The sequence below is a fragment of the Pseudochaenichthys georgianus genome, chromosome 9 (assembly GCF_902827115.2).
Source record: "Pseudochaenichthys georgianus chromosome 9, fPseGeo1.2, whole genome shotgun sequence".
Taxonomy (NCBI): domain Eukaryota; kingdom Metazoa; phylum Chordata; class Actinopteri; order Perciformes; family Channichthyidae; genus Pseudochaenichthys; species Pseudochaenichthys georgianus.
The window spans coordinates 16,678,879-16,750,967 of record NC_047511.1 but is presented as its reverse complement, the minus strand read 5'-3'; the positions used below and the strand labels follow the sequence as shown (position 1 = coordinate 16,750,967).

Here is a 72,089-nt window from a genome sequence, read left to right as displayed (position 1 = left end):
ACACAACATTGATTGGTTTAAATTGTGTACAATGCTTTTGTATTTTCCCCCTTCGATTCGGAGAAACAAATATTTTTTCGGAGTTTAGGATGGCAGAATCCTCAGCTATCGTTTGCGACTACACCATGTGCTTTGCTTGACAAACCCCGTGATTAGTCCTCAAGCTCTGTGATTGGATGTTGGACCCCCCTAGAGGATTTGAGGTCCACCCCTACTTAAAATCACATGGATAGGTTCCTGCATACATTTACAATTTTTTTTAAATCGTAACCCATGTCCATATGTTTATTTGTGGGTAGTAGATTGATTCCATCCGATAGCTGCTATAATACAAAACAAAACGTCTGCCTGCTGTCCACAATGATCAATGACAGCGAACGGATGGTCAAAGTAAGGTACAAATAAAGAGAATCACACTAAGCCTGGTTAGTGTTACCTGACTTTATAAAGTGTGCTTTTTTTATAAGTGTGTGGTTGCGTTCTAGTCACTTTGAATTTGCTCAGCGCTACTGCTTGTTACAACTTTTATTTGCCGTACTTGCCATAAACTGTTGATCCCGCCCCTGCCCCCACCCCCGATGTAAGTGTGACGTATGTTGTTCTTGCTTCTAGACTGACAGGAGCTTGGTAAGAACCGGTTTTTGGGTAAAATAGCCGGCTCCGCTGCGGTGTGAACAGGAAAAACCGATGCTTATTAGGCTCAAGCTCCGAACCGGCCCTGGAACCGCGTTGGTGTGAAAGGGGCATTAGTCTCAAATACCTTGGCATATACTTGATACAAGGAGTAGTCTTTTTTTTTTGGACAATGCAGACACCGTAGGCTATTTGTCCCTACAGCACAATCCTGCGGCTTGCAACTCAGGTCAGGCATGTCAGTGAGTCTAGCTTGCAGTGGGCTCATCCCATTTTCTGGTCTTGTATTTGGTCCACATGAATAATAAAGCTCTTGGTAAGGCTTGCTGGGGTTACATTTGTGGTTGTGAGCACTGAGCGACAGCAGCTATTGATCAGAGACAGACAGGAGACGGTGCTGAATACAATCAAGCCAGACCCTGTGTTCTGTCTTTCCCTCTTAGCACCCACTCTTTTTTACTTTTCCCTTTTTTATTGTTCACATGCATGTCCCTGTAAAATCCACATTCATAAACACACACTTTCCGTTTGTCTCTTATTCGCTTTAATGTCTCTCTTGCTTCCTCTCCTTTCTCCATCTGTCTCCCCTCCCCTCATCTCTGCACATTCATCTTTTTGTTTTCACACCACATATTTATTTTGCTGCGGTGATTGAGTCACAGATGATTCAAGATCCACACCTACTTTGCACACCATTGCACACACACATCTGTACAAACACTTTGTATACATCCTCTTATAACATCTGTGCCATGGGGAAGAGGAAAAGGTAAAAGTAGGCCATATTTGGGCCTGCAGCAGCATCTTAAAAGAAAAAATAAAGATACCCTGTTTTCATGTAACATGCTGTCTCGACAAAATCACATCAATGTTGTAAGAGATAGACTGGCCTTCTCATCTAAGTCTGTTCAGTTCATACAAAAACTAAATGTGTGCTTTAACAAATAAAGGGTTGGTATTGATGAAATTAGATCTACAGTGTTTGATGCTTTTCTGTCAATTGTAAAAGGTTTCCTCTTCAGGTAGCTCAAGGAACTCACACATATGATGAGTGAGTAGATGCTGCAATACATTAATAAGGAGAAGATGTAGATAAATACTTTCATTTTATGGCCTTATGTTCCACCAACACCTCCCAGTTGGGACTCGCTGTCATAATTAGGACAACAAATACATTCATGGCAGCCTTGCTATCGAAAACATATTTTAAATTAGCTTTCGAAATCTAGGACTGAGGGCCTAATTGTTGACATTGTAGGCTGTATCTGATTGGTATGCAGCTTCACTCCCACTCCCCTAATACCACACTAAAACTATGGAATTAAAGTATTTTGTCGCAATAAATTCTCTCAGGCTGGTCCCTCGGAGCAGCTTTCAGGCGACGGCGCTGTTCTCTTTTGTGTGTCTCAGTCTAGTGATGCTAATGAGATGGTAATCTGAATGAGGGTCAGCTGTGCTAAATGCCACTCACAGACATCAATCACGTCCCCTGAGTAACTGGCGGGCACAGTGCCACATTTTCAAACCTATATTCCTTTCCTTATTGAATTCCCCCTACCGTTTAGGAGTCCATCAAATGACATAGTGTTTAGAGGGCAGTGTTCATAAATGTGAAATTCACTCCGTTTTCTTTGCAATCTGAGTGGCAGAAGTAATGACTGTGATCCAGAGAAGTTGTTGTGTTACAAATGGACAAGGCGACTGCACTACGGCGTGTAGTCATTGAAGAGGCTCTCTATCCATGATGATAAACTCTCCCTGCCAGCGAGAACTAATACCCAAGGATACAACAGGAGGTATCCAACAGTGGTGTCACCCAAGATTGATCCCTTTTCCCAGTGGTGCAGACACTGGTAATTACACTGCGGAGCGCCAACATGGCATCCATTCCAGACAAACAACCAGGAACAATGCAGCTGACAGTTCAATTAGTTGGAGCTCTGTTTATTAGCTGCAAGTTTAGGCTGTTAATTAACAGTGGCAAAGGAATGCCACTAATGCTACCCTGTTGTCCTCTCTCAGTGTTTGAATTAAGAGCAGTGAATAGTGAAAATATGGGGTGTCCTTAGAGGGCTATGTTGGTACAAAGAAGTGCGTCTTCATTAGAAAGAAACAGCAGTGGCCATTTGTACATAGGATTCAACAGGGCCATTTCTATGTTTGACTGGCAAGTGATCTTTGGCAATTGTAAGGCAAGGCAAGGCAAGTTTATTTATATAGCACTTTTCAACACAAGGCAATTCAAAGTGCTTTACAAAAAATGAAAGACATTAAGCATTAAAAAAGAAAAGCTAATAAAATAAACATTAAAATAAAAAATACATGGAGAAAAGTTACAGTGCAGTTTAAGATATGAATAGTTCAATTAAAAGCAGCGACAAAAAGAAAAGTCTTCAGCCTGGATTTAAAAGTACTAAGAGTTGCAGCGGACCTGCAGGTTTCTGGGAGTTTGTTCCAGATATTTGGAGCATAATAACTGAATGCTGCTTTACCATGTTTAGTTCTGACTCTGGGGACAGAAAGCTGACCAGTCCCTGAAGACCTGAGAGATCTGTATGGTTCATAGTTTAGCAGGAGGTCAATAATGTATTTTGGGCCTAAACCATTCAGTGCTTTATAAACCAGCAGCAATATTTTGAAATCTATTCTTTGACACACAGGAAGCCAGTGTAAAGACTTCAGAACTGGAGTGATGTGATCCACTTTCTTAGTGTTAGTGAGGACTCGAGCAGCGGCGTTCTGAATCAGCTGCAGCTTTCTAATAGATTTTTTAGTGAGACTTGTGAAGACACCATTGCAGTAGTCGAGTCTACTGAAGATAAAGGCATGGACACGTTTTTCCAAATCCTGCTGTGACATTAGTATTTTAATCCTAGATATATTCTTTAGGTGATAGTAGGCTGATTTAGTAACTGTTTTAATGTGACTGTTGAAACTCAGGTCAGAGTCCATGACTTCTGGCTTTATCTGTCGTTTTGAACATTGCACACTGAAGCTCAGCGCTAACTTTTATACGTTCTGACTTGGCTCCAAAAACCATTACCTCAGTTTTATCTTTGTTTAATTGGAGAAAGTTCTGACACATCCAGTCATTGATTTGTTCAATGCACTTACTCAGTGTTTGAATTGGAGCATAGTCTCCTGGTGAAATTGTTACGTACATTTGTGTGTCATCTGCATAGCTATGGTAACTTCTTTTGTTGTTCTTCATTATCTGAGCCAGTGGTAGCATGTAGATGTTAAAGAGAAGAGGCCCCAAGATGGAGCCTTGAGGAACCCCACATGTCATATTTGTCAACTCAGATGTGTATTTACCTATAGAAACAAAGTTGTTCTGCCACTGTCTGTGTTTAAGTGGATGTCATTAAAGACCTTTACAAGATCAGTCTCAGTGCTGTGGTTTGGACGAAAGCCTGACTGGAACACATCGAAACAGTTATTTAAATGCAAGAAATTACTCAACTGTTGAAAAACAACTTTTTCAATGATTTTACCTAGAAATGGGAGGTTTGATATGGGTCTGTAATTGTTCATTACTGAAGCATCTAGATTATTATTTTTTAAGAGCGGTTTAATGACTGCAGTTTTCAGGGCCTGTGGAAAAATACCTGAGTGAAGAGATTTGTCTACTATATGAAGTAGATCTGAGGCCATGCAAGGCAAAACATCTTTGAAAAATCCTGTTGGAATAATATCAAGGCAGCAGGAGGAGGATTTCAGAAGTTGTATAATGTCCTCTAGGTTTTTATCATTAATCTGATGGAATTGTGTCATGATGTCTGAATTGATGTTAAGTGGACACAGAGACAACACATTTGCTGTTCCTGATGCAGAGGCACTGACTGCTTGTCTGATTTTCTTAATTTTGTCAGTGAAAAAGGAGGCAAAATCATTGCACGCCCTGGTGGATAGAAATTCAGAGGCTACTGACACTGGGGGGTTAGTTAGTCTGTCGACGGTAGCAAACAAGGCACGTGCGTTGTTTTTGGTAATGATGTCAGAGAAGAACGATTGTCGTGCGTTTTTCAATTCCAAATTATAAAGGCCAAGTCTCTCTTTATAAATGTCAAAGTGAACCTGGAGATTTGTTTTTCGCCACCTGCGTTCAGCTTTTCGACATTCTCTTTTTTCTGTTTTCACGGTCATGGCCTTTCTCCATGGAGATATTTTCTTCCCAGTCACTTCCTTTACCTTAATTGGAGCAATGGCATCTACTGTATAACATTTTTAATTTTTGAATTCAAATGATCTACTAGCTCATTTACTGAGGTGTTAGCAGGGGCAAGTGTGGTAGAAAAATTCTGAGTAAACATTTCCCTAGTATTTTCAGTTAAATATCGCTTTGTGGTTACCTCTTTTTGAACATTTGTGTGAATAGAAATAAAGCTCTCAAAGAAAACACAGGAATGGTCAGACAGTGCAACATCAGTCACCACAACCTTAGAGATATTCAGACCCTTTGAGATAATGAAGTCCAGAGTGTGCCCCTTATTGTGCGTGGGCTCCGTCACATGCTGAGTCAGTCCATAGCTATCAAGAACACAAAACAGTTCTCATTCATAACACTCCGTTCGATGTCTCACTATGGGATGTGCCTCATCGCGGAGCAAACAGAAGCATCAATCTCATTACGCCAATCCCGATTGGCTGGTGATCTTGACGTCAACGTCAGGGGAAATCACCCCCTATAAGTAGCTTGCGCCACGACGCATGCGTCATCAAACACCTCTTCTCGCTTCAGAGCACATCTCGAACGGTAGCCGGGCTAGCTTAACAGTCCACAGACTGAACCCAAAGCTAATTTTCGGTCGACGGGCGTTAGCCGGCTACCCTATTCTCTCTCAGAAGAAGTACCATAGTCAACCTCGCCGAATTCTTCCTCTGGAAGTAAGGTAAGATTTTGACTTGCAAGTTAGCAACACACCAGGACGCCTCTCTCCCTCACACCAGAGGAGTCAGGGACTCGAAGGCTCGGTTCTGCGACTGCGGGTTGAAGATAGCAGGCACAGACTCACACCAGGTCTGCTCGTCCTGCCTCGGGCTGGAACACGCCCAGGAGGCTATCGACGACCCCGGCTCGTGCGGGCATTGTGCCCACCTCACCATAAAGAGCCTTCGCCGACGGTTAGCACGACAAGCTAGCCTGTCGGGACAGGATCCCCTCATGTCCACTGGTTAACCGGCTGGCAACCAAGACACGGGGGCGTCCGCCGCAGAGACTGAGTCCCTCGCCTTCACGGCCTGGGGCTCATCAACCGCGGAACCGGTTTCCCGCGCCATATCAGGCCGGGTCCCGGTGGCGGCAAAGGACGCGGGAACGGGACCCCACGCTATACCAAGCTGGGGCTCCCGACTGGACCTCACCATGGTTTCACCCGCGGAGGATGTCCTGGAACTAAATTACATGGAGGACGAAGATGATGCCTCTGAGTTCCTCCTGTCTGATTCGGACGAGCAAGAAAACGACGTCTTCATGTCACCAGCTCAGGCTGCAAAGCCTGGAGCGATGGCTGCTCTCTCGGGCGATAGCACACCAGCTTCGCCCTGTCTCAGTATGGACCTACAAGCCGTGTGTCAACGTGCTGCGGCCAGACTAGACATCCCATGGCCCGAAGTGGCCAAGGAGACCTCCAGGTCCCGTTACGAGGGAAAACTGTTTTTCCAAACAACGAGGACAAAGAGGCAACTCCTCCCGGTCTTCCCGGAGATGTTGGATGAGGTGTCGGTCTCGTGGAGAGACCGGCCCTTTAGCAACAAGGCCCCAATCCAGGGTGCCTTGACTGTGACGGTATGGAGAGGCTCGGCCTGCTCCACATACCGCCTATGGAACCGCTGGTGGCAGCCCACCTCCTACCGAGGATGGGCCCGTCACCGAGCAGGAACCCCACACTGCCAGCAAAAACAGACCTATTCCAGTCGACCATGACGGAACGGGCCTACAAAGCTGCAGCATTGTCCGCCAGAGCTCTGAACGTTTCCTCGATGCTAACCACGCGGAGCTCTGTGAGGATCTGTCGAGCGATTCTGGACCGGCCACTATGGACGAGATAGCCGCGGTCACAGACATTTGTCTCCGTGTCCAACGCTGCGCCGTCCAGGCCACGGGCAAAGTGATGGGGATCATGGTGGTGCAGGAAAGAGCTAGATGGCTCAACCTCACCAACCTCCCGGACCGGGAAAAAGAAGATGTGCTGGATATGCCCATCGTTCCCGAGGGAATTTTCGGCTCCGCTCTCGCTTCCATGCAGAGGAGGTGCGAGTCGAAAAAGAAGGAAGACGAGGCCCTCCACCTCTGTCTCCCTCGAAGGGTCCAGCCGCTGCCTCCGCAACAGCGACCCTTCACCCAAGCTGCTCCGAACCCTGCTGGATCTAGAGTACCAGATCAGCAGAGGTCGCAGCCCGCCCCGAGTCCCCAGCCCAGGCAGGAGACGAGGGGGAGTTGGTCTAGAAAATCTCCGGTCCCGGCTGCAGCCCAGGCGCAGCCAACCCAGAATTTCGGCCAGCAATCAAGGAGGAAGAAGCGAGCGGCATGACAGCCCCTCCTTCTCCCCTCAGAGCTGGAAGTTCCTTCTCCGGCTCGAATTGTGTTCCCGCTGCCTCGAGAGATGCCTCAACGCCATCCTCAAGTCCGCACAAAACACATGTCACATCATTATTGTTTGAATAAACCATTTTTCGCTGACGCATCCAGGCTTCGGCCAAGGGCGCAGCTCAAAAAAATGAAAAGAAAAACAATAAACAGTCCGTTAACCATAAATCCCCTTCTGAGAGCAGCTACGGCCTCTCTCAAAAGGTGGATAATAAACGGGTCTGTGAAGGCACCACCGCCACGCACATGCGCAGTAACGGTGGGGACTGTTGAAATGGGGTACCACCGTGTTCAGACACTAGAGGGCCCTATGACACAACAAACAGAGTCTCAAAGGGCAAGAGATGTGACATCTCCGCTGGCTCTAAGGAGCACACAGTGGAAGATGCTCACAACATCTGCTTGGGTTTTCAAGACAGTAACACGGGATTACAGACTCCAATTCGCTGTCACCCCCCCTTGTTTCTCGGGCATTTTGTATTCACAAGCCCGAGGAGAGTCAGCCCATATTCTAGAGAGAGAGATCCTCTCACTTCTAGAAAAGAGAGCTATATCTGTTGTACCTGCCGAGCAGAGTCAGAGTGGTTTTTATTCTAAGTACTTCCTCGTCCCCAAACGAGGAGGGAACGGAATCCGGCCAATACTGGATTTGAGGGTTCTGAACAGATATCTAAAAAGATATAAATTCAGAATGCTCACTCACACATCTCTGCTGCGTCTCGTGCGACAAGATGATTGGTTTACATCAGTCGACCTGAAAGATGCGTATTTCCACGTCCCAGTATATTATCCACACAGGAAATATCTGAGATTCGCATTTCAGGGGATCTGTTACGAATACAGAGTACTTCCCTTCGGCCTGTCTCTCAGTCCAAGAGTGTTTGTACGACGTACGGAAGCCGCGATAGCCCCGTTAAGACAACAGGGTATTCGCTTGGCGACCTACCTGGACAACTGGCTGCTTCTCGCACAGTCGGAGCACGAGGCTATTACGCAGACAAATGTTCTCGTAAAGCACCTGCTCAACCTGGGTTTCATAATAAACACAGAGAAGAGCATGTTGTGCCCCGCGCAGACTATACTCTTCCTGGGTTTACGCCTGAACTCGGTGCCCTTTTCAGCTCGCCTGTCAGCGGAAAGAGTGAAAGCTTTCAGAGCTTGTCTCGCTTTATTCCGGCGTCGCAAACATGTTCTCTTCAGAACATGCCTGCGGTTGATGGGGCTCATGGCGTCAGCCATCCTGGTCGTACGACTAGGACGCTTACACATGAGGGAGTTTCAGCGCTGGGTAGCCGCCTTAAAACTAAACCCCGCGCGTCATGGCGCGCGGAGGGTAATGGTTACTGTGAAATGCGTAACGGCACTGCGCCACTGGCTGCACCCGACTTTTCTAGTACGGGGCGTGCCTATGGGTGCTGTCCTTTCACGAAGGGTGGTCACCACAGACGCATGTCTGACAGGTTGGGGAGGTATTTATGAAGGCCGCCCGGTGAGGGGTCTCTGGAGCAGAGACCTCCAGCGGGCACACATAAATTACCTGGAGCTTTTAGCGGTGTGCCTCACCCTAAAGCACTTCCTGCCTTTTCTCAGAGGACACCATGTCCTCGTGAGGACAGACAATACGACGACAATATCGTATATAAACCGCCAAGGGGGTTTGCGTTCTCTCCAGTTACACATGCTGGCACGCAAACTGATCCTATGGAGCAGCGGGCGTCTCCTCTCCCTGAGAGCGACGCACGTACCGGGTGTGTCGAACCTCGGGGCAGATCTGCTGTCCAGAGGTACACCACTTTATGCAGACTGGACTTTACATCCAAGGATTGTTAGCCAGCTGTGGGTGTGTTATGGCAGAGCCACGGTGGATCTGTTCGCATCAAGAGAAAATGCTCAGTGTCAGCTGTTCTTTTCGATGCGCGACTTAAACGCACCATTAGGCGTGGACGCACTCGCACACGTTTGGCCTTCGGGCCTTCTGTACGCGTTCCCACCCTTGGCTCTGATTCCCCAAACTCTGGCAAGAGTGAGGGAACAACGCCACATACTTATTCTGATAGCTCCGCACTGGCCAGCTATGTACTGGCTGGCGGAGATTTATCAGCTGCTGTGCGGGCAGCCATGGCAGCTCCCACTACACAGGGGCATACTGTCCCAGGCGGGGGGTGAGATTTTTCACCCACACCCAGAGCGCTTGGCCTTATGGGCCTGGCCCGTGAGTGGTACAACCTGAATATAGTGAGACTCCCTCATAGGGTGTTAACACTATTCAGAGTGCGAGAGATTCCTACACCAGGTCTCTCTAACATAGTGCTGTTACTGACCCTGGCTTCCGCCAGGCGAGCCAGTAATGTTTTCAGACACTGTCTGTACATGTACCCAATGGATATTGAGACATTTCCTCAGCCGCTGGGTCCCTACGGGGAACAGCAGCGGGATTTGCTGTGTCCAGTTTGTGCTTACGCACCTGTATGGACAGATCAGGGGTGTTTGTCATAATGACCAACTCCTGGTGTCCTGGGCTAACCCTTAAAGGGGGGAAAGTCGGTTACTAAGCAACGGCTCTCCCACTGTCGTGTGGAGGATATTGCTTTGAGACCCTTACGAGTCAGAGTTTGCAGGCACCTTCGGGTCCGCGAGCTCTTTCAAATCAGGGTCTGGCTGCATCCTGGGCTCTGTCCAGGATGTCTCCCATCCAAGACATCTGTGCAGCGGCAAGCGGGTCTTCGCCGCTCACTGTCGTCTGCTTTTACAGGCTGGGCGTATCCGCTCCAAGCGTGGCCCGAGCAGTGCTGGGCACCTTGTTGAGTCGGGACTCCACCTGTTAAATTCCGGTTGGTCGGTGGTCTTCGAGATAAGCTCGTCTGGCAATACGGGAGCTACAATATCCCATAGTGAGACATTGAACGTGTTATGAATGAGAACTATAGGTTACTTACGTAACCCCAGGACTCCGAGTAACATGAAGTGAGATGTCTCACTAGACGGCCCTCCTTGCTATGGTGAAGCGAGAAGAGGTGCTTATTTTGAATGACGCATGCGTCGTGGCGCAAGCTACTTATAGGGGGTGATTTCCCCTGACGTTGACGTCAAGATCACCAGCCAATCGGGATTGGCGTAATGGGATTGATGCTTCTGTTTGCTCCGCGATGAGGCGCATCCCATAGTGAGACATCTCACTTCATGTTACTCTGAGGACTGGGGTTACGTAAGTAACCTATAGTTCTTTAGCCCCTCTGTCCTGGGGGTTTTCAACATGGATGTTAAAATCACCAACAATGACTAGACGGTCAAAGTCAATACACACTATAGACAGCAGTTCAGTAAAGTCATCAAAAAAGCTTGCACAGTATTTGGGTGGTCTATAGATCTTTAGGAACAGAGCTCGAGAGGAGCATTTCAGCTGAAGGGCCACATATTCAAAATAATCAAAGTTTCCATACGATGTCTTCCTGCATTGAAGGAAATCATTGAACAGAATAGCAACTCCACCCCCTTTCTTATGCATTCTTTCCTGACTCATAAAACTAAAGTTGGGAGGGGTTGATTCGATAAGAACAGCTGCACTGTTATTTTGTTCAATCCAAGTTTCAACATAAAATCGAGATTGTGCTCAGTGATACAATCATTGATTAAAAATGTTTTTCCTGCCAAAGACCTGACATTTAATAAAGCTAGTTTAAGTTTGTTAAACACACTATCAGTCATGTTCTTTGTAACAAGCTGTGGATGACACGGAATCACTGCTAAATTAGATAAACTCACACAAACGTTTGGGCGCTTCCTGTTTCTAAGATGATTCACCGCTCTTAATCTATTACCTATCAACACAGATATCGGCAAAGCTACAGGCAGGCAGGGCCCCGGCATGTCCTGGAAAGAGTTGAGAGTGCCATACATCCTTGAGTCTGGACCCCACATATATCAGTAAGAGTTTGTTGTGTTTTGTCCACACACATCCTTATCAGGCTTCGGAGACTGCAGATGCTTTCTTGAAGGGAGGGGAGGTGGTTGACGTAGGCACGGTGATGGAGACGGGGGAGATGGTGCGGGGGTAGAGGACATGCTGCCAGGGTGGGGAGGTGGTTGACGTAGGCGCGGTGATGAAGACGGAAGAGATGGTGCGTGTCTCCACAGTGATTTTGTAGAGATAATGTCTCTCCTTTCTCAGAAGTGAAGGCAGAAGTCATGCGACATTGTTACCCTGCTGCAAAAATGTGCAAAAACAACATAAAAGGAACTACTTTTTGTGCATATTAGGCAACAAAAACACAGGAAATTTCAAATTGTTTTCCTTATACTTCGCCGTCTCCTTCTAACAGTACTTTTTTTTTTATCTTTTAGACATGAATGTAAAAGTTGGCACTGAGTTTTTGATGCCATAACATAAAAAAACTGTTACCACAGAAATTGCAATGGACATGCACTTAAAGGATTGTGTTAAAAAAGTAATGTGGGTCATACTGAAAGGCATTAACAAAATAATGTAATTTCTGCTGTCAAATTGGAGACCGGAAATATAAAAAACGGCAAAAAAAAAACAAACATTTAAATCCACAAATGCAAATGATACATTTCGTTACACAGGATTGTCAGGTCCATCTGTTTATTCTGAGTCATCAATTTTGTTTCCCTTCTCTGAGCCATTTACACACTCAAGTCTTAAAGTGTAATCAGGATGTTTGGAGAAGATCTTTCCTGAGTCATCAATTTTGTTTCCCTTCTCTGAGCCATTTACACACTCAAGTCTTAAAGTGTAATCAGGATGTTTGGAGAAGATCTTTCCCATGTCCCCTCTCAAAATACTGACCGGCTTTGGGCGGGGATTAGAGTTCAGTACGCAAGATGTGCCAACTGACAATGTCCATGGATTTGGCAAAGATTTGCGTTACATGATGTTCTTTGTCAGGGCAGCTAACACAGAGCCATGATTTGAATTATGGCTGTGATTGTAGAGAGCAGCTTGTGAAAGCTTGATAAATCCTATAAGTATACGATCACAGCTAAATCCAGAGCAATCTATGGCTAGCCCCAACAAAGATCAAAGCAAAATACGTTGGCGTTCTGGAAACCCTTGAAACAACAAAAAGCATGAGCACATTCACACATGGACTGGATTGGATTTAAAATTGGGAGAGTGAGAGATTGTATTGCAGGCTTACTGACATAAACTGTTGAGTTTGGAGATGTTGGGTGTTTCCTGCTTCAATTAGTTCCTGAACTACTGCATCTAAGCATTTGTGTCATAGCCAGGGCCGTATCCAGGATTTCTTAAATACCGAGGTCCAAACATGCTATGGCGGTTCGGGGTATACCCCCCCGAGATTCTTGGTATTTTCATGATCTAGTTGGGTGCTTTTTAAGTCCTGTGTGGGGTCACAAATTGGATAATATATTGATTTCAAACCATGTCAGTGGGCTGCAGCATACATTATTTTTGAAAGTGTAATACATAAGAATCAGTTGATTGTTACTATTAATGATCTGGACATGCAGAAGAGGCTAAAATGATCACAAAACATTGTCAACATTCATTTTCCATGTCTCTCTCCTTTCCATAACCTGCAGCCTCTCTTCCATGTTCTTTAGTCTCCGTCTTCTTCCTGTTCATTACTCTCTCTGTCCTCTACTCTTTCTCTTTGTTCAATCTCTCCCTCGTTGTTCACTTTTTGCTCCTTCTCACTTGTCGCTCCTGCCAGTGAATTAAAAGCAATTCAGCCATTTAGTTAATTTCACTTGTTTGTTTGCATTATTTTTTTAATTTAAATCTGTTCTGTTTGATTCTCAAAAGAGAACAAAGATGTAAGCAAATTGTGTTTTATATAATTGTATGTTATTATGACATCATAACTGCAATAGATGTATGTTGTTTTAAAAGTATGCCTATTGTCTATGTTGTAAATGAAGACTATTGTTATCTCAAAGTGTGGTCCGCGGACCACTGGTGAAATAAATAAATACATTTCAGTTTTCCGCACTCTCGCGGGAATATCTCCGCAATGGAGCGAGGTTAAGTTTCACTTTTGATTGCATGATATAGCCCAGCGCAACACCTTCATCACACATGTTGCCACTTGTTTGTACCATTTATACCAGAAAAACGATGTGTTTTTTGATATTTGTGGAGTTAGGTGGTCCACGAGTGTTTTTGTATTGGTTAAGTGGTCCTTGGAATGAAAAGGTTTGAGAAACACTGTTATAGATGGATAGATAAATTAATTTGGCCTCCTGTGAGACTGTAAGGAATCTTGGTGTTATATTTGATCAGGATTTATCCTTTAACGCCCACATAAAATCAATTCCAAGGACCGCATACTTCCATCTACGTAACATTGCAAAAATTAGGCATATCTTGCCTCAAAACGATGCAGAGAAACTAGTCCATGCATTTGTTACTTCAAGGCTGGATTATTATTATTATTAAGTCCTGGATGGATATCCTCGTGGATTAATCTTCCTATTATACACACATGCATTTCCAAACATTTGGTCTACCTATGTTGCAAATATATTATCTTTTCAATTTACACACGGCATCTATTGCATGTCTGTCCGTCCTGGGAGAGGGATCCCTCCTCTGTTGCTCTCCCTGAGGTTTCTCCCATTTTTATGGAGCTATTTCAGGGTCATAAGTTTTGATCATTCAAAAAAATACAATTTATTTGAAAGTTCAAGTTTTTATCCTGAACTTTGAAAAATACAATGATGTATTCAAAATAAAAATAAGTATTTGAAATAATTGTTCAGGTTGAGTATTATTTTGATTCAGTTCAGCAATTTTTTTGAATTAAATATTTATTTTCAGATTTCACTTTTATACATATTTTGATATTTGAATCCTTATTTTTTGAATTCAGATTCAAAACAATTATTTTTTCAGTTTCAAATCTTGTTTTTTCAGGTTTCACATTGCTTTTCACCTTCAGATCGTTTTTCAATTTCAGACCGTTTTTTTTCGCTTTCAGACTTTTGGCCCTGATGTTGCTTGGGGGGGCGGGGCTTAGCAAAGAGTAGTTTGGCTTCCTGAGTGACAGGCCTCCCTCTGTCAGGTTGCCTTCATGGATGTTAGGTAGCGCGAGAAATATAACTCAATACTTTCTATACACAATACTCCCGTGAATTGGTGGTAAACAAAACTGATACCAGCGTCAACGTTCCGTTAAGCGAGCTGAGCATCGTAGTTGGCAAATATCAAGGTATAAGAGCAATAAACTGTGCTAGAATGTGAAATTACGTATCCGCAACGAGCCAGCAGGTTGTTCTGGTGGACCTGACGCCACCCCCCGCTGTCTCACGGAGAGATACCGCAGGTCCTTCCTTCCTGCAGCGGTCAGACTATAGAATCAGCACAGCCCCTAGAAGTCCCACAGGGGATACATTTACATTGTTACAGCAGAGAAGAGCCAAAGACAGCTTAATGTTACCTAAAGCATGCATAAAAAAAGTATTAAAGATTAAAAAAATAAATTATATATTTTTTTAAAGTTACACATTTTACATAATACACACCCTGTAACAGTTCTGCGGATTTAGCAGCCAGGTATATATTGCACAGTTTTTAACGGCATATATATATTGCACATATTGCAAATATTGCACATAGTTGTTATTTATCAACAAGAGGTGTAGTCTGTGTTGTTTTGTGCGGGGTCTAAAGGTATTCTGATTCTGATGCAAAAACCAAGCCAATACTATGCTGCGTTCATGGAGCTACGTGGAAATGGGGAAGGACAATGCTTGATTGCGGATACGTAATTTCACATTCTAGCACAGTTTATTGCTCTTATACCTTGATTGTTGCCAACTACGATGCTCAACAGCTCGCTTAACGGAATTTTGACACTGGTATCAGTATTGTGTATAGAAAGTATTGAATTATATTTCTCGCGCTACCTAACATCCATGAAGGCAACATGACAGAGGGAGGCCTGCCACTGAAGCACTGGAAGGGAGAGATGGGAGCTTGTATTTTAACTAATGCTGTCAAAATTATCGCGTTAACGGCGGTAATTAATTTTTAATTAAATTTGCGTTAATTAATTAATTGCGTTAAAATATTTAACGCATTTAACGCATGTGCAGAATGTCCCGCCCCATACATCCCACCAGTGGCAGCGCCAGGTTATGGCTGGGGTATAGGCTACACCCATACCAAGAAATGGCGCCCCACCATGACAAATGAAGTTAAAGTAAGCAAAATAAAGTCTGCCAACTCGCGGAGTAAATTGCACAGACACATCTGGAAATACCGAAGACTAGAAACGGTTTTGTAAACTTTTGTCACGTAGAGATCTTCTTCTCAATAGAACATCGGAATGGATTAAGACCCCACGGTTTGATGATTGATAGGTGTGTGGGCTGTCTTTCATTTTGACACGCGGAAAAATATTATAATAAACATAGATACTTGTATGTTAAAGGTGGGGTAGGTAAGTTTCAGAAATCGGCTCGAGATACACTTTGTTATATTCCATGGAATTCTCTTAACATCCCGATAGCAATGAATATCTTAAGTGCTTTGACAAAAATTCCATAAAAAAATGTCATCTGTAGAAGCCGTAATACCATCCAGCCATCCAATCCGTTTAGCCGGGCCGGCTAAACGGATTGGATGGCCTACCTGCCTGTCAGCCTTCCATCGGGGCACAAACTTATCTCGTGCCCTCATTGGTCATGTGCGCGTTCATGTGTGTTGGAGGAGGGGCTCTATAAGGAAGTGGCAGATTTTCTCCGGTTGTGTATTTTCAAATTCTAGCGATCTCGAGCCGGTTTCTCAAACTTACCTACTCCACCTTTAAATGGATATATCCGCCTTCTTTCATTTATCTTTCCATTCCCACAACAATATACATAAATAAATGGCATATTTTGGACATAGTTCGAATGGTGATTAATCATGATTAATTAATTTTTAAGCTGATTAATCTGATTAAACATTTTAATCGTTTGACAGCCCTAATTTTAACCTTCACAAAGTCAAGCTGAATTATTGTTAAATCACCCCATGTGGATTAGCACAGTACTGCTCTATTGTTCTAATGTGCAAACATGTATTCCACAGTGACTTCCTGTAATGGAGGGTTGTGCATACATTATGTATGGCTGTATAGCTATAGGATAAGAGAGGATATGAAAATGAATATGAAGGGTAAATGAAGATGTTAATATAACTGATTTTGTTACAGCAATTATGGGACAAATGGGAGTTTGATTTTCAGAACATGCGGCCCATGAGATGGAGACAACAGATGGGGAGTAGCATATGTCAGAAAAGAAAACCTTTTGGAGGGGTGAGTTTGAGGATAACATGTATATTAAGTTTCAAGCGTTGTCAACACACTTTTTAATCCCCTAATCAAACCAGCCCCTGGAGGAACACATCAATGCTTTGTTAGCAAATACACCTGATCTTATTAGTTTTCTCAGCTAGGGAGTCTGATTATTTTAACAGAAGCACTGAATGGAAAGTAACTCCTAGTTTTCGTTTGATAGTAATAAACGGTGTATTAATTTGAGAATAACTTTAAAACTCAGAGTGTGGGTTATTGGTTTGTGTCTATCCACCTACCTACATGCTCATAAATACCAGCACAATGAAAAAGCACTTAGATGTTTTGGCTATTTTATAATTTAGAGCCTTTAAATGCATCATGTATAACATGTTAAACACAATTTAAACAAATCGAAACTGGAGTGAGTCAGTACTGTCTATTTTAGGTGACTCAATTTAGCATTATTTATATCGCAATCTTTATCAATCTTTTACTATAAAGTCGTAAATCCTCAATTTTTTTACTATAGATTTTATTTTTTTAGAGTAGTACTCAGCCTGCAAAAACAGATATCTAATGGCTTCCTGCAACTCTGGGCATGATTGTTCAAGTCTGATCAATAAAACCTTATTCATTGGGATTATGTGGGCTTGGATTTCAGGTTATGGATTTATAAAACGGATGCTGTATTACAAATTGAGGGCCATTCACAATGACCAAACAGAGAGTTTATAAGGAAAATATAATGTTGGTTAAACAATGGCAATTGTTTTATTCAGCATTTTTGGTGTCAAACCTTTTTATTTATTATCTGTTTCATGACTCTTCCAACGTTAGGAAAGAACAATGCAACATTAATGGAGCATCATTAAATTGTATACCAAGTTTAAAGAAAAGAACAACTCTTGAGATGTGATTTAATCACTTAATGCTCAAAACATTACATTTAGCGGGGCTGTTTGAGATGATTAGTCACATTTGATTGACAAAGACCAAACAAGAAAGATTCAAATTCAAAGCCTTGATTGCTGTGAGTTACTTTTTCTAATCAGTTTGCACATACTTAAAAAAGAAAAATAAATTAGGCCAAGAGAGCAACAAAAAATGCCTATACAGAATTTCTTCATATGATATACCCCAGCAAAGATTTTTAATGTAATTTCCCATTGCCTATGGTAAGAAGCTGATTAACCACGAGTGTCCAGGGACTTTAAATAATCCTTAGTCCATTTTGATTTACATAATAAAATACTAATCGATAAAAAAAGACTAACCTAACACTTAGGAGATTCATAAAGCATTTAATTAGTTCATACATGTGACATATATCTTTTTAAAACATGAACAATTCTGTTAAATAATACCAGCATTCTTTGGCTTAGAACAACCTAAGCAGCGCTTCTTCCCAATCATCGTTTGAAAAAAGAAAACAAAAAAAACCTCAAAACCTCTTATTGGTATTGATCAGCAATCTAAAAAGCCTTGTAGATCACATAGTTTGGTCAATAGCTTTGAGCACAAAAGTTGCCCTTTTCCTCCACGGATTAATACACCCAATAATATAGCAATTGTAGAGAGTTAAGCACAGACACTTTTATTACTTCTGAGAAAAAATCTAGAAATTTAGACATCCACACCACCTTTTTCCCTTCTCTTTGAAACCCTCTTCCATCAACACATCCTGCAGTAGGGGGCAGAAGAGACGAAGCCGTCAGCACTCCTCACAACACAACAACTCTTTACCCGATATCCAGCCCTCCCCGAGGGATTACACACAAGTGGTGGGTGGGATGCTTTGGCATGCTGCATTCCCACTTTCTTTCTCCTCCCTTCCTCTTCTTACTTACTCTCTCCTCATGCATTCTTATTTCCTTTACATCTCTCTGCTGCATTCAACTCCCCAGTGGTACCAGCTCTGCTGAGGGGACATATATCTCTAAGTTCCTATACAGGCCCTAGAGCAGTTAATTGCACCAAAAAGATATATAATGTGCAAAGCCACCAAAGGGCCAATGCTCACACTAACAAGCAAGGGGTGGTGAAGAGGAGATGCTGGAAGTAGTGGTGGGCATGGGCATCCTCTTGTGACTACAGACCCTCTTTTAACACCTTTCAAAATCAATAAAGCGCAGTATTGGGTGTTTTCTGAACATTCCTTTTAAGAGACAGCCGGTGAGACAAATGTAGTCTAATATTGCCTTTACGTGTTCCTGGCTCATGTCAGATGGTGGTGCTGCGGCTGGTAGCTCTGGCCTTGTGCCGCTCTGCTGCCGGCTCCTGATGCTGCCCCTGCTGCCCTGCCTAGACAAGTGGTGGCCTGGGGGGTCGAAGAGAGGCAGAGTTCAGTGAGCTGTCCACAAGACCTCTGGTATCTCCTTTTGTTGACTGTGCAGAACGCCTGTGCGGAGTGTTATCAGCTGGCTGCCGAAAACACCCACCTACCTGTCAGCCCTGGAAACAGCTTTCCTGGTGTTAATTGAAGTGGGATATGGCACAAGCACCACAGTAAATAATGTCCTCTCTGAAAGGGGTCCTTTTCCCTGCACTGTGTGTTTGTGGATCCATGATGAGAATCTATATATTGGATTAAAAGATTATTTTGCATTTTAATTGACTGGAGGTCATCTGCTGCTTAGATGATTTAATGAGTATTAGGATATGATCAAAACACAAGGATAAATGTTGGATTCAAGTCTTTAATTTATGTGGAAACACACTTTAATGAAGATTGTAATGCAGTGATGATTTTGCCATAATTGAGATACTAAAATGTATTAGAGCTTTGATTATGTTCAAAACCTAATGAGGCTCGGGTTTTATTTCCCTCCATCTTGGTTACCACTATAAGTCCAAAAGTAAAAAATGATTTGAAAAAAAAATATCTAATAATTTGCTAAACATGTTTTTAGCTCGCAACATATTCTGCCTTAATCCATATCTGTTGGCGTTTGGCCTTTTCTCCCCAAATTCTAATCAGCTCAAGTGGAGGTTTGTGCCAACATTGATTAAATTACTTTAATTAGTTAATGTGACTTTAGCTTCGAAAGAATGGGAAAGACAACTTTTACACCAAAATGTATTCAGTTCATCCTTGAATCTAAGTGATGGTTTGTGTCAAATGTTAAGTGAGGTTTCTCAAGGATAACGTGAAGACAAGATATATCTATTTACAGTGGAAATCAGGACTTCATTTGACTTAAAGGTCCCCTATTATACTGTTTTTCATCAATATATTATAGGTCTCAGATATATACAAACATGTCTCTGAAGTGTTTTGGCTAAAATACCAAACATTGTAGCATCCCATAAACCCCTCTGTTTCAGCCCTGTTTCCAAAAGTGCTGATTCTCTGTCTGTTACTTTAAATGAAAATAAGGAGCCACTCCCCACGCCCCTCTGAGAGATATTTGGTTAAAAAGAACTAGAGATGTCCCGATCCGATCACGTGATCGGGGATCGGAGCCGATCACGTGATTTTTAAAAGATCGCAATCGGGAGAAAAAGATCAGGGATCGGGAATCTTTTTATTTATTTTTTATTATTATTTTATTTTTTTAATTATTTTTATTTAATTGTTACAAAACAAAAATGACCATGTTCACGTCTTAAAGTCATCCTGAGGCCTTATTTTTTAGTTTAAAATTACACAACATCATGTATGTGTTGCTTCTTTTGGGCTTGTTTTCAGACCTGGTTGCTTATTTCTCTCAAATCTGGCAACAGAGTGGGCGCAGTGTCTAATAGTAGCAGTAAGCTAACGAGAGGGCTACGTTCAGCTGGTGACTCGTGAGTCGGGACAGAGAAAATGTCAGCAGTTTGGAAGTATTATAAAATTGAAAGCGAAGGCAGTGTAACAGCCAGATGCAATGTTGCAAGAAGGAGGTTCCGCGTGGTGGAAAGAACAGAGCTACGTTCAACAGGACCAATCTAATATGCCACCTGAGAAACAAACACCAACAACCACACGACGAGTACATTAGGGCTGTACCCGAATATCCGAATATTCGTTCGTTGGAGTACTATTTGGGTTTCAATTTCGTTATTCGGATATTTGTTTTGTTTGTTTTTTTAATTTTTTCCCCCGTTTTTTTTTTTCAAATTGAATTTATTGAAATCTCCATATCAACGTAAGAGCTTGTGCTCTTCGGGGGTGCTAACACTTAACCATAAACGTTATCGTTTACTTTCTCCGCCTTTATATGTAGATATTATTTTTCTCCGTTAATCTCCGTCACGTTGTTTCCATAGCAACAACAACTTCCTGTCAACAGCGCTACCTCTCCTTCAAAATAAAAGCATGTCCATAAATAGGAAGCCAAGCCAAATTACACTTAAAGGTCCCATGTCATGGCCATTTCCACTGATCATAATTCCATTGTTGAGGTCTACTAGAATAGATTTATACTGTGCAATTTTCCAAACTCACATTGGTTTCGCATACAGCATCTCTGTAAAGTATGTGTATTCAGCAGTATTCACTCTCTCCACTAAACGGCTCGTTGCAGCTCTTGCCCCCCCCCCTCCCTGTGAGCCCAGTGTGCTCCGATTGGTCGGGACCAGTCGGGACGTTGTGAATCGCGCTGAGCTCCGTGGAGGTGTGATTTCCTTGTTTAGCGATACACAGCGAAACACAGCCAAACTCATGCTGAGCACACACAAAGTCACAGCCGAAGTAAAAACAATAAGTGTGGCTTGATATTGAGTGAGAAAAAGGTTGATAAACGCTGTGAGAATGGGTCTGCAGAGAGAATTTCGCCGCGATCCCAACAGATCAGCAGAGCTGCATGCACTGAGTGTGTGAGGAAGTCCGTGGATTGGTCAATTTGGACCAATCAGCGGGGGCTTAACGTAACGGCTCCGCGGACGTAACGTAACGGCTCCACGGATTGGTCCATTTGGTTCCGGGGACTACATGACATCATGATGTACCCGGAAGAATCAAATGGACAGTGACGTATCTCCAAAGAGGCGTTTTGGGGAGGTAGTTAGAGTTAGAGTTTTACTCGCTACATGGTGTACTTTGAGGGTTTTGACTCTGCACACCGTTTACATGCATAAAAACCTTCATAACACACAAGGGGACGGGTAATAACCGGAAAAGCATGACATGTCACCTTTAAGACATATACAACTGCAACGAAAGTAACAAACACAATGCAATATCCTTTTCAATTTCAAAGAACACAAATTGGGTTACATTAACAAATAACTATAAAACAACAATACTGTAGAAATAACAAAATGAATGCCGTGAATACACCGAAACACACGTGTTGAAGTGGTTCGCTGCTGATTACTATTGAATTGTTTTACTCCAGTAAGATGGAAATATAATACTTTGTTTATTCATGTTATGTTAAGCTGCTGTTGTTCATTGCATTATTACTAGACTAGTTAGTCTTAAGGCTAGAATTCTGCACTAGGCCACATTTTATTTTATTGTATTATTGTGACTGAATGTGAACTTGTGAAGCTAGTCAAGCTACCTCTTTCCAGTAGAGTTATTTTTGTTTTGTTACTGCACTATCTGCACTCAATTTGTATACATGGTTATGTTGTGGTGGACCACTGATAAGCTTTATTTTGTTTTGATCCAATGATGCACAACTGAACTGATCCAATGCTGCTGTGAAAAAAATAAGCTATATCCATGTTGGATAGAATGGATAGTTGGGTACTGTCATTTAAATAAAAAAATAACCTTAAGGGACAACTTGAATGCTTTTTTTTCTCTTAATGCATTGCATAAAGATCGGATCGGGAAAAATCGGTATCGGCAGATTGTCAAAATCAAATGATCAGAATCGGATCGGGAGCAAAAAAAGGTGATCGGGAAATCCCTAAAAAGAACACAATGGTGCTCTAGGAGGAGCTTCAGATGACAGGGTGGCGGGTGTTACCTTGGTTGGTTATTGACTAATGGTTATACAAGCCAAAACATCGGTATGACATCATAAAGTGGCCACAAATCTGATCAGCTCATTTTCAGACAGGATTATATATAAATCGATCAGGAGAAAGAGAGAGCAAATCTTTTTTCCTGAAACTTTCAGAATCTCTTTACACATGTTGATGTATAAAAGACATGAAAAAGTGGATTTTGCATAATAGGTGACTTTTAAGCCCATAAATGCTCACTTGGTTCCGGATGGGGACAGGCATGACAATAATGTATTTTTGTTGGCCATATTAAAGCTCTAATAGTAACAACATGTCATTAACCTTGTGTTTTTATGGTATTGATTTTAAGTCCTGGGGATCACAATATGCAGGCGAATATTAATGCTTTCATATTTGCATGTATCACCCCCTTCGTAGCCCACACACAAACATACACTAGTCTCTCTCGAAACACACACTCGCTCAGACTGAGAGCTCTATGAAACCACCTCTCAAGCCATTATGCACACGGCAGGGTAAAGTGATCCATTAAAAGTGCATTGATCTTACCAGCCTCATTCAGTCTGATGAAGACCCAGGCCTAGTGATAACATTTCACAGCCAGACGAGCTGCCGCTACAATACAGGACACGGCTGAATGGACAGTAAGGAGCTGACTCACTGTGTTGGTAGCAAAAACAGCAGATCATAATCTGATCGAACTGAACATCTCAAGCAATTGAAGAGAGCTTCAATGGCTCTTAAAGAAATGTTACTGTATAGCAAATCAGTGTTCTCTTGGAGATGATACAGGCTTGGTCTGCCAGTGTGAAGTGTATTAAGCCACACAAAATAGCAATCTAAGCATCTCTTGATATGTCTCTCACTCACATCGAGAAACACACTCTTTTTCAAGAGGTACAACAGCGTGAGATTGAAAATGGTGTGGAATATCCAATGAAGGTGTCTGGAGGTGAGGCCCAAGTAAATCTGGTTGATGTTTACCTTTTATCAAAGTTGACTTTTTACTAATGCCAAGGAAAGGCCGGCCACATCCCATTTCTCTATTCTTAGGGGAAATGAGCACTGAACTTGTCTTGCATCTCACCATAGGAAAGTAATGTTGCCCTTTAAAGGGAGCCACATTTATATAGTTTTTTTTTATTTAAAATCTGACGGCATAAAACATTAAATAGGCAAGCAGGACCCTAGTTGCTGTCACACTCCCTTGCATGAGGAATATCTGTCTGCAGATAGTCGCCCCTGGGTGAACCTGGCATTTCATGTAATTTGTCTGTTCCCAGGGCTGAATAGACAATAAAGTTGCCCACTTTCTTGGTCAGCTCTCCATCAGAGTGTCTGGCTGAGTCTTTTCTGTCGTTAAAATAGTTGGCATTGAATAACTTCATTAATATTGAAGCCTCTCTAGATGATCAAGAGGAGTCTCAAGATCACAGGATTAGAGAAATGTAGTCACCATTTGAGAAACTGTTCAAAATGTTGTGTAGGGTTGAATACATCAGGCTTTAGAAGTGTTATTATCTTGAATAAACTAACTTATCTTAACTTTACGGACCGTTAAGCATAAAAAAAAGTACATCCGAACAAACCTAAAAGATTCGAGTTAGAAAGTATTTGACCACCATATCTTACCACGTGCCTCAATGCCTGCTGGCGTAACCACACATTATATAACACACATCACAAATAAAGCAAAGCTCTGTGTGCAAATATAACTTCAAAACCTTATTTGAATGATCTAATAAGGATTTATGTTCTTCCCTTTAAGATTTTTACAGAGGTTGCCCGTGACATTACACTCTCTGATCAAAGGTGCTTTGTCAGCACTGCAGACAGCTGACACCAGGTCAATGCGACAGGTACTGTAGCAATAATACATAAGACGTGTCTCAGTAGACATCATTCCCCCACAGTTCCTGCACAACAATTTGATTAAAGCTGTATATTACTGGTGGAAGGAACACAGGGAGGAAATCAATACCAAGTCTGCAAGCAGGAACTCTGAAACAACAGCCACTGTCAGTTTAAGACTTATATCTGGGGGCTGGGTAAAGTGGGATGCAGTGTCCATATAGGCTTTTTTGTCATCGCGAATGTAGGACTTGAAGAAGCAATTACATGAGGACTGTGGGGGGATATTTTCATTTATGAGACTTTTCAAGAGGGCAATGAGAGGCAATATTTGATTCAGTCTTTTTTTCTTTGAGCCACACCCTTTACGAATATTTAGCAAATCAAAATTCTGCAAAGATGGATTCTTACTCTTCTATCCGTCTGCTAAATATAAAAATACAGCTTGGTTCCATTTAGTTTAGCGTGGCATAAAGAGTGCTGAGTTATAGCCTGGCTTAGTCCGAAGGTAACACATTTAGCTGTTAGCCCCTTTTGGGCTCACTAATAAATACATATTATTTAATTAGAATTGTTATATCCGTGCTAAAAGCGAAGAATAACAATGGGGGTTTCGCTGGGGATTAGTATCTTACCTCTGTTTACACAGTTGATGCTAAATTAAGCTAACTTCTGACTGTAGCTTCATATTTAGCAGACTAATACCAGAGTGGGAACTAAATATCTGCAAGAAAGCAAATAAGCACATTTCCTATATTGTGGAACTATTCTTGAGATAATAATTAAGTGAGGCTACAGTATCGCACAACCCAGATGTGGTTTAGCATAAAGGGTAACTGCAGAGAAATGCAGACCATTAAGCTAGATAATGGGTTTTGAATACGATAGCAAATTGTGTGGATACATGGCCACATTCAGAGTAAGCAACGTACATATCTGATTAATAAAGACTTAATGCTATGCCACATTAATAACACTCACCCCATGCAATGAATCACCCATCCTTTGCCGGCTTTGGAGCATAAGACACATAATCATCTGCAAGGTCAAAAGATAACTCAGGTCAGGAAATGGCGTAGGCATAATAGGTCTTTTATACACAGAGATTAATCAGAACCCAAGATGTGGTGACACTGCTTTATGAGTGTGTCTGCACTCAATGAGCAGTGCTGAAACACATCTGTAGTCCTCAAAGGTCGACTGCAGTTTAAGGAATCTTTCACAGTTACCCATAAATTATCGTGATGAGCACTGTGATGGTGGGAGCCAAAGGGGTGGGTCCCGCAACCTTATCAAATATATTATGCACAATAAAACAGGTAGGGGCCATCATTAAAAATGGAACCAGTCAAATCTAGAAAATAATAGAACATCATAAGGTCTTGTAATAAAAAAAAGAGATCAACATCAGTCCCAAATGCTGAACTATAATGCATCACAGAAGGCGGTAGAATTAATCAGCTCTAGACAGAGGAAGTGAGAAAAGTGTAATCACTCATTTAGGCACAGACAATGCTTTGTCATAGATGAGTTACATGGGCCCTGTTTTACATGGCAAAGGTAAATGTTGATTGTTGATAAAGTAGTTACTTGATGGATTGCACCTTTGTATAATGTATAATAAATAAGGCAGACAATTAGCATGCTAAAGATAAGAACAGGAAATGACTGGGTCATAGTGAGATGATAGTGAACTGTCCATGAACTTGTCATGAAAAGTTCATGAAATATCAGTGAACCATATTCATGAACAGCTCATAAACAGCTCATAACAAAGTTGATGAACTGTTCATGAAAGTGACATGAACATTAAATGGCACTAGGGCAGTTCATGAACTACTCATGAAACTCCTGTGCTGGAATGGTTCATGAACAATTCATGGAATATGGTTTTAGGCAGGTTCATGAACAATTCATGAAATGGAGTTTTCAGTGAGTGTGTAGGGATATTCAGTTTTCAACCAAGAACATTTCAAGAATTGTTCATGAACATATCAAGAACTGTTCATAACAACTTCATGAACAGTTCATGAACAGTTCATACCCAGTCACTGAATATAATTCAATGGCTGGCTATGAACTGTTCATGTACATGAACTGTTCATGAACCACTGACTGTGGGTCAATTGGCAACCATAGAAAACAACAATGATGTCAATCACAATGGAACTTTACTCAAATTAACAAACAAACAAACATACATGTATACAGGTGGAGCACTACAATTAATCCTATCACTATTTGAAGCAGTTCTTGACACTCAGCTGCACAACATTTTTTGTTACGGGTCCCAAAAGCTTGGGTACCACAGCAACAATAAATGATTTCTGTAGAAAACAGAAAAGTGCAGCAGCAATAATTATACACAGGATCCGGTTGATCGTCTGGAATGCTTCTTATTCAAAATTCAAAGTACACAGTTACATTCAAATAGCTGAACTTTACAAACATCACATTTCTCCATTTAAGTTATCTGTCTGTCACAGTCAATTACTGTATCTCAAGGAGAAATTCAACATAGTCAATATAAATTATTACATTACATTGCATTTAGCTGACGCTTTTATCCAAAGCGACTTACAATAAGTGCGTTCGACCAACAAAATACAAACTTGAAGAAAACAGAATCATATAAGTACATCAGGTTTCATAGAGCAAAAACATTTCAAGTGCTACTCAACTGGCTTTATGTAAGCCAGTCCATAAGTGCTTTGTTAATAGTTCTATTGCTCGAAGTGGAGTCGAAAGAGATGAGTTTTCAGTCTGCGCCGGAAGGTGTGTAAGCTATCTGCTGTCCTGATGTCAATGGGGAGCTCATTCCACCATTTTGGAGCCAGGATAGCAAACCCACGTGTTTTTGCTGATGGGAACTTGGGTCCCCTTCGCAGCGAAGGTGCAGCGAGCCGTTTGCAGGGTTCTTACACCTTTTCCAAAGTCAAATTCAAGCACTTTTCAAGCATTTTCAAGGTGCATTTTCCAGCTTTTCCAGCATCTTACAGCTGTTGTAAATTACATATTTATATACACATACTCAAATGAATATTTCCCTACCTCACATTAAATCAGATGTTCTTTATGATATAAACAACCACATGTGTGTTTCGTGATAGCATTCTACATGAGGATGAAAAAATAAAGAAAAGAAAACTAAGTTTAATATTTCAAAATGAGTGATATGTACGTAGACTGGGCATCCTATATAACCTGGCTGAGCCGATATAAAACAATCAGCCAAATAACTTTTCAACACATTATTGATTAATTGTTGAGGTACTTTTAGGTTGGCAGTGAACACAAGTCAGAGGTACATGGTGTACTTTCACTCCACTACAGTTCAGAGGTACATGGTGTACTTTTACTCCACTACAGTTCAGAGGTACATGGTGTACTTCTACTCCACTACAGTTCAGAGGTACATGGTGTACTTCTACTCCTCTACAGTTCAGAGGTACATGGTGTACTTCTACTCCTCTACAGTTCAGAGGTACATGGTGTACTTTTACTCCACTACAGTTCAGAAGTACATGGTGTACTTTTCCTCCACTACAGTTCAGAGGTACATGGTGTACTTCTACTCCACTACAGTTCAGAGGTACATGGTGTACTTCTACTCCTCTACAGTTCAGAGGTACATGGTGTACTTTTACTCCACTACAGTTCAGAGGTACATGGTGTACTTCTACTCCACTACAGTTCAGAGGTACATGGTGTACTTCTACTCACTACAGTTCAGAGGTACATGGTGTACTTCTACTCCACTACAGTTCAGAGGTACATGGTGTACTTCTACTCATCTACAGTTCAGAGGTACATGGTGTACTTCTACTCCACTACAGTTCAGAGGTACATGGTGTACTTCTACTCACTACAGTTCAGAGGTACATGGTGTACTTCTACTCCTCAAAAGTTCAGAGGTACATGGTGTACTTCTACTCCACTACAGTTCAGAGGTACATGGTGTACTTCTACTCCACTACAGTTCAGAGGTACATGGTGTACTTCTACTCACTACAGTTCAGAGGTACATGGTGTACTTCTACTCCTCAACAGTTCAGAGGTACATGGTGTACTTCTACTCCTCAACAGTTCAGAGGTACATGGTGTACTTCTACTCCTCAACAGTTCAGAGGTACATGGTGTACTTCTACTACAGTTCAGAAGTGCATGGTGTACTTCTACTCCTCTACAGTTCAGAGGTACATGGTGTACTTCTTCTGCACTACAGTTCAGAGGTACATGGTGTACTTCTACTCCACTACAGTTCAGTGGTACATGGTGTACTTCTACTGCACTACAGTTCAGAGGTACATGGTGTACTTCTACTCCTCTACAGTTCAGAGGTACATGGTGTACTTCTACTACAGTTCAGAGGTACATGGTGTACTTCTACTTCTACTACAGTTCAGAGGTACATGGTGTACTTCTACTCCACTACAGTTCAGAGGTACATGGTGTACTTCTACTCACTACAGTTCAGAGGTACATGGTGTACTTCTACTCCTCAACAGTTCAGAGGTACATGGTGTACTTCTACTCCTCAACAGTTCATAGGTACATGGTGTACTTCTACTCCTCAACAGTTCAGAAGTGCATGGTGTACTTCTACTCCTCTACAGTTCAGAGGTACATGGTGTACTTCTTCTGCACTACAGTTCAGAGGTACATGGTGTACTTCTACTCCACTACAGTTCAGTGGTACATGGTGTACTTCTACTGCACTACATGTATTTAACACCTTTAGTTACTTCACAGATGTGGATGAATGATGTGAAATCTAATCAAGTGTTGAATCAGACTTTAGTTCCACCTGGAGTAAATCCACAAGCTACCCTGCAGTCTACAAAGTACACTAGCTGCACCTTCACCAGCTTTGAGAACACTTTCATGATCAATCATTATAAAACATATCATATATATTATTCTGAAATGGACCAATCTGCACAATGACTACTTTTACTGTCTTTCACTATATTTTGATGAGAATACTTTTCTACTTTCACTTGAGGAACATTTTGAAAGCAGGACTTTTACTGTAACAGAGTATTCCTACTGGTACTTCTACTTTACTCAAGTACAAGATCTGAGTACTTCTACTTTCACTCAAGTACAAGATCTGAGTACTTCTACTTTCACTCAAGTACAAGATCTGAGTACTTCTACTTTTACTCAAGAACAAGATCTGAGTACTTCTACTTTTACTAAGTACAAGATCTGAGTACTTATAATTTCACTACAAGACCTGAGTACTTCTACTTTTACTCAAGTACAATATCTGAGTACTTCTCCACCTCTGGTAGTGTATTAGCCTGAATTGTAGCCACAAAATCACGCAGAGCTGCATAGAAATTGACTCACAATGGTAACAAGTGGAAAATAATATTTACAAATGTGCACAATGATTTTAGGTAATGTTGACTACTCAAGACACCTGTCCTGACTTATACATCTTCAAAGGAAGACTGTGTTCATTCTACAATTACATGGGATTGAAACAAAATGTAGTTTTACTTGTATAATACTTCAATTTTATATAAAAGATAGTTTGTTTTTATCTGTTTTCAAATAAACAAAGTCTTGGCTTTCAGAATATTAAACTTGTTTCGGCAAATTCAGATGATAAATACAACTTTGAAGCTTCGGCATAATTACAAGCGGAGAACGGACTAATGTAACGTCACAGCAAGCATAACAACAGCCGGTGTTTCTTGTGAGTGTTTCCCCGGTACACAAACACACTCGCGAGCTTCCCCGAGACCAGTAATACAAAAGAAAATGTGTTTTCGGGTCAATGTGACTGATTTCTATAGAGCAAGTCACATTTGGTTTAGGCACGAAACATACCACCAGTACAAATACATTGCTTTCAAAATCGCTCTGTCGAATCAATAATTATATTTCGTGACTATAACACGAAATGCCGTGAGACTGGGTTGAATTACAACAGTGAGTGCTTCATCCTCTGAACACCACACGATGGCGACTGTAACGCTCCTCTGAAATGATTGTCCCCTGCAATTGTTATTATTATCCCTCATCGAGTTCGCTATTCAGCTCGCTAACGTTAGCTTAAACAAACGTAACATGCAACGTTAGCCTAACCTAAAATGCTCTTCTACGGCGTATCTTTCATGTGGCTCGTCAGTGCAGACTCTCCCATCGTTATTTGTTGCAAACTTTGCAGGAGGCTACTCGTGGGCTTGACCCTCATCTTAGCCATGGCTTGTATTTTTCTTCTGCTAGCCAACGCTCGTTGAAACGGCAGCCTCCTGGCACACAGTCATCTATCACTCATCAGAATGCCCAGGTCACGTAACACAAACACTTGCAGGTCGCGCGCATAGCGCGGGAAGGCCGCAGCGGAGCTGTTTTATGTAGAAGCGAAGCAATTCTTTTCTTTTAATCTAAAAAGCGAACTATTCAGTCAGACAGCAATTTATTGTAAAAGTAAAGCATTTACATTTTCAAGCACTTTATCTCAATTTATTCAAGGATTTCAAGCACCCGTACGAACCCTGCGTTTCGTTGATGCAGAGCGAAGTGCACGTGCTGGGGTGTACGATTAACCATGTCCTGGATGTAGGAATGGCCAGATCCATTCGCAGCATGGTACGCAAGTACCATTGTCTTGAAGTGGATTCTAGCAGTTACCGGAAGCCAGTGGAGGGAGCGGAGGAGCGGCGTGGTGTGGGAGAACTTAGGAAGGTTGAAGACCAGACGAGCCGCTGCATTCTGGATGAGCTGCAGGTCGGATGGCACATGCAGGTAGACCAGCCAGGAGGGAGATGCAGTAGTTTAGGCGTGAGATGATGAGAGCCTGGACCAGAACCTGCGTCGCTTTCTGGGTCAGCTGGGGACGCATCCTCCTGATGTTGTAAAGCGTGTATCTGCAGCAGCGGGTTGTAGCAGCTATGTTTGCAGTGAAGGACAGGTTGTTATCTATAAACACATAACGCTATCAAATAATACTTTCTATCAATATATCTATCTTTACCAAATATAACATATTATGGAGATCACAAAAATACACTGTCAATGTTAATAAACAAAAAACAAGGCAATGTGCCTGCAAGACTGCACTCAGGTAAACAAAACATATTACCCGTGCGCAGCAGCTAACCTGCCTGCGAGCCTTCGCTCAGGTCACATTTACCCAGGTGCGGCTGAAGCCCGCGAAAATGGCATCTATTGTTGCCGACAGTTTAGTATTTTTAAAATACCGTTACTATGTCAAACATGCTCAAAACCTTCTGACACACTCTCCTAAACATCTCCAACATCATATCTAATTCACACAAGTTAACATCGATCATTTTCATTATGTACTGACCTGTAGAAAACAGAAAAGTGGAGCAGCAATAATTATACACAGGATCCGGTTGATCGTCTGGATCATAGACATATAAAGAGTAGACGCCGCATTGGCTGCTGGGGCGCAAAAAATACGGCCGCCATCTTGGACCGGTCATCCTACCCATAATGTACAGACATTCTACCCATAGACAGCAGAGGTTTCAAGATGCCAGAGCACTATGCAGCATATTGCTGTGCAAATCGGCGGACTATTGCGAACAGGGGTCGGGGGATTACTTTTCACAAGTAAGATTCAACATTATAATTGGTTGTATTTTGTAAATAGAATATTATTGTACTGTATTGATGTCCGCCAGCGAAATCGTAGCCAGCAAACATTATGTTCATGGCCAACTGAGACTTTATAAATCGCTGCTGTAACAAGTGAATTTCCCCGTTGTGGGATGAATAAAGTAAAATCTAATCTAATCTATCTAGGAAGAAGAAGGAAGAAAATAAGCTTGACCTCCTTCTTAAAATGTTTTTGTGTTGACTCTCAAATCTCCCGTTTTTATTTTGAAGGTTTCCCAAAGACAAAGATATGAGAAAGAAGTGGGAAGTTGCTTTGAGGAGGGAAGGGTTCACTGCAAGCGAGTCATCCGTGATTTGCAGTGAGCATTTTAAGCAGGACGAGTTTGACAGGACAGATTGTCCGACTCAGAGATGGTGTTATTCCCTCCATCTTCAGCTTCCCGGTTCACCTCCAAAGAGTAGGTGTATCATCATAAGGTTATTAGCATTCATAAATGTAAATATTCTATTATCAATAACAGGGCAGGGTGAAATACCTGTGTGTGTGTGTGTGTGTGTGTGTGTGTGTGTGTGTGTGTGTGTGTGTGTGTGTGTGTGTGTGTTTCTGCTTTTTCATTTTAGCCAGAAAAGGGCAGGACTACGTCTCCTTCCAGAAAAGCTGAAGAGAGCCTGTCTGTGGCCCCTCAGGACGACCCAGAAGCTTCAACCTCACACTCACAATCTCAGCCTAATGATGTGAGTATTTCTATTTTCAACATCATTCATAATGGTCCTAGACAAAGTAAAATCTCTCTTGTTTGCTGCCACTCATTAAACACACTCACAAATAAACACATACACACACAATTGAAGACATGTTGAACATGCATTCCTGGCGCACACACACACACACACACACACACACACACACACACACACACACACACACACACACACACACACACACACACACACAATGCTGGCAGTGGCTTTGACAGGTGATGACTATAAGAAATAATGTGGGCCATACTCTAGTTGTGTCAAAGTGATGTGTGTGAAGTGAAACATCACTCAAACCATGTTCATCCCTCTTTCTAGGATCATAGCTATGTCTTGCCTGCTTCTCCTACTGCTCTTAAGGCCAGACTCAATGAAGCTTTAGCAAGAGTGGAGAGTCTCGAGCGAGAGAGGAAGAATGCCATGGCTAGAGAAAAGAGGGCAGAGACCACAGTGAGGACTCTTTTGGGGGATTTGAGGGAAAAGAACCTCATTAATGAAGAACTCAAAGAGGCTTGATTTCTACTCAGGTAAAATGAAATTAGCACTTTGAAATTCATGTACATCTTACTCTTACACTCTTTATTAAACTCCTTTGTTATTATATGAAGGGGACTTATTAATTTTTTCTCATACAATTTCAGATCTTCAAATAGACTTGAAGGCAAAGCAGGGCCATGAGTACTCCAAGGACCACAGAGAATGTGCCCTCACACTCCATCTACATGGTCCAAAGGCATACAAATACCTCAGAGAGACTAAAAAAAAAGGTAGTCTTAATGTTGTTCAATTTCATTTTTGGAAATTACGGTTGCAAGTACGTTAAATAGCTACTTCTCAATTTTTTTACAGGTGGCTGTGTTCGGTGGATGGCAAGCCTGGCCTGAACAAGATGATGCTGGATATGCTGGAGAGAAGATGCCAGGAAGACCAGGCTAAATATGGATGTGTTTCACTCATGTTGGATGACATGGCCATCAGAAAACATGTGCAATATAATCCACATAACCAGTCAATGTCTGCTTTTGTAGACATGGGTGATGGAAATAATGAGACCGATGTTGCTACTGAGGCTCTTGTGTTCATGGTGGTTGGCCTACAAGGACATTGGAAGGCTCCCATTGCATATTACCCGACGAAGTCTTTGTCACCTGAAACACAAAGGGTCCTAATCTAAATCTAAAATCTAATCTATCTAGGAAGAAGAACGAAGAAAATAAGCTTGACCTCCTTCTTAAAATGTTTTTGTGTTGACTCTCAAATCTCCCGTTTTTATTTTGATGGTTTCCCAAAGACAAAGATATGAGAAAGAGGTTCTCAGTCATGCTTTGGAGGAGCCGCATGCACGGGGCATTCGGGTGTCATGAGCAACTTTGTGTAAATATGGTTTGGGCGGGGTGGTGTCATGTTCTTGTGTTTAACTTGAACATTTACATTTTTTATATAGATGTAGAAGTACATTTTCATTTTTTATGACATAGATATTCATTTTTACTGATATAACTGTATAACTTCTGTCTATGTATAATGTATTATTGTTTCTTCATTTTTCAACTTATTAAAATAGCTGAGTATAGGCCTACACAATCTGCTTCTCTATCATATATAGACCATTAGTGTTTTTTTGTGTGTGTGTGTATATATTATATATCGTGTGTCTTTTGCAAAATACCTATCATACATAACATAGGCTATCAAATACCAGAATATTCTATTGCTGTTAAGCCTACTATGAATATTAAAATACGCCGAATCATGTGTCCGGTATCATGCCTACATATATGACGTTTGCAGAAAACCCCCCCCCGTGAAAATCAGTTTTGTATTCAGCGAGTTATGATTGATAAAATGCGCTGACACTTCATTGCGCCTGCCAGACAGATTACACTGAGTGGAGCGGGTGACCGGTCCAAGATGGCGGCCCCACGGCTCGTCAGCGCCAATAGGCAGCAGCGGTCGATGCGGCGTCTACTCTTTATATGTCTATGGTCTGGATTGCTTCTGAGGAGGGGGCGGAAGTGTCCCCCCTAAGGTAACCCAGATGTCACCGCTCACCTGCCAAAGGTTCCACCTTGGCGCTACTTACTCGTACTGCTTCTCAAACAGTACAGATAAACCATAAAATGATATGAATGTCACCAAAATAAATACAGATAATGTTCAGTTTCAAATTCACTATTGTTTTGTTTTAAGATTAAAAGTTTTAAAAAAGAAAGAAATGTTCAAATAGTAGATGAATATTCAAGAGGTCTTTAAAAACATCACACTGATCATCAAAAGTTCATAAAATGCTCATGAATATTCCAAAATATTCTGAACTTGCCACAATCATCCAAAATTCATGAAATGCTCATAGTCATGAAAAGTTCATGAAATACTCATGCACACTTTTTGGGGTTTTAATTATAATGTTGTGATTGGCTGGATCATGAAAAGTTCATAAATTGCTCATAAAAGTCTGTCATGAGCAAAACAGGAACTTTATATGAATGAACAATGTTCATAAACATTTCATGAACTGCTCTTTAAAATGGTTCATGAGCATTTTAAGAATTTTGGTTCATGAACATGACAAGTGAACATATAATGAGTTGTTCATGAATGTTTCATGAGTGCTCATGAACAGCTCATAAAGTCATGAACTCCATCTCGCAGGGGTAAGCAGACAGGGAAGTTGATAAGAGGAGGATGTTATGGAGAGAGTGGCGGTAAATGGCAGAAGGCGATTGACTGATGTTGATGGAAGTTTGCTCAGAAGCTCTGAAAGTGAGTGAACATGATGTGATAGTTGTCTTGAATTGGTGGCATAAAGCGGTATATTATCAATAAACCTTATTTAATAGGAGGAAATCAAATATTTCCCACACCCTTGTTTACCCAAACTCATTACACATTGGGCCTTGTGGCATTCCTGACTTGAAAGTGTAATATCTGAATTGTATAAGCGAAGAGGCGTTTCAGCTCACAATTAGGTAATATAAACTGATCCTCTTTTATAGGAATTTGCCTAGAGAACAAAAACTAATATGAGCCAAACAAAGTCAGAGTTGTGGGTCCTGTACCAGAGGTAGATGCACCTAAATGACAGTTTGAGGGTTATGCATACAACAATAACAAAGGAATGAGAGTAAGTAGCTGGTATGGTGGTAGTAACCTATACTTCAGTGTCCCCAGACACATTTGAGGGATCTGTCATCGATACAAAAAATTAGCACATTCACCATCTTCAGGTCATTTTTTACAAACAACAATCAGCCTCTTCAATAAGTCATTGAACCACATGGATCCTGTTTAATCACCACATCTTAACACCCAATTCACTTTCAGCAAAACTGCTCTGAATACTCTACATTCAGTAGTCATACTCACTATGTTATCTGAATGTAAATGTAAAGCTTTCATTTCTTACATTTTACTGCCATTTATCATCTGTCAGAAAATGTTGCAACTGCACAATGTTGACTAGGCCAAACCGTTGCGTGGCTGCAGCTTTATCCAAGGTTTTTTATTCTGTCTGCGACAGACATAAACTTGAATAAAGAAACCAGACTTTCTTTTCAGCATCACATGCTGTCAAATCAGCTACTTTCTATGCAATGAATCAACAGCACACAAGGACACAAGTCTGGTGTTGAAACAAAAGCAAGTCAGCCATCCCACATGATGATGAGAAAGATCAGATCGGCAGAGAAGAATGGTGCTCATCAAATGGTTGGTGTAATACAACGTTTAGGATTTGGGCCTATCAGCATACCTGATTATTTAGAATACACTGCATCTGCCGAGTCAATCTCACTGCTCTTGACTCCAGCATTGTTAAATATTGTAGCCTATGCAGAGAGGAACAGAGAGAGTATTCCCAGCAGCATGTCTAGCATCTGAAATGTATTTCAGATCCACCAGAACTGTAATGTGCTTCAATGGGATTACAAGTAATTTGCAGCCATGAAATATTTTAGTGCGGCACACTCAAACAGTTGAGGCTGTGTTGAAACAAATGTTCGCAATCATCTTGCCAGAAGCAAGAAAGGTTTCTTTTTCATTTCATAAGCCACTTTTTGACATTGGATATTTACAGGACAAGTTGAAGACAAGTTTGATGACACACGTATTGGAATTTGTAGAGTAAGATGAGCAATTATTTAAACAAGTGTGAGGTCCAACCACTAAGGGTATCTTATGGGGCATTTCCACTCAATCCAGTCTCACGGCATTTCGTGTTATAGTCACGAAATGAATTTAATCTATTGATTCGTGTTTACCAGCACGATTTTTGCATTTTTTTCGTGTCACACAGACCGATTTTAAAAGCAATGTATTTATATTGGTAGTATGTTCCGTGCCTGCACCACGTCTTTTTGACCGGTCGGGTCTTGGAAGGCCAGAAGCTGTGTGGTTCATAAAAACATTTTCTTACCCTAAGCCTAACCCTATCCCTTTTATTTTAAATTGTATAATGTCGGAGTTTTTTTGCAAATAAATGGGGCACAGAGTCTCAGAATACTGAAATCTGTATTTCAAAAATCTTCTAATTTGTTATTATTTGGCAGAGGCACGAAACATATTACCAATATAAATACATTGCTTCTAAAATTGTTCTGTGTGACACGAAAAAAATGCGAAAAACGTGTTGGTGAACACGAATCAATAGATTAATTTTGTGACTATAACATGAAATGCCGTGAGACTGTGTTGTTCCACTATAGCGCGGAGCTCGCTTTAAGTGTGCCGAGCCGTGCGGGGCCCGTTTTTGGTTGCGTTTCCACTTCGCGTAGTAACGGCTAGCAGGTACTATTTCACAGTTTTCTGGCCCCATAAAATCGAGGTTCTTTCCGGGCCAACAACCAGGCTGAGTCGGGCTGAGTATGCTAAACTAAAGAGATAATTGCTGGCAAGGGGGCTACAACTACAACAAGATGAACATATTTGACCGTGATTTAATTGTAATCAGGGTCGGCTCTAGAACAAATCGAATGGGGGGGAAATCATTTACCACGGGGGGTCACATATTGTCGTCAACAACCAACACACAAACACCAACGCAACTTCAATTTAAAAAAACATGCTGTAAAGTATGTTGTCTTTCACACGCATTGCAGGGGTGTAGTGCTATCTTATAGCGCACCTATGACTTGTGCATACATGCACGGTTGTGGCACGACCACCAAAACATATGGACATAGGCCACCATATAAAAAGTGTGCAAATGTATTTAGTATCCTATCCATGTGAACATGTTTTAGGTGGGGGGTGGACCTAACCTCCTTGTAGCGGCCAAAATCATGTAGAAATAAAACAGATATTTAATTAGGCCGCTGAGGCACTAGTTAGCAGATCTTACGCAGTACAATCCAGGTTCAGACAAGATTCTCCGTTGTGCATTTATTATGATCCAATATCATTGACAATGAACAGGTTTCCTATGGTTGGTTCCTTTAAGCCTTTCCTATGGCTTTCCTTTCTTGTGGTTGGAAAACCCGGTGGCTCGAAACACCCTGGTTAAAAAAACGTTTGCCTACTAGTGCTCTGGCTCCCACCACCCACCTGTCTCCAATATATACAATTACACCAGGTGCTCTGATCACCCAGTGCCCAAAACATGCCTTCAAAATAAAAGCATATAGAAACTAATGACACTAACTAAGAATACATATAAATAAATGAAAATAATGATAATAATAAACACTATAAACAGCAAGAAAATAAATGTTAAACTATTAAATAATATAAAGATATATATATATATATATATATATATATATAGCTCCAACACTCCTCTAGGAGGGTCTGGGGGCATGCTCCCCCGGGAAGATGTTTTTTTTAAATATTTAAGTTAAAAGCATCAATCTGGTGCACTTTGAAAGCAAAATTAAGAGATCTATGGATACATCTCTCAACACCCTTATGAAACAGAACTGGAAGCAGATTACCGAACCGTTTGAGACCCACTGAGATAACCTACACTAAAGTTAACTATCTAAACACTGAGAGAGTCCTCACCTCACTGAGCTGACGTTATAAGATCCTCTCAGTCTGACAGGAGAGGACTCTCCTCCACCTTGGTGTAGAAACAGCTCTTTTTTATATCCGTAGCATAGCTAGCTAACCAGATGCTAACAACAACATTCCACGTTACTTATTATGTCTGTGGTTTGTACTTGTTTAACTTTTGTCTAGTTTCTGAACAGATATGAGGAGCTGTGAGCTTGAGTGCTAACAGCTAACGGCTGTGTTGTTTTTCTGGGGTTCTCATTGAAGATGACGTCACGGCTCCGCCTACACTCCGTTACTATAGATACTACCCCAGTTCCTAAACTGTAATGGAAATGCGCCATAAAGTGAGCCAGTCCTAACGAGGCCTAGCCATACCGAGCGAGGCCGTGTAGTGGAAATGCGCCATCAATTATACAAAGAGATTAGGCTCCAAAAAGTCAGGGATTATCAACTAAAGTATTAAAGTCAACGATTTAAGCTGTTACACTTTAGGCAAACACTTTTGAAAGTTTTGGTAATTTTTCTTCCATCAGTATGTGGAGTAGTACGTTGAGAATATAAGTAACTTAAGATTCCTTAACAGGGATCTTTTACAAAAATGCACTATATAGTGATTTTTACAGGAATGTCTGTACATTTATACTATGGTTCATACAGTCACTGACGGGGTGCTAGTAGTTACCAAGCTAGCTTAGCAACCACTGTCTTGTGTGTTCATATCAGTGTCAAATAAGTCAAAGCTGTCATTTCTTAAAACACAAATGTAATTGTGTGTAATTAAACAAGGGTCAAATTGATTAAAAACATGTTTTTATATATTTTATGTTTAGTTGTTGGCGGCAGCACTCGGTTCTTGGTTTTGGCCTTGTGTCGGGGGGGACCTGGGACTCTTTGTGCATATGAAGTCAAAAGCACAAGATGGCAGCGCTCGTATTCTGGATATTTTTGCTTCATCTTACAGTTATAAGAGTTGGAGACGTGTAATACATTTTTGTAGAAACTCCATCTTCAAAACCTTGATTCTTATATGTCAACAAAGGAAAACAAGACATTTTAACTGGGAAAGTTTACATTTCTGTTCAGAAGATGTATGCAAATAAGCCCATTATTATAAAATAATGTGGACACATGAGAATATACTGTACTTTTCGCGGCTTTAGGCAATACTGTACATGGTTTATTATTTATGGGGAAACATTTCTCTAGGTGAAGAATTACTTATTCTATGTAGTGAGTGGTGATGGGGTCATTGGGCTTTTGCTAAGTTACATCATAACGCCGTGTTCAGTGAAGGCTGTCAGTTTTTCGGTATAGATATTTTCTTTATAACATTTTGGTTATTTTGGTTGCTCTTCCATTTTCATTGAAGGAATACCTACACTGAACAAAAATTTAAACGCAACACTTTTGTTTTTGCTCCCATTTTTCATGAGATGAACTCAAAGATCTAAAACATTTTACACAAAATAACCATTTCTCTCAAATATTGTTCACAAATCTGCCCATACCATAACCCCACCACCACGGGCCACTCGATTCACAACATTACCCTCATTCGGTAATTTCAGTGATCCTCAAAGTAACCCCCACTGCCAGTAGATGCACTTCATGCACATCTAGAAGTGCAGTGCTTGTATACTGTAGGCAGTTGTACTAAAATATCCATGAGATGGATAGCCATGGTCAGACCTGACCTTTCAAGATCAGCTGGGATGAACATTAATAATGTATAATCATTCATCAACGTTGCATATTAGATGCAGGATTGGAGACAGACTACACTGCTAAGGTGTTTACTATCTGTAACCCTTTACTTCTCTTTAACTGGACCGTGAATGGAAATATTATTTTTACTTGGCTCTGATGGGAAGGTTTAGCAGTTTTATGGCTCCTCTGTTATCCATCACTAAGCGGACGTCTTTAAAAAGGTTTACTTCAGTGATTTTGTTCCTGAGAAAGTGGAACCAGCCTCCTGTAACAATTTGTTAAGAAGCAGGGCCGTCAATATAGGAATCATTAGGCTGAACAGCACATGGCATTATATATCGAGGTACTCTCAAATAAAAGAGATTGAGAATACCTTGAATTTGATTTCATGTCATGCACTACAGCCATCTATAATTAGATATATTTAAAGATTAAGTAAGACATCTAAGGTAAAATAATATATATTAATCAACAAATATTCAAATGTAATATGTGCAACATATTGAACTTCCTTGGTCATATCAAAAGCCAAGTGAGTCACTTCTAAGTACTAATAACAAAAAACTATGTGAATTCATGACATGTTGAACCCTTTTTGAAAATACCAAATGAAACAAATGATGGTTTATCCTTATAGTTTGTCAATAAAGACCTAGGTGCCTTTTGTTGATCCCACACCCATCTTAGGTAATTGCACTTTTAAATGATTTATGGTGCTTTACAAGTCTGGTGTCAGCTTACCAGAAAGTAAAGGAAAAAAAAGACTAAGTAGTCAGATGTAACCTTTAACGAGGGTTAGATTAGCGATGAAAAAAAAAATTCATTACAGATCTCACAGTTTAAGGTGTTAGATTTAGTGTTGAAGATGCAGGATGTAAAGAGACATTCACAAAGGCGGACGGAGACATTAAGAGTCGACATACGTGGGAGTTCTTGCAAAGTTTTGAATTGAGACAAAAGAGAAAAGTTGATGTAAAAAAGACTGAAGAAGAAGTTGTTTGATCTTGTGATTTATTCACCCTGCTGGTGGATTATTTGTGGAAATTAAAGGGTATCCTCAAATCAAGGTTTGTATCGGAGTGAAATACATTTGCATTTGTGTCTTTAAGTGAAATAAGTAGCTCATTTTATGACACGCGTAGTGGATGATGTGCCTGCACACCCAGCCCCAATGCAAAAACAGGAATCCTATTGTGTAGGTCCTAGTTCAAATCCCCCTGTATTTTGACCGAATGTTAGATAATCAGTCTGTGCATGGACTGTTTGTGTATGTGGGTGATTCCTGCACAGCCCACTGCATTTCAACTGGCAGAGAATGGAAATAAGTTCTGCGACGGCCACTAACACCTTCAGTATATTCTGCTTTATAAAAGGCACAACGAGTTACAGCGGCAAATGTCTCCCGTTAAACAGAATTCCTATTGAGCCCCGAGCTTGAATGTTTATGCCCGTGGGAGTTGGAGGGTTACGATATGTGCCCTCTCAGATGCCCTCATCTAAAACCTCTCTGCAAAACAGTTTTATGGATGAATGCTTATCCATATTCCAGCGAGGTAAGCGATGCGATTTCACTGTTGATTACCTCTGCTGATCGGTGTTATTGGTTTAGTGTTAGATAAATATACGGGACCGTTGAATGGAATGAAAATGCTCCGTCGTGTCAAGACAAACAATGCATGGATTATGACGGTGGGAATCACAGGGATAAAGAGACTGATTTTAATAATCCTGATGAGCTCTCAAACGACTGACCCTGCAAGGTCAGTGTCTGACGTTAATTGAAGCTAATCTCAAGTTGGTTTCGGTGTAAAGTTTGACCTCATCCCACGGGTTATTTGGTGCATGTTATTTTTGCAGGATTAACATTATACCAATCTCCTGCCTTTAATCTCCCAGTAATTTAAACCCAAAATTGATCCACATTTCTAAATGGATTTTTTTTTTTTAAAGTCTGCAGCATATCGGATGTATTACCTCAGTGAGGCACTTCATCAGAACAACTCAATGCTGCCCAAGTGACATCTTGGGCAGCATTGCATTTCTGTGCCTGCCCTAAAAGGCTCTTTTCCATCTCAGTGTTTCAGGGGCACTGACAGGGCAACCCTTCCGCAGCAAGGCTAGCGGCCAGGCAGTCTCGTCGGTGATACATTAAGCATCAGATTGCATATTCCATGAGCACCAATCCAAACAACTTGTCATGGAAAGATATTTACTCCTCAGTTCAGACATTATTCACACACAACTATGCCCTTGGTGGATAAGGAGCCGTCTTGGGCTGAAAGAAGAGTAGTGCTGTTCACCTCACCTGTCCCAGAGAGAAGGAGAGACAGACAAAGGCGAAGAGGGAGAGGTGAGTGTAGTGAGAGTAGAGAGGTGAGGTGGAGAGAGGGGGGGATACAGAGCAGAGAACTTAAGTAATTTAAGTGAGGAAATATACACAGAGGACAGCTGATGTAAACAGAATTGAGGTCAAGGAAAGTTGTTTAAAGAACATGTGTTTAATATCAAGGTGTTTTTCACAATATAACGTTAACAGATCAAATTAATAGGCAATTAGAACCAGACTGCAGTTCGCCTCAGCTTTTGGAGCATTTTAGCATCTTTCAGGTCATGGTTTGGTATTACAAAACTTTTACAGCCAATTCATTTTTCAGCGACGGAAGGCAACTGTTTTCGGTAAATGGCCAATTTGCTGTTGGTGCTTGGCAGCAGACGGATAGAGTTAGCAACTGGTGAACATAGTGAAAAACAAAGCCTTTAGCTAAGCTTAAGGAAGAGTTCCTTTGGACTTTAATTTGTGAGTTGACCAGAAGAATTTCGCTGACAGTGGCGAGCCGTGACTTATATACCTAGGCCCTCTGACCCCCACCCCTTCCCTCGATGTATTACGTCATAGCGTATACTTCAGCGGAATATCAAAACAACGGGCCGGGGTGCAAAACGCATCAATGAAAGCGACCCTCTACCACACAAAACAACACCTGTAAATAACCCTATTTGTGTTCTTTGAAATTGAAAAGGATATATTGCATTGTGTTTGTTGCTTTCGTTGCAGTTGTATGTCTTAAGTGTAATTTGTCATGATTTTATTTTGAAGGCGAGTTAATGCTGTTGACAGGAAGTTGTTGTTCTATGGAAACAAGAAAAGTTTCACAGCGGAAGGAACTTGTCATAAAGTCCGCGATAATAACACCCACCCATTTAGAGGGAAGATATGATTGGTCAATTGTACTGTCATTTGACATTACTCTCTCATTTTAGGCACAGAAATAGAACACGCAGAACAGAAACTGAAGGCAGATTTGAAGGATTTATTTCTTTGGAAATTTATTTTAAATACAATTAAATTAAGTTATTTTGGTAAAACTAATAAACAACAATTTTTTTTAAAGTTATATTTCAACCCAGTCTCATGTCATTTTGTGTTCACCAACACGATTTCCCCCTTTTTTTCGTGTTGCACAGCACGATTTTAAAAGCAATGTATTTCTATGTGTTTAGTGCCTGCAGCACTCCGGTTGGGTCATGGAAGACCGGAAGCGGTGTGGTTCATAAAAACATGTTCTTACTATATACAGTCTATGGTTCTTACTCAATATCAAGCAAGCCACATGTTACGTCCCCACTAAAGTCTAGGGGACCTGGAGACAATAACGTAAAACCAATAATTATGAGAGAGTCAGAGTAAAGGTCGACCAAAGGTTTATTCCTTGTAACCTATCATAACATACAATTAAACAGAAACACTGAGGAGGAGGAGGAGGAGTCAAAGGATTGTTCCAAACAAAAGAAACAAGCATAACAAAACCAGGCCTATCTCTACAACTATCCTTTGAAACCAAACTCAAACAAAAACCCTCACTAACTAACTACAAAGAATTTACAGGGGTGGCAACAATCCGCTTACCTAGTGTGTCTAAACAATAGTTAGCTAGGTGGTGAGAAATGTACAGGGTACCCCAGACTTACCTAACTCCTCCACCTCTCAACACACACATTAACAAAGGTCAGAGTATTTAAAGAGCTTTAGTTGCTAAACACAGCCGTGTTCCTTCCTCAGCAACAGGCCCAGAGTGAGAGAGAGAAGACTTCCTGGGTGCCTCCTTTATGGTCGGCCCTGGTTGTTGATAGGCCAGCTGAGGGTGAGAGGATCCAATCAGCCATCAGACTCAGGTGCACAGGCAGATACCGATCAGCTGCTGATTAGCTGTGCAGAAGACAGGAGAGGCTTCTCAATTCTTAAATTTCCCCTCCTCGACTCCCCTCCTCGAGACTTAGTCCCGCCCACAGGAGATGCGAGCGGAGGACCGAGGAGGGGAAGCAGCAGACGTTTAAAGAAATGAGAACTCCTCTCCTCTGAGCGGTCATATTAAAGCGACGTCCGTTCATTATTACGTGTCAACAGCTGTATCAGCTGTCGAGTGTTTTGTCATATTTTATAATCTCTGTTAGATCAGCTGAACATTGTTCCCCCACATATTTACTTTGAATTAATTGAGAGTGCGGTATAATGAGACAATAACAGGCTACAGATGCGGACACACGCACATAAATATATTTATATAAATATATGCAATTTAAAGTATGAGAGCACTCTCATAATAACGTAACACAATCAGAGACTGGATATACCCCCCCCCCCCCCCCCCCCCTCTCTCTGGTCGCTGAAATGGGGAATTGAAATTACGGGCCAAAAGTTGTATTTGCAAGTATTACAAGTAAACAGAGGACACCAAACCAACTGAGACCTGTCTGTCCACCGCATTTGCGCACTGTACAACACGCACCTATGTACAACACGCACCTATACACTGTACCACACACACCTACACACTGTACCACACACACCTACAGCTCCTAAAGCATAATCAGGCTACAGCCGTTGTGTATTATGTGAAGCACTAAATGGTCTTAGAAAAATATCGACTCTTTGTTTGTAGATATCTACTAAACTAAAGCAAATAAAGAGAGTAGGCCTGTTATACTGAGTGATATATATTTTACACACTGCTCTGCTTTCTGCACCTCACAGCTGTTATCACTGTAAACATCGCGTTGCGATGAGAGCAGGTTCTAAAATAATATCCAGGGGATGCATGCAGAGCTGTCATTGGCTGAGATAAGTCCGGCCGTGCGTCACGCCTCCACCGTTCCCGGAAATGCATCCGCGGAGGAGCCGTGGAGGAACCATCAGTGTATCCTCGGTTATAGCTCCTCCTGAGAGCCTCCTCGACGCTCGATCCTCGGTCCTCGGTGTGCATTTAAAGAAATGAGACGTCCTTCAAAATGGCGCGCTGAAATTCATTTCCGGGTCACTACCGGAGGACCGAGGAGTCGAGGAGTCGAGGAGGGGAAATGTGAGTATTGAGAAGCCTCTAGGGCAGGGGTCTGCAACCTTTTTGACCAAAAGAGCCATTTTGCTCCTTTTTCCCAAAAAATGTTTTGTCTGGAGCCGCAAAACATATTTCATAGTTTTGTATTGTTATATCAGAGAAAAACTACAGTTTTTTTTGCATTTATTAGGCTATTTATTACATGATATAAAACTGTTAATCTCTAATAAGAAACAAAGAACTCTTATAAGGAGAATTACAAATAATACACAGGCCTACTTTAAAATAAATTAAACACAGCACTTGGGGAGTCCTCTGCACATTGGAAGGGAAAAAAAGTATTATTAAAATGGGCCCACTTTGAAATAAATAAAACATATAGCTGCACCCTAAAAGAGTTAAAGGTAAGAATGGAGAAACCAGCTCGAGTGCGCTAGAATTTGAAAATACACAACCGGAAAAATATGCCTCTTCCTTCAGACTTCCTCACAGAGCCCCCTCCCCCAACACACACGAACGCGCACATGACCAATGAGGGCACGAGATCAGTTTGTGCCCAGATGGAAGGCTGACAGGCAGGCAGGCCATCCAGTTACTTTAGCCGGCTCAGATGATTGGTCGTGCTTTTTTACAGCGCTACGGCTTCCACAGATTAATTTTTGTATGTATTTATTGTCAAAGCATTTAATATATTCGTTGCTATCGCGACGTTAAGAGCTTTCCATGGAATATAACAAAAAGTGTTTTCTGAAATAAATTACATACCCATTGAATTATGACTGACGTCGCCAGCTGTCTTCTCTCCCTTGTAAAGGCTGCACCACAACTTCTCTCCACATATCAGACATCCCGGTAAACCAGCATCGCTTGCTCTGAAAGCAGACAACTCTGTCCACGCAGAATTAAATCTTGTGTTCCTCCGGTACTTTCCTTTGATGTATCCATAGTTCGCTCATCGAGCCGGGGGGTCAGGTTATTCGCCTCCAAGAAAAGGCGCTCGCGCGGGACCGGAGCAGGATGTGACGCATATTTTAGTTGACCTAATTAAAACCGTTTTGTTTTTTATTTATGTCTCCTACAAATACTTTTATTTATTTCCTTCTTATTTTTGTCTAAGCTCAAGGGAGCCAGAACAGAGGGCTTAAGGGCCGCATGCGGCCCGTGGGCCGCGGGTTGCCGACCCCTGCTCTAGGGAGAAGAGAGAAACACAGTCGGAAACCACATGTACAGACTGCCTGGCACGTAACACCACAGTTATTGCTTTTATTTTAAATCGTATACTTTCTGACTTTGTTTTGCGTCTGTGAAGAAAATAAATGGGGCTCAGAGCCTCAGGATACTGAAATCTGTATTTTTTAAATCTTTTTTTCCTTCTAATTTGTTATTCTTTTCAAAATAACACACTGTTATTTACTCACCAATAACTCACAATTATCCTTGTTTTTATTTATTGGTTTAATTCCATAATCTCGGGCTTTTTCGAGCGATTACCCAAGATCCTCAGCTATGGTTTTAAACTCGCTGATTGGATGTTTTAGCCGCAATGCATGCTGGGATTTGGTGTTTATATGATATGAAATCCGGAAAACATTTTAAAAGAATAAAATAATACTTAATTCCGAGTGCTCTTGCTTTTCTCTTTGATAGTCATCACATAATGGCATTGTAATACACGGTTCGGCTGCATTACATATTACAGATCTGCCGTAGTTCTTTATTTATAGAGCCCTGATGGAAGACCTTTGGAAAAACTGAAGAAATGCCGCCGAAACTGAATACTTGACGAGGATCATAAATATATCAACAATTAAACAACATCTTCAATTTATCTTCACGCAATCCGTCTCCTTGCAGTATCAACACTAATTCGGCTGACTTTTACATTTGATCTAATTCATAGATAGGTTATAATTTACACCATAACGGTGCACAGCTGATATAAAAGGACTGTAGTTTTTAAGATATTACTGATTTTCTTTGAATGTAAGAATGTAAATACTGATTCTGAAATAGTAATATGCTGTAAAATTATGTGAAAGCATGAATACAACTAAACATCTTCAGATGTTGTACATACATAAGTGTCCTACACTAATAATACAAAGTTATTATATGGCTGTGTGTACCTTGTGTGCACCTCCTAGTGGTTAAAGCACGTTATTGAATTATTGTTTTTATGTGTTATATTTGATTTGATATTCAGGATGTACAAAGATATTAATAGGAGGAGGTGCAAAACAGAAAAACGAATTAACCTTTATTTAAACATTAAATAACAGATTAAGGTCTTCTTTTAAATAAGAAAACGACTTTGGGGGTATCTATCTACAGATAAATATTAAGCCTGACAAAGTACTTAATGTCTAATATATTGCTTTCCTGCAATGTTAACTATGTTGAAGCACTTATTTTAACTGATATTATACATATGAATTATACTCTTATGTATGTAGATAGAATAAGAAATGTGCAGAATATGACAGTTTAATGGTGGAGGTACACACATATTGATAGATGTCATAATGCACTGTTGAGGAACCTGTGACGCAAGTTTTTAATTCATTGCATAACTACACCGTAGTTGTGTATATGATATGTTAATAAACCTTTGAAAATCTTGAAAGGGATGTGCAAAATAGCCATAATATACAGTCTTTAATTAACTATTAGTAGAGAATAACGAGTAATGAATACACTTTATTACTCGTTTCCATTCATGTCAATTGCAGATACATACATGTTTAGTTTTCTCAAGCACGAACTATCAAATATCTCTCCTGATTGTTGGCACTTGACAATCACCTTACCTGAATTTTACTCAGGTGTAACTAAAGTCTAATTTAAGGGTTGTTTATATTTCACATCATTAATCAGAATCTGCAAAGTAACTCAAATAAGTGTAGTGGAGTAAAAATACCAGGTTAACCTCTGAATTGTAGTAGGGTAGAATTACAAAGTAACAATGATCTGTCATGTGGATATTAATGCTGCGCATTATGGACACAAGCGATTTTCACCCATTTATTAATTATATGTTTTACATTTGATAACACCAATGTGTTTAATACTGGCAACTTCTAATTGTGGGAAAAACGAAAACGTTCAGTAGAGACGTCCCATAGAACATTTTGCGAAACACAATAACCAGCATGTGTAGTTCTGGGGGGCGTTCGATTCCAGTTTTGGATAGTCTGGCGTGGTTTCATTCCATTTCACACAGCTGTTTGACGCTCTGCGTAACCTTACGGGGACTGTAGTCCTAAACGATAGCTGGGGATTATGGGTAGTGTAGTGTCTTCGGCCATCCTAAACTCAGAAATGTTGACAATAGCAATGATGCTCGAAATGTCCCTTATAGGCCTACTGTTTCCGGTTATTTTTATTTTGAAATTCAGTTCCTGACGGACGCCAAAAAAGCCCGAGATTATGGAATTAAACCAATAAATAAAAGCAAGGATAATTGTGTGTTATTGGTGAGTAAATAACAGTGTGTTATTTTGAAAAGAATAACAAATTAGAAGGAAAAAAAGATTAAAAAATACAGATTTCAGTATTCTGAGGCTCTGAGCCCCATTTATTTTCCTTACAGACGGCAACAAAAGTCCGAATAAAAATAAATAAAAATAAAAGCAATAATTGTGGCTTGATATTGAGTAAGAACATGTTTTTATGAACCACACAGCTTCCGGTCTTCCACGACCCGACCGGAGAAAAAGGATAATTGCTGGCAAGGGGGCTACAACTACAACAAGATGAACATATTTGACCGTGATTTAATTGTAATCAGGGTCGGCTCTAGAACAAATCGAATGGGGGGGAAATCATTTACCACGGGGGGTCACATATTGTCGTCAACAACCAACACAAAACACCAACGCAACTTCAATTTAAAAAAACATGCTGTAAAGTATGTTGTCTTTCACACGCATTGCAGGGGTGTAGTGCTATCTTATAGCGCACCTATGACTTGTGCATACATGCACGGTTGTGGCACGACCACCAAAACATATGGACATAGGCCACCATATAAAAAGTGTGCAAATGTATTTAGTATCCTATCCATGTGAACATGTTTTAGGTGGGGGGTGGACCTAACCTCCTTGTAGCGGCCAAAATCATGTAGAAATAAAACAGATATTTAATTAGGCCGCTGAGGCACTAGTTAGCAGATCTTACGCAGTACAATCCAGGTTCAGACAAGATTCTCCGTTGTGCATTTATTATGATCCAATATCATTGACAATGAACAGGTTTCCTATGGTTGGTTCCTTTAAGCCTTTCCTATGGCTTTCCTTTCTTGTGGTTGGAAAACCCGGTGGCTCGAAACACCCTGGTTAAAAAAACGTTTGCCTACTAGTGCTCTGGCTCCCACCACCCACCTGTCTCCAATATATACAATTACACCAGGTGCTCTGATCACCCAGTGCCCAAAACATGCCTTCAAAATAAAAGCATATAGAAACTAATGACACTAACTAAGAATACATATAAATAAATGAAAATAATGATAATAATAAACACTATAAACAGCAAGAAAATAAATGTTAAACTATTAAATAATATAAAGATATATATATATATATATATATATATAGCTCCAACACTCCTCTAGGAGGGTCTGGGGGCATGCTCCCCCGGGAAGATGTTTTTTTTAAATATTTAAGTTAAAAGCATCAATCTGGTGCACTTTGAAAGCAAAATTAAGAGATCTATGGATACATCTCTCAACACCCTTATGAAACAGAACTGGAAGCAGATTACCGAACCGTTTGAGACCCACTGAGATAACCTACACTAAAGTTAACTATCTAAACACTGAGAGAGTCCTCACCTCACTGAGCTGACGTTATAAGATCCTCTCAGTCTGACAGGAGAGGACTCTCCTCCACCTTGGTGTAGAAACAGCTCTTTTTTATATCCGTAGCATAGCTAGCTAACCAGATGCTAACAAACAACATTCCACGTTACTTATTATGTCTGTGGTTTTACTTGTTTAACTTTTGTCTAGTTTCTGAACAGATATGAGGAGCTGTGAGCTTGAGTGCTAACAGCTAACGGCTGTTGTTTTTCTGGGGTTCTCATTGAAGATGACGTCACGGCTCCGCCTACACTCCGTTACTATAGATACTACCCCAGTTCCTAAACTGTAATGGAAATGCGCCATAAATGAGCCAGTCCTAACGAGGCCTAGCCATACCGAGCGAGGCCGTGTAGTGGAAATGCGCCATCAATTATACAAAGATTAGCTCCAAAAGTCAGGGATTATCAACTAAAGTATTAAGTCAACGATTTAAGCTGTTACTTTAGGCAAACACTTTTGAAAGTTTTGGTAATTTTTCTTCCATCAGTATGTGGAGTAGTACGTTGAGAATATAAGTAACTTAAGATTCCTTAACAGGGATCTTTTACAAAAATGCACTATATAGTGATTTTTACAGGAATGTCTGTACATTTATACTGGTTCATACAGTCACTGACGGGGTGCTAGTAGTTACCAAGCTAGCTTAGCACACTGTCTTGTGTGTTCATATCAGTGTCAATAAGTCAAAGCTGTCATTTCTTAAAACACAAATGTAATTGTGTGTAATTAAACAAGGGTCAATTGATTAAAAACATGTTTTATATTTTTATGTTTAGTTGTTGGCGGCAGCACTCGGTTCTTGGTTTTGGCCTTGTGTCGGGGGGACCTGGGACTCTTTGTGCATATGAAGTCAAAAGCACAAGATGGCAGCGCTCGTATTCTGGATATTTTTGCTTCATCTTACAGTTATAAGAGTTGGAGACGTGTAATACATTTTTGTAGAAACTCCATCTTCAAAACCTTGATTCTTATATGTCAACAAAGGAAAACAAGACATTTTAACTGGGAAAGTTTACATTTCTGTTCAGAAGATGTATGCAAATAAGCCCATTATTATAAAATAATGTGGACACATGAGAATATACTGTACTTTTCGCGGCTTTAGGCAATACTGTACATGGTTTATTATTTATGGGGAAACATTTCTCTAGGTGAAGAATTACTTATTCTATGTAGTGAGTGGTGATGGGGTCATTGGGCTTTTGCTAAGTTACATCATAACGCCGTGTTCAGTGAAGGCTGTCAGTTTTTCGGTATAGATATTTTTTTATAACATTTTGGTTATTTTGGTTGCTCTTCCATTTTCATTGAAGGAATACACACTGAACAAAAAATAAACGCAACACTTTTGTTTTTGCTCCCATTTTTCATGAGATGAACTCAAAGATCTAAAACATTTTACACAAAATAACCATTTCTCTCAAATATTGTTCACAAATCTGCCCATACCATAACCCCACCACCACGGGCCACTCGATTCACAACATTACCCTCATTCGGTAATTTCAGTGATCCTCAAAGTAACCCCCACTGCCAGTAGATGCACTTCATGCACATCTAGAAGTGCAGTGCTTGTATACTGTAGGCAGTTGTACTAAAATATCCATGAGATGGATAGCCATGGTCAGACCTGACCTTTCAAGATCAGCTGGGATGAACATTAATAATGTATAATCATTCATCAACGTTGCATATTAGATGCAGGATTGGAGACAGACTACACTGCTAAGGTGTTTACTATCTGTAACCCTTTACTTCTCTTTAACTGGACCGTGAATGGAAATATTATTTTACTTGGCTCTGATGGGAAGGTTTAGCAGTTTTATGGCTCCTCTGTTATCCATCACTAAGCGGACGTCTTTAAAAAGGTTTACTTCAGTGATTTTGTTCCTGAGAAAGTGGAACCAGCCTCCTGTAACAATTTGTTAAGAAGCAGGGCCGTCAATATAGGAATCATTAGGCTGAACAGCACATGGCATTATATATCGAGGTACTCTCAAATAAAAGAGATTGAGAATACCTTGAATTTGATTTCATGTCATGCACTACAGCCATCTATAATTAGATATATTTTAAAGATTAAGTAAGACATCTAAGGTAAAATAATATATATTAATCAACAAATATTCAAATGTAATATGTGCAACATATTGAACTTCCTTGGTCATATCAAAAGCCAAGTGAGTCACTTCTAAGTACTAATAACAAAAAACTATGTGAATTCATGACATGTTGAACCCTTTTTTGAAAATACCAAATGAAACAAATGATGGTTTATCCTTATAGTTTGTCAATAAAGACCTAGGTGCCTTTTGTTGATCCCACACCCATCTTAGGTAATTGCACTTTTAAATGATTTATGGTGCTTTACAAGTCTGGTGTCAGCTTACCAGAAAGTAAAGGAAAAAAAAGACTAAGTAGTCAGATGTAACCTTTAACGAGGGTTAGATTAGCGATGAAAAAAAAAATTCATTACAGATCTCACAGTTTAAGGTGTTAGATTTAGTGTTGAAGATGCAGGATGTAAAGAGACATTCACAAAGGCGGACGGAGACATTAAGAGTCGACATACGTGGGAGTTCTTGCAAAGTTTTGAATTGAGACAAAAGAGAAAAGTTGATGTAAAAAAGACTGAAGAAGAAGTTGTTTGATCTTGTGATTTATTCACCCTGCTGGTGGATTATTTGTGGAAATTAAAGGGTATCCTCAAATCAAGGTTTGTATCGGAGTGAAATACATTTGCATTTGTGTCTTTAAGTGAAATAAGTAGCTCATTTTATGACACGCGTAGTGGATGATGTGCCTGCACACCCAGCCCCAATGCAAAAACAGGAATCCTATTGTGTAGGTCCTAGTTCAAATCCCCCTGTATTTTGACCGAATGTTAGATAATCAGTCTGTGCATGGACTGTTTGTGTATGTGGGTGATTCCTGCACAGCCCACTGCATTTCAACTGGCAGAGAATGGAAATAAGTTCTGCGACGGCGACTAACACCTTCAGTATATTCTGCTTTATAAAAGGCACAACGAGTTACAGCGGCAAATGTCTCCCGTTAAACAGAATTCCTATTGAGCCCCGAGCTTGAATGTTTATGCCCGTGGGAGTTGGAGGGTTACGATATGTGCCCTCTCAGATGCCCTCATCTAAAACCTCTCTGCAAAACAGTTTTATGGATGAATGCTTATCCATATTCCAGCGAGGTAAGCGATGCGATTTCACTGTTGATTACCTCTGCTGATCGGTGTTATTGGTTTAGTGTTAGATAAATATACGGGACCGTTGAATGGAATGAAAATGCTCCGTCGTGTCAAGACAAACAATGCATGGATTATGACGGTGGGAATCACAGGGATAAAGAGACTGATTTTAATAATCCTGATGAGCTCTCAAACGACTGACCCTGCAAGGTCAGTGTCTGACGTTAATTGAAGCTAATCTCAAGTTGGTTTCGGTGTAAAGTTTGACCTCATCCCACGGGTTATTTGGTGCATGTTATTTTTGCAGGATTAACATTATACCAATCTCCTGCCTTTAATCTCCCAGTAATTTAAACCCAAAATTGATCCACATTTCTAAATGGATTTTTTTTTTTAAAGTCTGCAGCATATCGGATGTATTACCTCAGTGAGGCACTTCATCAGAACAACTCAATGCTGCCCAAGTGACATCTTGGGCAGCATTGCATTTCTGTGCCTGCCCTAAAAGGCTCTTTTCCATCTCAGTGTTTCAGGGGCACTGACAGGGCAACCCTTCCGCAGCAAGGCTAGCGGCCAGGCAGTCTCGTCGGTGATACATTAAGCATCAGATTGCATATTCCATGAGCACCAATCCAAACAACTTGTCATGGAAAGATATTTACTCCTCAGTTCAGACATTATTCACACACAACTATGCCCTTGGTGGATAAGGAGCCGTCTTGGGCTGAAAGAAGAGTAGTGCTGTTCACCTCACCTGTCCCAGAGAGAAGGAGAGACAGACAAAGGCGAAGAGGGAGAGGTGAGTGTAGTGAGAGTAGAGAGGTGAGGTGGAGAGAGGGGGGGATACAGAGCAGAGAACTTAAGTAATTTAAGTGAGGAAATATACACAGAGGACAGCTGATGTAAACAGAATTGAGGTCAAGGAAAGTTGTTTAAAGAACATGTGTTTAATATCAAGGTGTTTTTCACAATATAACGTTAACAGATCAAATTAATAGGCAATTAGAACCAGACTGCAGTTCGCCTCAGCTTTTGGAGCATTTTAGCATCTTTCAGGTCATGGTTTGGTATTACAAAACTTTTACAGCCAATTCATTTTTCAGCGACGGAAGGCAACTGTTTTCGGTAAATGGCCAATTTGCTGTTGGTGCTTGGCAGCAGACGGATAGAGTTAGCAACTGGTGAACATAGTGAAAAACAAAGCCTTTAGCTAAGCTTAAGGAAGAGTTCCTTTGGACTTTAATTTGTGAGTTGACCAGAAGAATTTCGCTGACAGTGGCGAGCCGTGACTTATATACCTAGGCCCTCTGACCCCCACCCCTTCCCTCGATGTATTACGTCATAGCGTATACTTCAGCGGAATATCAAAACAACGGGCCGGGGTGCAAAACGCATCAATGAAAGCGACCCTCTACCACACAAAACAACACCTGTAAATAACCCTATTTGTGTTCTTTGAAATTGAAAAGGATATATTGCATTGTGTTTGTTGCTTTCGTTGCAGTTGTATGTCTTAAGTGTAATTTGTCATGATTTTATTTTGAAGGCGAGTTAATGCTGTTGACAGGAAGTTGTTGTTCTATGGAAACAAGAAAAGTTTCACAGCGGACGGAACTTGTCATAAAGTCCGCGATAATAACACCCACCCATTTAGAGGGAAGATATGATTGGTCAATTGTACTGTCATTTGACATTACTCTCTCATTTTAGGCACAGAAATAGAACACGCAGAACAGAAACTGAAGGCAGATTTGAAGGATTTATTTCTTTGGAAATTTATTTTAAATACAATTAAATTAAGTTATTTTGGTAAAACTAATAAACAACAATTTTTTTTAAAGTTATATTTCAACCCAGTCTCATGTCATTTTGTGTTCACCAACACGATTTCCCCCTTTTTTTCGTGTTGCACAGCACGATTTTAAAAGCAATGTATTTCTATGTGTTTAGTGCCTGCAGCACTCCGGTTGGGTCATGGAAGACCGGAAGCGGTGTGGTTCATAAAAACATGTTCTTACTATATACAGTCTATGGTTCTTACTCAATATCAAGCAAGCCACATGTTACGTCCCCACTAAAGTCTAGGGGACCTGGAGACAATAACGTAAAACCAATAATTATGAGAGAGTCAGAGTAAAGGTCGACCAAAGGTTTATTCCTTGTAACCTATCATAACATACAATTAAACAGAAACACTGAGGAGGAGGAGGAGGAGGAGTCAAAGGATTGTTCCAAACAAAAGAAACAAGCATAACAAAACCAGGCCTATCTCTACAACTATCCTTTGAAACCAAACTCAAACAAAAACCCTCACTAACTAACTACAAAGAATTTACAGGGGTGGCAACAATCCGCTTACCTAGTGTGTCTAAACAATAGTTAGCTAGGTGGTGAGAAATGTACAGGGTACCCCAGACTTACCTAACTCCTCCACCTCTCAACACACACATTAACAAAGGTCAGAGTATTTAAAGAGCTTTAGTTGCTAAACACAGCCGTGTTCCTTCCTCAGCAACAGGCCCAGAGTGAGAGAGAGAAGACTTCCTGGGTGCCTCCTTTATGGTCGGCCCTGGTTGTTGATAGGCCAGCTGAGGGTGAGAGGATCCAATCAGCCATCAGACTCAGGTGCACAGGCAGATACCGATCAGCTGCTGATTAGCTGTGCAGAAGACAGGAGAGGCTTCTCAATTCTTAAATTTCCCCTCCTCGACTCCCCTCCTCGAGACTTAGTCCCGCCCACAGGAGATGCGAGCGGAGGACCGAGGAGGGGAAGCAGCAGACGTTTAAAGAAATGAGAACTCCTCTCCTCTGAGCGGTCATATTAAAGCGACGTCCGTTCATTATTACGTGTCAACAGCTGTATCAGCTGTCGAGTGTTTTGTCATATTTTATAATCTCTGTTAGATCAGCTGAACATTGTTCCCCCACATATTTACTTTGAATTAATTGAGAGTGCGGTATAATGAGACAATAACAGGCTACAGATGCGGACACACGCACATAAATATATTTATATAAATATATGCAATTTAAAGTATGAGAGCACTCTCATAATAACGTAACACAATCAGAGACTGGATATACCCCCCCCCCCCCCCCCCTCTCTCTGGTCGCTGAAATGGGGAATTGAAATTACGGGCCAAAAGTTGTATTTGCAAGTATTACAAGTAAACAGAGGACACCAAACCAACTGAGACCTGTCTGTCCACCGCATTTGCGCACTGTACAACACGCACCTATGTACAACACGCACCTATACACTGTACCACACACACCTACACACTGTACCACACACACCTACAGCTCCTAAAGCATAATCAGGCTACAGCCGTTGTGTATTATGTGAAGCACTAAATGGTCTTAGAAAAATATCGACTCTTTGTTTGTAGATATCTACTAAACTAAAGCAAATAAAGAGAGTAGGCCTGTTATACTGAGTGATATATATTTTACACACTGCTCTGCTTTCTGCACCTCACAGCTGTTATCACTGTAAACATCGCGTTGCGATGAGAGCAGGTTCTAAAATAATATCCAGGGGATGCATGCAGAGCTGTCATTGGCTGAGATAAGTCCGGCCGTGCGTCACGCCTCCACCGTTCCCGGAAATGCATCCGCGGAGGAGCCGTGGAGGAACCATCAGTGTATCCTCGGTTATAGCTCCTCCTGAGAGCCTCCTCGACGCTCGATCCTCGGTCCTCGGTGTGCATTTAAAGAAATGAGACGTCCTTCAAAATGGCGCGCTGAAATTCATTTCCGGGTCACTACCGGAGGACCGAGGAGTCGAGGAGTCGAGGAGGGGAAATGTGAGTATTGAGAAGCCTCTAGGGCAGGGGTCTGCAACCTTTTTGACCAAAAGAGCCATTTTGCTCCTTTTTCCCAAAAAATGTTTTGTCTGGAGCCGCAAAACATATTTCATAGTTTTGTATTGTTATATCAGAGAAAAACTACAGTTTTTTTTGCATTTATTAGGCTATTTATTACATGATATAAAACTGTTAATCTCTAATAAGAAACAAAGAACTCTTATAAGGAGAATTACAAATAATACACAGGCCTACTTTAAAATAAATTAAACACAGCACTTGGGGAGTCCTCTGCACATTGGAAGGGAAAAAAAGTATTATTAAAATGGGCCCACTTTGAAATAAATAAAACATATAGCTGCACCCTAAAAAGAGTTAAAGGTAAGAATGGAGAAACCAGCTCGAGTGCGCTAGAATTTGAAAATACACAACCGGAAAAAATATGCCTCTTCCTTCAGACTTCCTCACAGAGCCCCTCCCCCAACACACACGAACGCGCACATGACCAATGAGGGCACGAGATCAGTTTGTGCCCAGATGGAAGGCTGACAGGCAGGCAGGCCATCCAGTTACTTTAGCCGGCTCAGATGATTGGTCGTGCTTTTTACAGCGCTACGGCTTCCACAGATTAATTTTTGTATGTATTTATTGTCAAAGCATTTAATATATTCGTTGCTATCGCGACGTTAAGAGCTTTCCATGGAATATAACAAAAAGTGTTTTCTGAAATAAATTACATACCCATTGAATTATGACTGACGTCGCCAGCTGTCTTCTCTCCCTTGTAAAGGCTGCACCACAACTTCTCTCCACATATCAGACATCCCGGTAAACCAGCATCGCTTGCTCTGAAAGCAGACAACTCTGTCCACGCAGAATTAAATCTTGTGTTCCTCCGGTACTTTCCTTTGATGTATCCATAGTTCGCTCATCGAGCCGGGGGTCAGGTTATTCGCCTCCAAGAAAAGGCGCTCGCGCGGGACCGGAGCAGGATGTGACGCATATTTTAGTTGACCTAATTAAAACCGTTTTGTTTTTTATTTATGTCTCCTACAAATACTTTTATTTTATTTCCTTCTTATTTTTGTCTAAGCTCAAGGGAGCCAGAACAGAGGGCTTAAAGGGCCGCATGCGGCCCGTGGGCCGCGGGTTGCCGACCCCTGCTCTAGGGAGAAGAGAGAAACACAGTCGGAAACCACATGTACAGACTGCCTGGCACGTAACACCACAGTTATTGCTTTTATTTTAAATCGTATACTTTCTGACTTTTGTTTTGCGTCTGTGAAGAAAATAAATGGGGCTCAGAGCCTCAGGATACTGAAATCTGTATTTTTTAAATCTTTTTTTCCTTCTAATTTGTTATTCTTTTCAAAATAACACACTGTTATTTACTCACCAATAACTCACAATTATCCTTGTTTTTATTTATTGGTTTAATTCCATAATCTCGGGCTTTTTCGAGCGATTACCCAAGATCCTCAGCTATGGTTTTAAACTCGCTGATTGGATGTTTTAGCCGCAATGCATGCTGGGATTTGGTGTTTATATGATATGAAATCCGGAAAACATTTTAAAAGAATAAAATAATACTTAATTCCGAGTGCTCTTGCTTTTCTCTTTGATAGTCATCACATAATGGCATTGTAATACACGGTTCGGCTGCATTACATATTACAGATCTGCCGTAGTTCTTTATTTATAGAGCCCTGATGGAAGACCTTTGGAAAAACTGAAGAAATGCCGCCGAAACTGAATACTTGACGAGGATCATAAATATATCAACAATTAAACAACATCTTCAATTTATCTTCACGCAATCCGTCTCCTTGCAGTATCAACACTAATTCGGCTGACTTTTACATTTGATCTAATTCATAGATAGGTTATATTTACACCATAACGGTGCACAGCTGATATAAAAGGACTGTAGTTTTTAAAGATATTACTGATTTTCTTTGAATGTAAGAATGTAAATACTGATTCTGAAATAGTAATATGCTGTAAAATTATGTGAAAGCATGAATACAACTAAACATCTTCAGATGTTGTACATACATAAGTGTCCTACACTAATAATACAAAGTTATTATGGCTGTGTGTACCTTGTGTGCACCTCCTAGTGGTTAAAGCACGTTATTGAATTATTGTTTTTATGTGTTATATTTGATTTGATATTCAGGATGTACAAAGATATTAATAGGAGGAGGTGCAAAACAGAAAAACGAATTAACCTTTATTTAAACATTAAATAACAGATTAAGGTCTTCTTTTAAATAAGAAAACGACTTTGGGGGTATCTATCTACAGATAAATATTAAGCCTGACAAAGTACTTAATGTCTAATATATTGCTTTCCTGCAATGTTAACTATGTTGAAGCACTTATTTTAACTGATATTATACATATGAATTATACTCTTATGTATGTAGATAGAATAAGAAATGTGCAGAATATGACAGTTTAATGGTGGAGGTACACACATATTGATAGATGTCATAATGCACTGTTGAGGAACCTGTGACGCAAGTTTTTAATTCATTGCATAACTACACCGTAGTTGTGTATATGATATGTTAATAAACCTTTGAAAATCTTGAAAGGGATGTGCAAAATAGCCATAATATACAGTCTTTAATTAACTATTAGTAGAGAATAACGAGTAATGAATACACTTTATTACTCGTTTCCATTCATGTCAATTGCAGATACATGTTTAGTTTTCTCAAGCACGAACTATCAAATATCTCTCCTGATTGTTGGCACTTGACAATCACCTTACCTGAATTTTACTCAGGTGTAACTAAAGTCTAATTTAAGGGTTGTTTATATTTCACATCATTAATCAGAATCTGCAAAGTAACTCAAATAAGTGTAGTGGAGTAAAAATACCAGGTTAACCTCTGAATTGTAGTAGGGTAGAATTACAAAGTAACAATGATCTGTCATGTGGATATTAATGCTGCGCATTATGGACACAAGCGATTTTCACCCATTTATTAATTATATGTTTTACATTTGATAACACCAATGTGTTTAATACTGGCAACTTCTAATTGTGGGAAAAACGAAAACGTTCAGTAGAGACGTCCCATAGAACATTTTGCGAAACACAATAACCAGCATGTGTAGTTCTGGGGGGGCGTTCGATTCCAGTTTTGGATAGTCTGGCGTGGTTTCATTCCATTTCACACAGCTGTTTGACGCTCTGCGTAACCTTACGGGGACTGTAGTCCTAAACGATAGCTGGGGATTATGGGTAGTGTAGTGTCTTCGGCCATCCTAAACTCAGAAATGTTGACAATAGCAATGATGCTCGAAATGTCCCTTATAGGCCTACGTCTGTTTCCGGTTATTTTTATTTTGAAATTCAGTTCCTGACGGACGCCAAAAAAGCCCGAGATTATGGAATTAAACCAATAAATAAAAGCAAGGATAATTGTGTGTTATTGGTGAGTAAATAACAGTGTGTTATTTTGAAAAGAATAACAAATTAGAAGGAAAAAAAGATTAAAAAATACAGATTTCAGTATTCTGAGGCTCTGAGCCCCATTTATTTTCCTTACAGACGGCAACAAAAGTCCGAATAAAAATAAATAAAAATAAAAGCAATAATTGTGGCTTGATATTGAGTAAGAACATGTTTTTATGAACCACACAGCTTCCGGTCTTCCACGACCCGACCGGAGAAAAAGACGTGCTGCAGGCAGGCACGAAACACATTACCAGTAGAAATACATTGCTTTTAAAATCGTGCTGTGCAACACGAAAAAAAGTGGGAAATCGTGTTGGTGAACACGAATCAATAGATTAAAAATCGTGTTGGTGAACACGAAATGCCATGAGACTGGGTTGTATATTTAGAGGGCCCTGACGGCTCTTCACTGTTCGCCGATGTTCCACATTTTCTGCACAATGTGTACACCTCATGCTAATGCTAATAATCAACACAATCATTTATTGTGTTGATACATTGCTCTTAGCTTGTTGCACTGCCTCAAAATCATAATATTATACTATAATTATTATTGGGGTAATATGCAATGTGGTTTAAATCCTATAGTTTTTTTTCGGACTTGAAAATAAAATGTTTAATTATCAATGGGATTGATGGCCCACATAACAACCAGAATACTAACATTCCATGAACATCAATACACATCAATATAGCCATCTGGACTTGGGTTAGTTTAAACCACATTGACAATGCAAGACTTACAACCATTCATGCTAAACCCCCTTTTAACACTCAACCAACCACGGAACAGTGGTCAGTTTGCTTTCAGGCTCTCAACATGGTCAACATGGATAATAATTAGGGCTGTCAAACGATTACAAATTTTAATCAGATTAATCACAGCTTAAAAATTAATTAATCATGATTAATCACCATTCGAACTATGTCCAAAATATGCCATTTATTTATGTATATTGTTGTGGGAATGGAAAGATAAATGAAAGAAGGCGGCTATATCAATTTAACATACAGTATCTATGTTTATTATAACATTTTTCTGCATGTCAAAATGAAAGACAACCCACACACCTATCAATCATCAAACCGTGGGGTCTTAATTCATTACGTGTTGATTTCTATCAACGGGGGAGTACTTCAGGAAAGTCGACAGAGGGGGGGGGGGGCGCTAGTGGAGTACTTCGTGACCACAGAGTGTGAACGTTGTGATCAGCTGTTTTAGCGCAGTTCTCCAGTGAAGGGGGGAGTCTCCCTCCGCAGCCGGTTGGCGTAGTTTTGGCACAGTTCCATTGTACAGACCGACGTTAACAGCAGCCCTGTCTGTGCACACGGAGACCGACTCTGTCGTCCGGTGATCTAACCGCCTTCTGGAAAAGCTTCACAAGTACGTCGGTACGCAAATGCGCTTTGTGACACAAGTGACGGTACGCATTTCAGATTACGCACATAACCTGCGTACCAGTTATGTGCACCCCTGTACCAGAGCCATATTATTACTATTATATGGCTCTGCCCTGTACTACAGCAAAAGTATTCTGCGTCGGGACTTCCTGCAACAACACCACGCCGTTATCAAAGATGTTCTATTGAGAAGACATCACTACGTGACAAAAGTTTTCAAAACCGTGGCGACTGAAATCAATCTTACTAACTGCTGTCTGTGCAATTTACTCCGCGAGTTGGCAGACTTTATTTTGCTTACTTCTTGGTATGGGTGTAGCCTACCCCAGCCATACCCTGGCGCTGCCACTGGTGGCACGTATGGGGCGGGCCATTCTGCACATGCGTTAAATGCGTTAAATATTTTAATGCAATTAATTCAAAAAATTAATTACCGCCGTTAACGCGATAATTTTGACAGCACTAATAATAATATAGCACTTTTGATGGTGACAGCAAGGCTATGCATGTGTGTCTACCACTCTCTGTGTGTGTGTTTGACATGCATATGTAACCGATGTATAACTTCACTTGTTTATATTTCAGTAAAATCATTGTCCATACTTTATTTGTAAAACTTGTCACTGTCACTTTATATTTTAGATGCTTTTATTTTGAAACGTACGTTTTATTTTGGTACTCTTGGCACCGGCACATTTCAGCAGACTCGCGCTGCTTTCCTCAGTTAGCTTCAGGCTGCACTGAGGAGAAGTAAGTGGAACGAGTGGTGTCATAAATGTTGTATTTTATATGTTAACAGATTGTTTAATGTTACACTTCACACAAGCCAAACCTATTTGCAGTTAGTATCTATATTTTGCCGTGTGACTAGTTTATATAATGTGCAGCGCTTCAAACTGTTTGGGAGCTTTCTAAAGTGTAGCTATATGCTAATCTAACATGTGGGTGTTTTCTTCCACTGAAGGTGTGAAGCTAGAAAGCCGATGAAGCGATTTCCTGCTATTATATTATTATATTCTGTTTTGCACAGGTATGTGGGTATTCTTTTTGTGTTTGTAACTGTAAATTGTATTGTTTGTTATGTATACTTTCCTGAGTTAGCTTCAGGCTGCACTGAGGAGAAGTGTGAAGCTAGAAAGCCGATGAAGCGATTTCCTGCTCTAATTATTATATTCTGTTTTGCACAGAGAATAAATCCCGTTTGGCAAGAAGGAAGTCGTTCTCATTTACACAACGCATACACAACGCAGAGACCACATGTGGCGTCAAACCAGACCGGTTACACATATATGCTCTCCGCCTGTGTGTCTGTGACAGAAGCTCAGTGGTAAGACAAATGTTTCCTCCCCGTTGACCGTACATCCTGCTGGCGTAAATCCTCTCTGTCACTCAACGGCAATCTTATATGCAGAGCCTCAATACTCTAACCACACAAGAGCCCCCTCTCACATGCAGCCAGGCATCTTAGCTATCTCTGGTACACAACTCCCAGCAGATGCAGCCTCTTTCCCCCCCACGTAGAAAAATATACATATCCCAGACTCAGGCACTTAAGCAAGTAGTTGCACACACATTAATATGTAGATCCACAATCATGCAATTCACTGTATATGTCTCTTTAGGGACAGAAGCAAAACATAACAACATATAATAGGTGACTGAGGTGTAGCCACCTACCCAACTTTGCTTTGGACTTCCGCATAAAAGAATTGTAAAAACCTCTACAAAGCAAAGTTAAATTCAGGATGGCCTCACCTAATGCACATGTAATGGTGCTGATTAAAGGGCCTGTAAACACTGCCTAGCATGTGGAATAAGAGTTTAGTAGTTTAGAGGGTCTTATTATTTGTCGTATTTAAAGGAAGAGGCAGCCTTATGAGCCAATTGGCTGTACTGCAGATAATGCTGGAGATGTTGTGTGTTAAGCACTAAACCTTAATCTCCCCAATAGTCATTGTAGCTTTCTTTGTTTTTGTTCTGCACACTTTATTTCTGTCAGGATATTATTTTACACTGTTCATAGCTATAACTAGGAAAAAGCATTTGCACTGACATTGACTTATTTGTCACCTAACTTCAAATCTTCTTTAGTTAATTTAACCCAAACAACAAATTATTGTTTGTATACCTAACTTTGTGGCTTTGTTGTGTGAAACTAATGGCTTCCTCTGAATTCTTCGAAAAAACTATGTCCATGTACCAAGCGAAAACAAACAAACATGTTGCCGCACATACAGTATGTGTGTGTGTCTGCGTGTGTGAGGCATTAAGCTTTGACAGCCCAGAAAGCTTGTGAATGTTTTGGGAGCACTTGGGCTGCCGACTTTTCCTCCGCTTAGCATCAACTTGGTAAATGTTGATGCCAAAGACATCTGCTCTTCATTTAGAAGTTAGTATGTGTGGTTTGGTCTTGACACTGAAAATAATGTATCTCAGGGAGCCAAGAAAGACCTTCTGCTATGAGACTCATCTTGGGGACCTGTGGGCAGAGGAAAGGACACCGAAATAGCACAGCAGAAAAATATTTTGTGTACTTCCTTCCTCAACCTTTCAGAAACCTGCTCTCAACAGGGATTGAGGTTTGGGCCTAATGTAAGCAAAACTCTACATTTTAAGGTTGTTAAATTAGCATATGATCGCCATGAGGGAACACTATAAGCGTCTGTGGGTTTAAATGTCGAAATATCCACACATTTAGAGTTCTTAACTTTGATGTTTAGGTGCGTGACTGCCTGTCTTTGTGTGTTTTTCTATATCTGCCCTTAGCCATGCAGCAAGCTTGGGGAAACTCCCATCTCACCAGCTTCGCTATTCCCCGCAGCCTTCACTCTGTACAACAGACAATGTGAGGAGAAGATGTGACTCATCCTCCCTTCTCTCTCTCTCCCTCCTCACCCCCCTCTATGAATCAGTTATCTGCTTGTGTGCCTGGTTTTCTAGTCTTGACTGGTTCACTTGAGAGTCACAGTGGCACCGTTGCTCCCAGGCCAAAACAAGACTTGATGAGCGAAGACACACTTTTCTCCCTCTTCCCCATCCCAGATGAGTACCACCTCCCTGTGTGTGTTCTCTGTCTACCTATCACTGGAAATGCTGATTGGGTTTCTGCAGCGGATGACTGTTTATTCAGTTAGATCATGCAAAGACAACCATCATCAGTTTTTTCCTGGAGCCTGAAAATACACCTGAGATTTAATTTGAGGGAAGCTAGCAACCGTAGACGCTCTCTCGCTGTTATACATCAACCCTGATGTTTGAACCAAAGCAGGAGTCGATCTGTGAGCAAAAAATTGTAATAGACTTCCTTTTGTGTAAATAGTTTTCTAAAACCTGATTTTATGCATTGACAAACTGACTTACTTGACACTTGATTCACTAAAGTCCTAACTTGAGTTTGGCAAACAATTCAAACAAAAATACAACAGGCGGTGATTATTATTATTTTGTTATGGTTATTGATTTAGGTAGGCTGATTTAAGGGAGGCTGCAATTTGGCACGTCATGCTAACAAAATGAAAACAGTTTAATTGTGTGTATCATGGTCACCATGTGTGTATTAATATGTGTGGATGAGCAATAAAAACGACTGAAGCTAAAGCTAATGGGAATTTCAATGTGCGAGTATTTGTAACCAAAATAATTAGAATTTTATATTTGTACCTGGTGAAAGCGCCAATCCAAGCAACTGTTATAATTTATAATATTGTATATGGCAACCTGCAAGAGAAATGAAGAGTTCAAATATGGAATCTAGGTCACCCTAATTAAGGTCCATCAATTCAGCCCAGTATTTGTCATTATTATAATTTGTTAAGTCAAATCTGGTGGCTCCCATACATAAAATAATTGAAACTCAGTCATTACCGCAGGGAGAAAAAAGCTTGAAAATGGTGTCTGGAGAGGTTGTTATGGCAGGATGAAGTGAAATAAGTTTACTATACATAAAGTACTGTTTTTTTTACTTCGGAGCCACAATTAAGTGTAATACGTGCACAATGGTGCCAACGCTGTCACGTCAGTGGAGCTTATATTGACCCACTAAATCATGATAACCTTGAAGGTGCTGTTAAGGCAAGCCATTTCATGTCAATGGACTATTTAATGCCAGGCTAGGTAATTAGCCTTTTAGGACAGAGAGGATTGACAGTTTAATTGTTTAAGGGTCTGTCAATGAGGCTTCTACACAGGTTTGTCAATCCTCTCTCTTACATACAGACACGAAAGGTGAGATTGCCAGCACGGCAGAGCTGTTGGTCACATAAAGAGTTTACCGCCTCTGCGTGTTGTAGAGAGGCCTCATGCGAGGCGGCATGTGGTGCAGTGGATCAGGGGGTCACAGGTTCTAACCCCACTGCAGTCAGCATGTCGTTGTGTCCCTGGGCAAGACACTTCACCTCAAATTGCTCCTGTGGGGGATTGCCCACAGTATTGAGTATGTAAGTCGCTTTGGATAAAAGCGTCTAACAAGTAACATGTAATGCAGGATAGCACTCTTCGCCACTAATTCTCTCAATTAAGAGCCTCCAGCACATTGCCACTCTTTGTACACAAATCCCCTTTAATTACAGGATTTATACACCAGCATAGTGCAAACATGAATAAATAACTATATAGAGCAGGAAAGGCAAACACAGCCACTCAATGCTCCTATGGAGCGTGAGATTTTGCAAGGTCACCACAGATAAGATGCACGGTTTATGACATGCATCTCAAGTAGAGCTAAATATTTCCTCCCAAGTGGCAGTTTTAAGTGTATACTTTGCAGGAAAAAAACGTAAAATAGGGAAAGTGCTGCTGTTAATACAATAAAGATACAGTATACTTGTGATGCAGCCAAGGTTGAGTAATTTCAGAGTGGTGATGAGAAGCAATGCAGTCTAAAGTAGCACTGAATAGTATACATTCGTCACGTTGTTATGTCTAATACCAGCAGCTTGAGGTAAGCAGACCATGAAGGACACTGGCTGCACTGTACCGACTGTGTGCCACATAACTTCACTGTGCATTGTACCACGGGGGAGACTATTTAAGATTCCCGGAGAGTGTTAGACAGAGAATAGGAAAAGCCTTTTTGTGTCCATGAATACCCGGGCAATCAATGCATCAATTATTCAAACCGCATGCAGAGAGAAACCATCGCAAGCGGTCCATTGGAGCTCCGTCTCAAGACTCCTAATGTTGCTCTGACAGCAGTGGAACAATACAAAGGCAACAGAGCCATTAGAAGCAAGGCATTGCAGAAGAACTGCTGCAAAATTAGAGATAAGACGGTCCAAACATGTCAATGACATATCCAATTGTGACTTGGTTTAATCACAGTATATTAACAAGCAGGCATTCAATAGGCACAAGTGTTGAGGAAATTAATTTTATATTGACCTCAAGCCCATATGTGTAGAGCCATTCAAACTCAACCTCTCCACAGTGAGAACAATAGATACAGAGTGAATCTAGATACTGTAGTCTATTTGTACTTCGTCCCTTCTCGACACACATAGCTGGTTAGTACTTTGAGGTATGAAATAAACATTTAAAATAAATGTTTCTTGTTTTTTTAAAGCTTAAACATGAAGGTCATTATTTTACATTCTTTACAACCATATAATACATCTGTTGTGACATGTTCAAGAAAACAAAGAGAACAGTGACTTTTGTCACAGACCACTGCGCCACCCGTCCCATGCCCTTTGCACATTAAGTTCCCCTTCAAATGTTCACTTAAGAATTTAAGCTTTTGAGGTTATCTATCTTCATATATTAAGGAATCCCTTAAAGTTGGTAAACATATTGCGTAGATCACAACAAACAGAGTATGGAAAAATTGTCTGGTTTATGGTGATAAATGAAGAAAATGTACACATCCAGAGAATTCTGAAGAACCCAATGAATGAGCTTAACGATGGGAAATTGATTTAACACTAAAGATTTTGTTGTGGCAATTCAGCACTCACAACAGGAAAGAATGAAACCAACCAGTATAAGTTTTACACAGGCATATAGGTTTCTAGACCCACGCTGCTAACCTAGACAACCTCATACCTCTCCAGCCTGCCACCACCCCTCCAACCCCCCACTTGACCAATTTTGCCCTCCTCAATATCCGGTCACTCAACATACAATAAAGCCCACATTCTCCACAAACAAATTCTGGACAAATCCATCGACTTCCTTCTGCTCACTAAAAGATGGCAACAACCCAATGACTTCTTCTCCCTCAATCAAACTTCCCCCCCTGGTTTTAATTACATCACTAAACCCCGCCCCTCACGCCGTGTTGGTGGGCTGGCTGTCATCTACAACCAGAACATCCGGATTACATAACTCACCCTCCCCTCAGTACCATCCTTTGAATTCCTCACCTTCAAAGCCCCTCCCTCACTGACAGTTATCCTCATTTACCGGCCCCCCAAACCACACCCCTCCTTCCTCTCTGATCTCACTGAACTCCTCACCATTGCTTCATCCCCCTCCCCACGTCTGTTACTCCTCGGCGACCTCAACATCCACATGGACTCCCCCACCTGCAAACACCCCTCTGAATTCTCCTCCCTTCTGGACAATTTCTCATTTACCCAACATGTCACCTTCCCCACCCATGATAAAGGACACATCCATGACCTTGTCTGCTCCACCAACCTCCCAGTACTCGACCTCCACCCCTGCCCCTTTCCCCTCTCTGACCACAAACTCATACAGTTCACCATCGCCTCCCCCGTCCGCCACCCCATCCAGGAACATCACCTTCCGTAATTTACGCTCTGTCGATCCCCAGCACCTCTCCGACCTGTTATCCTCTACTCTCCCCCTGGACTCGAACCTCAGCTCACCCGATGAACAACTCAACCAGCTTAATTCCACCCTACTCGCCTCCCTCAACAGCCTGGCCCCCCCTCAAAAGAAAAAATGTCACTTTTAAAACCTCCTCACTCTGGTTCACCCCTGCACTCCGTAATTGAAGCAAACCGGCCGCCAGCTTGAACGCCTAACCATGAAATCATCCCTCACAGTTCACCATGAATCCTACAAACTCCATCTCACTACAGAGACGCTGCCTTAACATTTGCTTACCTCTCCACCATCTTTACCGACCTCTCCCGTAACCCCAGGACCCTCTTCTCCACCGCCAACAAGCTCCTCAAACCCTGTGCTGACACCCTCCCTTCCTCCACTTCCACTCTATGCAGTTCATTCCTCCAGTTTTTCTCTGACAAAATCACTGCCATTAATCTCTCCCTATCCACTGCATCTGACACACAGACATCTCCCCCAGCATCCACCGCCACAATTTCTCCCCCCATCTCCCTGGACCTCCCAGTTCACTCTGGTTACCCCCCCTGAAATACTCAAACTGATCAGCTCCTCCAAACCCACAACCTGCTCGCTTGACCCTCTACCCACCCCTCTGCTGAAGTCCTGCCTCCCCATCCTCTGCCCCTACCTTGTCAACCTTTTCAACTCCTCCGTCCAAGGGAACCATTCCCTCTGCCTTCAAAACTGCTGCTGTCACTCCCATCCTCAAGAAACCCGGTCTGGATCCCTCCTCCCTCAGTAATTACCGCCCCATCTCCAACCTCCCCTTTCTCTAAAAAACAATAGAACGCATCATCTCCAAACAACTCCACCGCCATCTCCAAACCAACAAGTTTTTTGAACCCCTTTGAGTCTGGTTTTCGTCCCCACCACAGCACAGAAACGGTACTCATCAAAGTCCTCAATGACCTCCTCACCTCTGCTGACACCGGTTCCCTCAAAATCCTCATCCTCGTCGACCTGAGTGCAGCCTTCGATACCGTGAGCCACACCATCCTGCTTACCCGACTCCAGGACATCGGTATCGAAGGTACTGCACTCAGGTGGCTCCAGTCCTACCTCTCCGACAGATCCCACTTCATCTCCCTCAACAACCACTCCTCTGCCACAGCTTCAGTCACCCAAGCTGTTCCCCAAGGTTCAGTACTCGGCCCCCTCCTCTTCGTCATCTACATCCTCCCCCTTGGTCAGATTATCCGACACTACAACCTGGACTTTCACTTTTACGCTGACGACACACAGATTTTCCTCAGCACCAAATCCCCCCACAACCCCCCCCCCCCCTCACCCACATCGAATCCTGTCTGACTGCAATAAAATCCTGGATGCCACACAACTTCCTCAAACTCAACAGCAATACAACTGAACTCCTCCTCATCGGCTCCAAATCCACCCTCAGCAAAACCTCCAACCTGACACTCACCATTGATGGCACCCCTGTTTCCCCCTTCACCCAGGCACGCAACCTTGGTGTTATATTTGACCCCAACCTCTCCCTCGAGCCCCACATCCGCCTAGTTGTCAAAACCTCATTTTTCCACCTCCGCAATATTGCCAAACTCCGTCCTTCTCTCACCCGCCCTGCAACTGAGCGACTCATTCACGCCTTCATCTCCTCCCACCTTGACTATTGCATCTCACTCCTCTACGGCATCAGCACTACATCCCACAATAGACTCCAGTGTGTCCAGAACGCAGCCGCCAGACTCCTCACCCACACCAAATCATGGCATCACATCACCCCGGTCCTCAAAAGAACTCCACTGGCTCCCCGTTTCACACCGCCTCCATTACAAACTCCTGGTCCTCACTTACAAAGCCCTCCACCATCTGCCCCCCCCCTACCTCACTGACCTCCTCATCCTCTACCAACCACCCCGGTGCCTCAGATCCACCTCAGCCGGTTTGCTTTCCACCCCCAAGGCCAAACTCCGGAGCTTCGGGGACAGAGCCTTCTCTGTGGCAGCCCCGAAGCTCTGGAACTCCATCCCTCAAGACCTCCGTGAGTCTGAGTCCCTCACCCTGTTCCAGTCCTGCCTCAAAACCCACCTCTTCAACTCTGTCTATCCATAAGCCCCCCCCCTCTCAACCAACTTCCTCCTGACTGCCTTTTCTGTTTTGTTTTGTTGTTTTTGTTTGTTTTTGCCTGTCCTTGTTTGTCTAGCCTCCCTCATAATGTAAAGCGTCTTTGGGTTCAAGAAAAGCGCATAGAGATATAATTTATTATTATTGTAGTGTTTTGTGAAATGCTGTGGTGTTTTGTGAAATGCTGTGGCGTTTTGTGAAATGCTGTAGTGTTTCCTGAAATAATGTAGCGTTTTGTGAAATGCTGTGGTGTTTTGTGAAATGCTGTAGTGTTTCCTGAAATACTGTAGTGTTTTGTGAAATGCTGTGGCGTTTTGTGAAATGCTGTGGTGTTTCCTGAAATGCTGTAGCGTTTTGTGAAATGCTGTAGTGTTTCCTGAAATACTGTAGTGTTTTGTGAAATGCTGTGGCGTTTTGTGAAATGCTGTGGTGTTTCCTGAAATGCTGCAGCGTTTTGTGAAATGCTGTTTTGACCAACCTGATCTCACCAGAATGCGTGACTCCACCACGACTCCTTAACACTGCATTGCGTGGTGGACTCACGAACTTTGTTACATTTACGTGTCGGCACCACGCAAACAACCCCAATGTAAAGTGAATGAGGCTCTTTTGTCGTGGTGCACACACGCATTTCTACAACGTCCTGCAGGGAGCTTTTATTCTATACAACGTTTTTAAAATATACTTTATAGCTTGTAGTAACTCGCGGGAGGCTTCTTTTATTTTATTTGTATTCATAATAATTTTAATTTTTCGTCAGAATGTATTATGGTGCATTATTTACGATTTTTTGTTCTCAAAAAACAGTGCATTGTGTGTA

The 72,089-nt window shown here is 41.2% G+C and overlaps 1 long non-coding RNA gene across 1 annotated transcript; it reads left to right on the top strand.

Moving 5' to 3' along the window:
* The first annotated feature begins 31,806 nt into the window (after positions 1–31,806).
* LOC139434403 (uncharacterized) lies at positions 31,807–32,558 on the top strand. The gene is made up of 3 exons (XR_011643751.1): positions 31,807–31,839; positions 32,116–32,303; positions 32,467–32,558. It is a non-coding gene; the product is annotated as an uncharacterized lncRNA (long non-coding RNA).
* The last annotated feature ends 39,531 nt before the right edge of the window (positions 32,559–72,089 follow it).